Below are 63,237 nucleotides of genomic sequence, written 5' to 3'. Positions count from 1 at the left end.
ATACTGTGTATCGTGCATAGTGAAATATGGTTTTGAATATTGTGTGATGATTCAAGGGAGTCAGATTACTGTGTGGAATCTGAGGTATTTTCAGGAGTTATGTCATAAGTGAATCTGTTCCAGAAACCTTGTTGAGGGAATCTCCTCATGGGGTACAGATTGTGGCATCCATTATCTCAAAGTCAGAAGAGAAGTCTGAAGAAAAGCTTATTGAGATATGGCATATATTATCCCTTAATCATGACTGATGTGTAACTGAGTTGATGGTGTTGGTCGTGCTTTATTTGTCTTTCCCCATGTGTCATACAGGAGATGTTGAATGAGAAATCCAAAGAGTCTAAATGAATGATGTGATAACAGATGTTGTAGCATCATTGTCAATGCTTTCATGTATGAAGAAGAGATCATTTAGAAGGACCTGGTGTGAACAGCAAATTCTATCTGAGTGACTAATAGGTGCTTTGACGGGAGACTTAGTACTTATTGGATGTACAGCCTGAATACAGATTCATATACTCTGTCGGGAGCTAAGTATGTGTATGAAGTGTCCATGGTCCGATTTGAACTATGCATCAGTTATAGTTCTGTGTTATCTTCAATTAAGCATTAAGAAAGGCAATGGTTGGCTGGTGAGTTGATTCAAGAAGAAGAAACATATAGGAGATGGTGAGTGTCTTGATGGGAGCTGGATATTTACATCAACTATGTGGAAGAAGAAGAAGATGTATGTGATGCTTTGTTTTGTATGTTACATCACAACACTTGAAGACACCAGTAAAGATTAGGTTCAGACCTATCTGTTGAAGACATGTTCAAGAGCTATTTAGAAGTTTCTTCTACTTCAAGGTACATGAAGTGGCAGTCTGGATCTTGTGTAGCAAGCAAACTAAGGATTCCAAATTTGGAAAGTGTGGCAGTTCCAAATGAAGAATGCTTCAGGTTAAGGACAATTATTCAAAACATCCTTATGTTGTAATTCTCAGGGGGAGTATGAAGTATGACAAGACATCAATCAGTGTAGGTGATGGTAACATGTTCTGGCAATTCGTGTTTACTTTCATGATGAAGACTTCAGTAGTGAGTATGACTATGAAGACAGAAGTTTGGTGAGATGATCAACATAGCTGTAGATAAAAAGGATTCTTCTAATTCTAATTCGAGAGTATGTTAATCATTATGAGAAACATCATATCAAGGAGGATTTCAAATTATCTTGGCAGACCATGATCAGAGTGCAACTCGGTAGGGTTATGATCAACAAGTGGAAGAAGTGGCAGTTCTTTATGTTGAGTCTGTGGCAACCTTTCTATGGAAGCATCAAGTGTCAAAAGGTTATTTGTTAATTATTTCAGGTGGAGATAAGGTGGTAGACTTGAATCTGTTGAAGAAAGAGAAGTGGAGTTAGTTGAATGTACTGAGCTGTTCAACTGTATCTTAATGTTATACAAGATGTTATAACATCTAAATTCTGATGTGAGTATATTTTGTAAAGGAGTTACTTTGTAATAGTGAAGTGTGTCAGCTAGTTAGTTGGGCAGAGGGTGCGCTCTTGAAGATATGAAGATGCGTCTTATATTTTCCATTCATCATTACAAGTTTTCCTGTATGAAGCACAAATTATCTCAGATAGGGGGAGTGTCTTCTTAGTTCAAGATATAATTCTAGAAAACTATCTTGGTCTGTTATACTCTATCATCATAATGAAGGTGGTCCAAGTCAGCAGGAGCTTTTTCAACTTAGTTAGAGGAAGTTTCTTATGAAAAGGTTTATTTAACAAGATGTATCATTACAGTCAGCTTTTCTGGGAATGGTTGAATCTAATCATGTGCGTCTGGTATCCACAAATCTTGAACTCGTCTAGTGGCTGCATGTCAACAAGTGTTGGAAGGCTCTTCACAGTTGCAATATACAGTCTCAAGGTGGTCATGTCATGGAGAGTAACTTTTAAGGGGGAGATGTCCGTTGCTTTCGCAACATTTATGGCCAAACAAAGGGAGAAGAGAGTGTCACCCCAGATCATATTGAACAAGTTGGTTCTGTTCATGTTATGCGATAGTGTAGCTTGTGGAACTTGTTCAGCACGACTGATGTTTTGATGTGCTTTGCATAACTGGTAGTTTGCTAGTTGTTTTTCTACTATGTTTCTCTAATGTGGTGACAGAATGTTTTAGCCAAAAATTTGCCAAAGGGGGAGATTGTAGATGTTTTAATTGGCTGCATTTTGTGGTAAAACATTCATGTGTATTCTGTTGTCTTGACTAAGGTCATGACATGTGGTTTGTAGTGTTAAAGGTTATACAGGTTCTGGTTGTGTAAGCTAATACATGCTGTGAGTTGGATGTCATGCTCGACGTCATGACATCAGTGTTTGACAGCAGTAGCTGCTACATTTTCTATTCTATTTCTATTATGTTTCCTTATTTATCTCAGTCTTTATTTTGGGAAACTAAAGATTGTGCTGATTGTACATCAGTAATAGAACAAATCATGGGCTGTCTTTTTGGCACCCTGATATGTGAGAAGCAGAGAATTGAAGTGAAGAATACTGTTTGCTGTGATTTATGCAGAACAGGTACAACATCAAGATGTTCTATGGAATGTCACGACATGCTCTGTGACATCAGTATTTGACAGCAGTTACTGTTATATTTAGCTGTCACGCGCCTGCTGAGCTAGAATATAAAGATTCAGTAAGTACTCAAAAGATGCAGAATATTCTTTGGAATATTATGCAATCCTATGTGGCATAGGTTTAGAGATCAAGAGAATCAAGATTAGAATATTGGAGAATTATGCAGTTTCTAATTATGAAGATAAATTAGGAAACTTATGATTGAAGACCTTGTTTTTAGCAGAAAGTTTTCTGTGATTTGTAACAGCAATTAATGCTGTGATTGTAAGCCCAAGTCCAGTTGGGAATAGGTTATAAATAGGAAACTTTGTAACCTAGTTTATTAAGCTAGCCGGCGTTTAGAAAGATGTAACCATTAGGGTTAGCCGTGTAGGTGAACCTCCCGGTTTGTGGGAAGGTCACTGATTTGTGCCTCGAAGCCTGTAGGTAAGAGGTTTGTTTTATTCACTCAGAAGTTGTAAAGCAATGAGTGGAGTTGTGTGCTTGGAGGAAGCTTTGAAGCAACTCTAAGATATGTTTATTTGTATGCTTTGAATGTTGGTAATTAAGCCGTCGATGCAGTGGCTGAGGTGTTGACTGCTAGACATCATTGCTATGATTGGGAGTGGAATGGAGATATTCCATATCTAGGGAGAACCTAGGTAGAGGGGTCATTGGGTAGTGATTAAATGAGGAGTTGTAAACTGGGAGTTTAGCTCTGAATTAATACTGCTAATAGTGGACTTCATCCCTGGCTTGGTATGCCCCCAGAGTAGGTTGGTTAGACCGAACTAGGTGAACAATTCTGTGTGTTCGTTACTGTTTGTATGCTGTTCTTTATTTTCTGCACTGGTTTATTAATCTGATATAAGATGTCGTAACATCCAATATGACATCAGGGAATACTTCCAAAGCTTGTTCTTTTACAGAACCACCTCAGATCAAAATCTGGTTGTGATAACTGAGTTATCATTATGCATAAATGGTTCCAGTATTATTATGATAGTTTAGCATACAGGTGTTGAACCAAAATTAAAGATCATCCTATCCTACCATTGCTGCGTTTATAACAGACCAGATGTCACGGCATCGTATATGACATCTAGGTTCTGTCATACCAGAATTTCAATTAGAATTTTTGTTTAGAGTTGCTATGAGGTTGACATGTGGCTAGAGTTGCCATCATGACAACCTTGGATTTATATATATTAAGATTTTTGTTTTAATTGACCCTTTACTAAATAATAATTATTATTTGACCTTTCAATGTAAATCTAAGTCAGATACTAGTTCATTTGATTACCTTTAAATCTTAAAGGCAAGTTTAAATGCACTTTTAATCTTTGTAAGTTAACGAGTTTTTGATATCCAATAAAAATCATTTTCTCTCCCTTGTGGTCCAACTTCTTTCTAAGTTGACCCGACATAAGTCGATGCGCTACCAAATCGAAAACTCTCAAATGGGTTAGATTCTGTTTGAATCCGGACCATACCTCTCCTGGTGTAAGCTTCTCAAGCTTCTTGGTAGGGCATATATTTAACAAATAGGTGGCTGTAGAAACCGTTTCTCTCCATAATTCCTTTGGTAGGCTATTAGCGCTTAACATGCTTCGAACCATATTCATAATCGAACGATTTTTCCTCTCGGCAATACCATTATGCTGTGGCATATAAGGTGGCACAATCTCACACATTATACCTTCACCATCACAATACTTCCCGAATGCAATCAAGGCATACTCACCTCCACCATCCGTTTTGATAATCTTCAACTTGTGACCACATTGCCTCTCCACCATGGACTTAAACCTTTTGAATACATCAAACACTTCATCTTTCCTTTTGATAAGATAATTCCACAACTTCCTACTAAAATCATCAATAAACGTGACAAAATACTTATTGCCACCAAATGTGTCGACTTGCATCGCCCATAAACGTCGAAGTACACCATCTCAAGGTGCGCTTTAATCCTTATGACCCACATCCTTGCTAAAACTCCCCTTGTGTTGCTTTCCTCTTACACATTCCTCACACAACTCAGCTCGAATGTTAATATGTGACAGTCTGGTAACCATACCATTTTGTTGCAATGCTTTGAGATCACGAAAAATCAAATGTCCAAGACGGTAATGCCATAACCACTCCTCTTGACTTGTAGTTGTGGCTAAGCACTTATGCTCTAATAATTTCCACTCAACTTTGAAAGTCCTATTGGAAGCCAAAGGAGCCTTAAGGATCAACACTCCATTAGCATCAACAACACACAAAATCTTGTCTTCCAAGCATATCTTGTAACCTTTCTCAAGCAATTGGCCAATACTTAAAAGGTTACACCTAATACCCGAAATATATAACACATCTTTGATCATAGAATGCCCATTATTCTTCTTCTCAATCAAAACATCACTGACTTCTTCGTCCATAAGGATGGAATCGTTCGCGAACTTTACTCTACTTTTCATAACTTGATTGATTTGCACATACCAATATTTTCTCCTCATTATATGCATTGAACAACCAGAGTCGAAGTACCACTCATCGCTGCCTTGAACCCATTTCGGACCAAGATTATCACATTTTGTTCCAAGCGCAAATCTGCCCTATTTTCTACACTATTGCAGTTGCTGTCTCGCGACTTGCAATTGTTGTCCAGTACCTCAGAACTACCATCAAACTCCTCGGTAATCATTATTAAAAGTGTATCTTCAACATTACCTCTTGCATAGCAACCTTAGCTTCATCCCCTTGAGATTCCCACTATTTTACACTACAGTTAACAGCAAAATATCAAAGTTTCTTACATTTCCAGCACTGCACTTTACTCATATCCCTCGATTTTCAGCCTCTCGCGTTGCTACAATCACCATACCCATTGGAGTTGTTGCTCTCACCCTTTTGCCCCGTTGAAACCTTCAAATTTTGTGAATCACCTCCACAAAAATCACCCAAGACAGGGGCCCCCAGCGTTTCTCCTCTTCGTCGCTCCAGATGGTGAAATGTTGTAACTCTGCCTATTGTGTCAACGGTGATTTGCAGGCTTAGGTGAAGGTGATTGTGAACATCCCTTCGACCGAGGCGACGGTGTGCATTGACGAGAGCGATGATCTTCTTTGCTGTTCTTGGTAATAAAAGATGGATGATCTCTCCGAGGAGGAGAATGATGACGTTTCTTGGATGCCAAAGTGTCCTACTCGGAGCGTGACTGTCTGCGAGGAGGAGTCTTGGCGCGCTGTTTGTGTTCCAATATAACCAAACAGTTGTTGAATGTAAAAAATGAGATTAAAAATTTTAAAATGTATTCATAATCTAACAAAGTCTATATAATTTGTCCTCAATTATAATATTCAAATTCCTTCTTAGTATCAATGTTAATTATCATTATCGTCATCAACCAAGTCATCACCCTCCTCAATCTATGGTCTAAAATCGATCTCCACATAATCATACTCATCAACTGAGTCATCATCATTTTCATTAGCTTCAAGGTAAACTCTTTTTAATATGTCCCAATTCTCCAATTACCTACGGTGAGAAATTGAACTCACAGCTGAAAGTGAAAGTGAAATTGAAGAGTTAAATAATATAATAATTTTAAGTAAAGTGAACCACAAGAGTTAGAAATAAAATACTTGTAGATGTTTACTTTTTTTCCAAAATTGTTTACTTTTTTTTCTTTGAGAAAACCTTTCATTGAGAAAATGTATGCTAAACTAGTTACATAGTTTTTGACGACTTTTTCATCTAACTTTTCCTATAAGTTCCAAATAGTTTATTATTCGATCATAACTTGATAAAATAAATACAAATATATTATATCAGAGGCACTTTCAAAAAAATTATAATAAAATAAACTATGATAAACTCTTAGACTATTATAAAGTAATTATAAACATTGAGAGACACTTACAAATAAATCATCCTAAGTTATCTATGGATGATATGTTGTAACTGCCTTGACTTGTGAAAAGGTGCTACCAGTAGAATTGAAATCCCCATTTTAGGCTTATAAAAAATCCTACTATAATACTCTTTTTTTCCTATTTTTACGAATACATATAACTAATAATTATAGTCTATCATGTTCGTTAACAATTATATATTAAAAATAAAAACACTTAGAAATAGATTATCACCTCAACTTATCATAAAGTGATTGTTCACTATAATTGCAAAGAGCTCTAGCAGAGCTATCAATTTGGGTGATTTAAAAATACAACTGTAGAACTTTGGTGGATACTCCTTTAACATGATTCAAAACATAATTTTTATTGGGAGGAACACATATAACTTGCACACAATACCTTAAAGAATTATGAAATTGATTTTGATAGAAAGTATCTGTTATCAAATTTCAAATATTAATTGTATTTTTTCCGGTATGTTTCCATAGCAGAGTCCCATAATAAATGTCTAAACAAAATTAAACATGATATGAGTTTTGTAATTATAAAAAGATATTTTTAATAAATAAAGTTTGAATTTAAATCTAATTAAATACTTATCCAAGCTATGTATAATTGACTTTTAATTTTAGATCTTATCTCCAAGATATTTTAGATCATATCATGTTTAATTTTATTTAGTCATTTATTAATAGACTTTGCTGCAGAAAAATGACAAAAGAAAACACAATTAACATTTACAATTTGATTAGAAATACTTTATATCAAGATTAATCACCTAATCTTTTAAGTCATTGTGAGCAATTTATATGTCTTCCTCCCAATAAAAATTATGTTGTTAATTATACGTTCTTTGTCATTATACTGAACAATCACTTTTAAGACGAGTTAAAGTGATCATTCATTTCAAAGTGTTTTTATTTTTAATATATATTTGTTAATGAAAATGATAGACTAATTATTATTATATGTATTAGTAAAATTAAGAACAAAAAGAGTAGTATTGGTTATAGTGTCGGATGTTCTATAAACCTAAAACATGATGTATGAGATCTCAATTCTAGCCAAGGCAAGGCAATTACTAGATATACTTGGAAGATTTCTTTGTAAATATATCTTGGAAGATTTCTTTGTAAGTATATCTTAACCTAAAGTTTTTAATTATTTTATAATTATTTTATAATAGTGTTATGGTACAAACATGTCTAAGAGTTTATCATAATTTATTTTATTGTAATTTTTTAGAAGTATCTCTAATATAATATATTTGTACTTATTGTATCAATTTTATGATTGAATAATAAAGGGTTAAATAAGTTTTTCATCCCTCTAAATATAGCAGTTACAGATTAGTGACGATTTTAACGGCGATTTTTTATTTAGCGACGAAATTAGATACCTTTTTAGCTACGATTTTGCCATGAGAGGCATTCTTTAGAAAAAATATTTAGAGGGCCATTCTTTGAAAAAAATATTTGGAGGGACTAAAGTTGAAAACCGCTATACGATTTAACCCAATAATAAACTATTCAGAACTTATAGATAAACATCTACGGTTATTTTATTTCCAACTCATGTGATTCACTTTACTTAAAATTATTATATTTCCAACTCACGTGGTTTACTTTACTTAAAATTATCATATTATTTAACTTTTCAATTTCACTTTAAGCCCAATTTTTCAAAAAATATTTTCAAATGTAAACGGTAATGGGTTATCCTTGAAGTTCATAAGGATGATGACTCACTTGATGAGGATTATTATGTGGAGGTCGGTTTCAGAGCAAAGATTGAGGAGGGTGATGACTTGGTTGATATTGATGATGATGACATGGTTGATGCCGATGACAATGAATGTGTAAGGTTGATCCTAATAAGGAATTAGAATATTATAATTGCAGACAAATTATATAAACTTTGTTAGGTTATGAATGCATTTTTAGCATTTTAGAACTTTTGAGCTCATTTTTTATATTAAATAACATACTATTTGGTTATCTTGGATTTACAAATTTTATCATTATTCGATCCATGAATTTTTTCCGCAACCACAATGAATCAACAACTTACTAGTAAGTTGTTTTTCAACATTGTATTTAAAACCCCTCTAAAAAAAATTTACCCCTAGAACGGTCGGAGCATTGTAGCAATTGCAATACCCAAAATCGCAACACTAGGCGAGAATCGTAACGACTAAAATTGTAATCTAAAACCACTCCAACCTATAGAATTGTCAATGAAGTATCAACTATAATGAGGTTCAATATTAATGAAAGAATTGACGCAATAGAAGCAAGAATAAGAAGAGGAATATTGAATGAATTCCTCAAATCATATGTCGAAGAGTTCCTATTGGAGTTTCTTCAATTGTTAGTGGTAGGGGTGGCAAGGCATTTCGGGTTGCGTCCATGGAATAGGATCTCGATGATTATGGTCACTTGTTTTCCACAAATATATCACCTTAAGGAGGGATGATCAACCCCCAAGTTCTAGTGGAGAAAAGACGGAAGGATCACGAGTTTAAGGGTCGATTAGAGAAATATCAACCCTCAAGTTCTCCATAACCTCCAATTATTACCTAAAAATATGTTTTTGCTTTGACTATAGCGGGAAAAAATTGAGATCAAGTCATTGATTGACGTGACTCATATAGTGAAAATCGCCACTACGCTTTGTTGTTTTCAAGGGAATGAGAAAAGAGCGAATAAAAACCCAAAATAAACATGCAAAGTATGAAGCAAAAACTAAAAGTAAAGCAACAATAATGCAATAAAGATATCTAAAGTATGAAGGTTGATTATACAAAAAAAAAATATTAACACTCTATGTATCTATAATACTCTACAGATATCTCTTTTAATATCCTTGTATTTTTGTTTAAAAGGTTTATTTGCAAAATGGTTGGGGAGATAAGAATTAAGTATACAATAAAGATGAGCAAAGAAAACAATAGACATACAAGTCAAGACTAAAACATGACAAAATAGTCACAAAAAAAAAAAAAAAATCAATCACTTTCCTTCGATTTAAACAAGCAAGCAAATAAGATGAATATGAAAGTATAAGCACTTGAAAATCCATAAGATAAATTTAAACAAACATAGCAAATAAGAGGATTAATTAAGTTCAATATGGTTATTTAAAAAAACTATTCTCTCTATCCTAAAATAAATGTCACAATTGTAAAAATTATTTGTCCCAAACTAATTGTCACTTTTAATTTCCAATACAATTTTAAATTTTTAAAATCCAATTAAACCCTCTAATTAATACTCTTCATTTACTCTTTCTCTCACACTACATTAATGATGATAAGATTACACCAATAACAAATAAAAATAATTTGATAAAATTGTCATTCTCTATCTTTCATCTATTATATTTTCTTAATTTGTGTGAATTGTCAACTATGACACTTATTTTAGAACGGAGGGATTAATTAATAATTTAATTAGTTTAGTTAAATAAAAATCTTGAAAATTAAAGAAAATATTTTTTTGATTTTTTATTGATTTTTATGAAGGAAAAAAAGAGAAATAATATAAAATAGATAAATCAAACAAATAATAATTTAAATAAGAAATAAAATAAAATAAAAATATAAAATAGGCTAAAAAAATAGGCAAAAACAAAATCTCATCCACTCTTCCAATCTTTAAAAATAAGAAAAACATATCAAATTTTTTGTTATTATATTTTGTTTACTCAAAATAAATAAATAATAAAAGAAAAATAGAAAAAACCTTTAACTCCAAAGTCCCTAAAGACCATAACATTGAATGATAATGCAGTGACATATGATTTAATTAGTTGATTAAAAATAAGTAAAACAAATAACATTGAATGATAATCTAGATACATGTGATTTAATTAGTTGATTAAAAAATAAAAATAAAACAAAAGAAACCAAATAACTAAAATGAGAAAATTTCAAGTATCCGGTTTTAATACTATTCATTCTCACGTGAGGTCGGATACCAAGATTTTACAAAAAAAAATAAAATAAAACATTATTTCCCAACCAATCAAATATAAACATGTGGCATGCATTATTATTATTATTAAGAAATAAATAAATAAAAGAAATAAACTAGCAAATAATGAAAACCAGTACTACCATCTCTTCACATTCCAAACCTTCTTCCTCAATTTCTTTTTCCACTTTTCAATATTTCAACCAAACTAGATCCAACTTTCTTTAACTCTTTAGATTTTCAACAAAGCAAGTATAAGACCAAATCTTAACTAACAACACTTCTTCAAATTTCAAACAAAACAAAACAAGTTCAATATTTCAAACAAAAAGCAGAAGAAGAAGAAGAAGAAGAAGAAGAAGAATGTAAAATGCAAACAGAGTAAAAAAGGATGATGTTCAAACCGGTGGCAATGCGTTTGGCTTTACGTCGCTGAGAACCCGTTCGTGGAGGATGTGCGGTCTTGTTCCACTTCTCCTCTCATCTTAAGTTGTTGTTGAAGTAATGGAGGGTGAGTTGCAGGAGGTGTGTGTTGCTTCAGTTGGAGGGTGGAGAGTGAGCAAGAGGTTGTCGTTTCCGTGTACGAATCCGGGACTGAAGTGTGAATGTGTTTGTGTTGGTGGTTGTTTCAGTGAAGAGGAAGAAAAGATGATAGTGTATTGAATGGATATTGTTGTGGAAAGTTTATGGTGAGGTGAGTGAAGGTTTCTGTTCATGAAATGAACAGTCGCTAATAGTCAATGCCGTCTCCCCCTCATCGATGAATGCAAACATCTTTTTAAATTGGCAAGTAGGGTTTTATTGGGCCTCAACCAAATACAAAATGGGCTTAACCCAAATTTTCAAATGAAACTAATCCCTACTAATTTTCTCATTGCATACGGTGAAAATTACTCATAAAAATTCTAAAATACCCTTCAACTATATATTTGAAAGTATCTAAAAAAAATTTGAAATATTAATTAATTTGAATATACATATCCGAATTCCTCCAAAAAAAATTTTGAATATTGGTTAATTCAGATATGTATATTCGAATTAATTAAAATCCCAAGAGTTCTTTTGATTTTATTTTAAAAGGATGTTTATTCATAATATAGTTATAATGTAATTAAAGTAAATTATTATTAATAAAGAATAACTTAAATGTAATTTGTTATAAATAATGAATAAAGAGATTAAATAAAAATTTAATTTTATAATAATTTATTTGTCACAAATTATAAAAGTAATTTTTTAAAAATGATTATGACATCTATTTTAATATATAAAAACTAATTACTATTAAAAGTACTTTATTATCCTAACCAGATCAATTTTAAAAGTGTTTTCATGGGCAGCTTAGTAATTTCCAATTTTAAATTATTATTACTTCTAACTAATTAATTTGTAGATTGTTTAATAATAACTGGACCATTGGTTTTCCCCGGATATTATTTCACGCGTGAAATAAAGTATTTTGACATCTCATCACTTCCAGCGCTTCATTCTCATTATTAAAGTCCCTCATATTTTCCAATGCACATCAATTGGAACACTTGTTATAAGAATAACCTACATGAATAACTCTCCTCATTCTCTAATTCTTGACCGTAAATTTCTTCTTTTTCCATTAAATTATAAGTACTTTTTTTCTTTTAATAAATCTATGTTTATCACTTATATGTTGGCTTTTCATCTTGGTTTGCATATTCAAAAACCTCTTTTAAAGGCCGAGGCATATGATAATTATTGCATTCCAATGTTTATTAACTTGTATATGTTGTAGTAGGAATTCTACATCTGTAGTGTAATAACAAGTGTTAAAGTAAATCTATGGGTAATAGGCCACCTATCTTGAGAAAGATTTAAATTGAATAACTTTGGTGGCGCTATAGTCATAGGAGGTTCAATTCATGATTATAGTTTAGTATGATTTTGTGCTTGAACTACATGCATGAGGAACCCATGTTCACCATTTCCATCGATCCTTACTATTTTTTGAACGAAAAAGAAGGCTCTCGTATAGTTGATATTTGCAATAGATTGATTTATTTGTCTAGTTCTTCTTTTACTTGTGAGTTTGAAGAGTACTGCCTCAGTTTATAAAACCCGACCACAAGTACAACTAAAAAATTCAAGTATTTTCGTAGCTCTCAATGGGATTATCAATTTAAAGTTTGGTTTGAACAATTCAACACACACTTTTAAGGAGGTGGCCTCCAGTTACAATCCACATTCAGTCCAGGGATCTGAAAGGGAAGGGAGGGTTGGACAAATTAGATTCACTTCGGTAAGGTAAGTTATATATGAATCTCATTCAGTCCTCCTTTCAATCTTCAGTTTCTATTTCTGTTATAAATCTCTTTCTCTCTCTACATCATATCTGCCAATTCTTCTCCTTACTTGATTATGGATTCTATTTTTAATCTCCAAAACAAAAACAAAAGCAAAGCAGTTCAGAAATATGTTCAGAATCTTAAGTCTTTCGTGTAGCCAAAAATCAGCCCCAAAGTCGATGCAAAAGTAGTATTTTTAATTATTGTTAATCAATTTTGTTTAATTTTAGTGTTTTTAGTAATGTTTTCCAATGAGTTTTCTGATATGTATTGATTGTAACCGAAAAAATAGGGAGGAAAAGATGGCTAAAGAGAAGGAGCAGAATAATTTATTCAAAATTGTTGCCAGTCAGACTAAAGTTTCAACTGGTAATCATTTCACTGTGTAATATTTTTTGGGATTATAGCTAATGGGTTTTTGTTATTCAGTGTTGCTAGGAACTAATGTATCTCGATTTTGTTAGGTGTTTCCCAAGTCAATATTGTGTGAGTTTTTTAAATTAGGTCAGTGTGCTAAGGACTTCAAATGCAAATTTTTGAATGATTTTTGAATGTTCAAATGAAGGAGAATGAATTGACATAGTGATAAGCGCGACGGTGATGATCGTATGTTGTTCATTGATGTTGTTTATTTGTTATTGTTTTGGTTTTGATGAGTTTTATTTTTCATATTTTTTCCTTATGTTGTTTTGGTCTTATGTTATTTAGATACAATGGAGAAATGGGATGCAGAAAGTATTGGAGGCGAAGCAAAATAATCAAAATAAATCAAAAGGAGTATAATTAGAACAAATCAAAATGAGTATAATTAGAACAAGTCTACTGACATCTTAGTTTGATTTGGTTTTTTACATTTTATGTTACACTCTCCCTCATGGAGTTGCGCAAGACATGTTAGTGAAAGTGGACAAATTTTTGTTTTCGGTAAATTTTGTTGTGATCGACATGGAAGAAGACAAGAAGTCACCTATCATTCTTGGACGACCATTCATGAAAACAGCGAGAATGATGATAGATATTGATGATGGCATAATGAAGTTGAGAGTTGTTGCACCCCAATTTTTGTCCTACCGATTTTATTCATTTAGGCATGTCGCGCTCGTATTTCATGTGCATTCATAGTTCAATCGTCGCATTTTTGCATATCTTGAAAAAAGATTGACTTTTTATTAAAGTCAACAAAAATAGCTTTCATTTGCATTTTTGCATGTTTTAATTTTTAGTTTAATTTCATTTATAAAAAATATAAAAAAATTAGTTTTAGATCATTAAGTTTATTTATCTTTTTATTTTTATTTTTAGTTTAAAGTTTATTTTAGTTTCTTTTTTATTAATCAAATAAAAAGTAATAGAAGTTTAAAGTTTATTTATTTATAGTTTAGGCCCATTTATTTATTTTTTTAAAAAAAGGCCCAAGTTGGTTTTGTCTTTTGTTGTGGTCCCAGCATTGTGGATCACGTTCTCGTTTTTCACCTCCAAGCAAATAAATGGTCCAAGAAACTGCTCCAACCAACCCAAAACAACAACCATCTGTCCAAAAAATGCCAAAATGTTCATCAAATTGGCTAAACATGACCTGCATCCAAAAAAGGTCAATGAATAGCTTCTGTAAATGGTCAAAATCACATAACCTTGCGACCGAATCACACCAATTGAATTCGGGGATTAGGTTTCTTGCTGGGGATTAGGGTTTATTGTGTTTGATTGTCTAAATTGCAAGTTTTTCTTGTTTGCTGATTGGGTTTATGAGAGTCCGTGAGAAACACGAGGGACGAGTTTGAGAGATCTAGAGAGACGAGAGGCCGATGATTTTGTTGTTGATGTTATTTCGGTGAAAGATGATGAACAACCGAGAGATTGAGAGAGAACAGAGTTCAAAGCTCTGCATCCATGAGAGAGTGATACGAGGGAAGGAGATATAATTTGTTTTTGTTTCCGAAAACCGAGTCAGGAAGAGGAACTAGTTTGTTGTTGTTATTGTGAGGTTGAAGATTGTACGAACATAGGGATTTGATCTGGAACGTGAAATAAGCGAAATAAGCAGAGAGAGAACTGAATAGAGAAAGAGAAACGAAAGAGACGGACTCCCTTAGTCTTTTTTTAGGGTTTACTTGTTTTTTCAATTTTTTGTTGTGGGCCTCATGCTTCTTCGGCCCATCGAATTTCCAACCCATACACCCCATGATTGCGTAAACACTCCTTTTGTGTTGATAGTTTTTGTATTGATTTGGACCTGGGTGTTACATTCTGAAGCCCAACCGAAATTCCACCCTGAACTCCCTTACACCACCGATTTTCTTTTATATCACCCCCCTTTTATTTTTCTCTTTTAGCCCATTAGTAATTTTGTTTTGTTTCTATTACTTTTGTTTAATATTCATGTTATTGTTTTTTATGTTGATTGAAAAAATACAAAAATATTTAATCATAGTTTCTTTTTTTTTTTTATATTATATTTGAATTAGACTTTTATTTTATCTTATTTTATTAAAAATAAAAATAAAATTAGATTAATCCCAATCGAAAAAAGAATAATAAACCCTCGTCCAACGCCAAGTCGTTACAATAAATTTCTCGATCCAACGTCGAGTTTCTTCTTCACAAAAATCTTTTTAACCATACCGAAAGATCGAGTGACAAGGGGTGAACACCTCTTGAATACCTTTGATCTTTTGAATTAAAACACATTAATCAAACCAAGAGATCAAGTGACAAGAGGTGAACACTTCTTGAATACATTGATCTTTCGAATTAAAACACATTAATCAAACCGAGAGGTTAAGTGACAAGGGGTGAACACCTCTTGAATACCTTGATCTTTTGAATTAAAATACATTAATTAACCCAAGAAATCAAATGACAAGAGGTGAACACTTCTTGAATACCTTGATCTTTTGAAATAAAAAACATTAATCAAACCGAGAGGTTAAGTGACAAGGGGTGAACACCTCTTGAATACCTTGATCTTTTGAATTAAAATACATTAATTAACCCAAGAGATCAAATGACAAGAGGTGAACACTTCTTGAATACCTTGATCTTTTGAATTAAAACACATTAATCAAACCGAGAGGTTAAGTGACAAGGGGTGAACACCTCTTGAATACCATGATCTTTTGAATTAAAATACATTAATTAACAAGGACAACAAGTGACAATGAGACTCGCTCCTGTTGAATACCTTGGGTAAAGACGCGCTAGGTGAACACCTATGCTCAATCCTTTACTAAAAGTACGCAAATATCCTCTTTTACCAATGTGGATAACAAGTGACAATTGGTGAACACCTTTTGAATATCTTGGGTTAACAACGCGCTAGGTGCACACCTATGCTCAAAGTGTTCACTAAACATCCTTTCAAGAAATACAGTCTCGATTTCATTCAAATCTATTTGCCTTATGGCTCTTTCATCTTAAAATAATCTCTTTTTATAAACGTGACACTTATTCATTTCTTATGCGAACATACTTCCACATGTGAAGATCGAATATCTTCCACTCGAATGCGATGATGATCAAAATCTCGTCTTACTCTTAATTTAGTCATCCATTCTTGTAGTGATCTCTTATCCATGTGAGCGTAGTATTGTCTCCATTTGAAAGCGATCGAGTACCTCTCGCTAAAATCAACCAACAAACTTTTCGTGGTTCTTCGCCCGAACTACGATTGCTCTGACTTTCCCATTGCATTAGGGAATACATAGGCACAAGATACAAACGTCTTGGCGAGCATAATAATAAAAAATCATTTCTTTTTCCTCACAATAATAAAAAACACTAAAACCCTTTCTTCTCTAGTTTCTCGATTAATAAACAAAAGAACGCAAACATCACACTAACACTCAAACACAAAACTAACTAAATGGGTTCCATCGAGTACAATGGAGGTGAGGGGTGCTAATACCTTCCCCTTGCTTAACCGACTCTCGAACCTAAATTTGGTTGCGATGACCATCTTATCCATTTATTTTTAATTTGTGGGTTTTATCGATATTTTTCCTTTCCTTTTTTGGAATAAATAAAGTTTGGTGGCGACTCTGTTGTATTTCGATGTGTTTGAACACGTCGGGTATTTTTTTACAGCTACAAGAGTGAAATATGAAGAGGTGTGCTTTAATCTTTTCGAGGCAATGAAACAACCCAAAGACAAACATGATTGTTTCCGAATAGATGTTACCGAAGAGGTTGTCAGAGAAGTTGCAAATCAAATCCATATCTCTAGCCCATTAGAGAGATCTCTTATTTATTCTTTTAACATGCTCACTCAAGAAGAAGAAAAAGAAATCGAAGTATTTTTAAAAGAGCTTGAAAAAGGTGGAGGCACGAATATAAAAAATGACAAGATTGAAGAATTGGAAGTGCAAAAAGAAGTAAAAGAGTCAAAGATTGAGTTAAAGATGCTCCCATCTTATCTGAAATATGTTTTTTTAGACGAGGAAGGTCAGAAGCCAATCATCATTAGTGCACAATTAACAACACACGAAGAGTCAAGACTTCTCCAAGTTCTCAAGAAAAATAAAGAGGCAATTGGGTGGGTCTTAGCCGATCTAAAAGGTATAAGCCCCGCTTATTGCATGCACAAGATCATGTTGGAAGAGGAATTCAAGCTGGTAGCGCAACCACAACGAAGATTAAATCCAACGATGAAAGAGGTAGTGAGAAAAGAGGTTGTGAAACTATTAGAGGCAGAAATGATATATCCAATCTCTGATAGTGCTTGGGTGAGTCCAGTGCAAGTTGTTCCTAAGAAGGGTGGAATGACAGTCATCCATAATGAGAAGAATGAACTGATACCTACAAGAACTGTAACAGGGTTGAGAATTTGTATCGATTATCGTACACTCAACAAAGCTACGAGAAAATATCACTTCCCTCTGCCATTCATGGATCAAATGCTTGAGAGGTTATCGGGGCAGAATTATTATTGCTTCTTGGATGGGTATTCAGGGTATAATCAGATTGTGGTAAACCCATAAGACCATGAAAAGACAGCTTTCACATGTCCGTTCGGACATTTTTGCATACAAAAGAATGCCATTTGGATTATGTAATGCCCCCGCCACCTTCACTACGCCAAACAAGTAAAAAGACAGCGCTTTTTTTTACTTTAGGCAGCGCTTTAAAGCGCTGTCTATTCCCCCGCTGCCGTAGGTAAAGGCAGCGCTTTTTTTCACCTTGAAAGCGCTGCTAAAGACCCCCTTTAGGCAGCCTTTTGACTTTAAAAGCGCTGCTATATGTCCACTTTAGACAGCGCTTTTGCATTAGACAGCGCTTTTGTCAGTACCCCTTTAGCAGCGCTTTTTCATTAGACAGTGCTTTTGATCATCTTTTAGGCATCACTTTAGACAGCGCTTTCTTAAAAGCGCTGTCTATTCCCCTCTTTAGGCAGCACTTTTCCCCACTTCAGACAACGCTTTTCTCTTTAAGCGCTGTCTAATAATAAAATATATGTTTAATTGATTTGATAAAATAGATTAAAAAAAATTATTATTATTAGACTTAATAATCATTTTTACATAAAAATATTTTTATGATCTTAAATTAAAAAACTTATTCATATATAAAAATAACATCTTCAATCATAGTTCACTAAAAATAACACCTTCAATATACCACAAACTAATAATTTCACATAATAATCTCTTTTTGGAAATCCTGGATCAGATCATAGTTTTGAGCATGTCAATATGGTTATAATTTACACAAAGCTAATGATGAATCTACATGCTACTGCTTAACATTCCTAAAAGTTCTAAACTACCTTCTCTAACCAATTCATTTCAGCCAGCCCCTATGCTAACTCAAATGGCTCCAAAGCTTTGCAAAGACAAGACCAAAATCCTTGATGAAGGTTATATCCATTTCGGAAGTGATCCAAGGCAAGCTGTGATCATGCAAAAATACTAATATGCATAAAGTCAAAGGGCAACAGAAACACTGTGAGTAGGAGCATGACAGAACTGATCCACCTAAGCCTATTCAGTGTTAGCCTTGAAATTGAGAAACCTACCATTTCCATCCCTACATCCAACACAAAAGACTGAGTGGAACATGATACGAAACCAAACCTGGCAAGACAAAAAAAACAAATGCATAAATCAGCCCCGCATACATAAAACCAAAATCAGAACAGTGCAAAATTCATTCAACAATAAAAGTGGATGAGGGATACTGTCATTTTATGAGATTAGGCCTTTTGACAAGGGAGGTGCAAACCCTGGAATTTCTAAACATTTCTACACTTACAGAATTTACCCATGCACCTTGGAATAAGGTGCAAGGTTAGAGTCCATTTTGAGTATGAAAATGTTCAACAAACAGTTAAGGTTGTTCACCTGAAGTTTTGTCAATGTATGTGGAATATTGTCATCTCTGGCTAATCCAAGCAGAACTCGACAAGCTAGAGCACGGAGACAGTCCAGAGCACCAGGAGATGAACATACACGCGAAGAGATGATTTGTATAAGAACCTTTATACCATTACTAGAACAGACAGCCTCTCTTGCCTGATGATATCCTTGTTCAGCTGTGTGGCAAGGCCGGCACAGCGTCCCTAGGATCAATATGGCTGGCACCTTGAGCAGATCGGTCGGCATATCTATCTCTAGTCTCAGAGAGAGCACCATTAGAGGTTTGGGAAGACGCAAACTGCTGGCCTTGTGACAATGCAGGTGGTTTATTGCTGATTGCAGGAGGGGGCAAACAAGGGTGATTAAAACATTTAAGGCTGATTGAATTATCTGAAATGCAGCAAAATCAGCGTGTCAAAAATCTTAAGGAACTCCATTTAACAACAAATGTTAGTGAAACAAACACTCCAATTGCTACCTCAAGACACTTACCTCAGGGTCCACATGACTATTGCTAATATTTGCAGCATCTAAAATTACATAAATACCAGACTGGTTGGTGCTTAATGTTGCATTTACAATCATCTTTTGACTGCTAGGTACCAATGTAACAATTTGCAAAACCCCCAATGCATACTGAAGTAAATCATGTAGATATCGCTCCACAGTTGGGGCCTACAAAACACAAAGATGAACTATGTAAATAAATGAATTGCAAGACAGAGGGAACACAAACTAAATATGCCATACCTGACACAATTCGAACATAGTAAAATGCAGTGGAAAATCACCAGCAATCTTTTGGGAAATTTGCTCGTAATATGAAGACAGCTCTGCGCTCTGTACAGTGAGAAAAAGAAAAGCCCTCCTAATACACAGAAAACGAGTGAATAAGCATCATTTATGATATGATTGTAAACACGTGTATATTCGTAAGACAAATTGAATGATAAGGAGGTTACCTTGGTAGATCTCCAGCTATCTAAACATGATCTATGGACATATTTTTGTGTACCTTTGCAGTGGCAAGGGGAAATTAAGTCTTCTCCTAAAAGAATTCATTTAAAGGTTAGTAAGTTTCAAATGCATGAGGTGTAGTATTGTATAAGAAAACTAGTCAGAGACCCGTGTTGTCGCCCGGGTGTATTATTTGTGGTGTAGTATTTTTTGAACAATAAGAAAAATGTGAAGTAAAGAAATTTGACCAAATTGCATAGGTAAAATGGAAATTAACCATTAAAAAAAATTACTAATAAGATTTTGATTGTTGATACATATTTCAATGGTTATAATTGTAAAATAAATAATTTTTATATAAACTCATTTTTATTAAATAATAAAAACAAAATTGTGACATGGAGAAAGAAAAAAATTTGACATTTTAAAATAAGAATTTTATCTTCAAATAAAGGTAATAATTTAATAGTGACCCGTAAGATAAAAAGTTAGTTGTTTGAATGACTATGTAGTATTATTCAATTTGATAAAACACATTTTTAATTTTATTGAAGTTAAATAATAGATTAAATAGTATTTTTAATGATAATATTAAAAAAATATATGATAGAGTTACAAAATTTATTCTCATAAAATATTCACAAGAATGAAATAACTTCTACTTCCCATGTTTTTATTCCTGGAAAAGGTGGTGTGGAAATGTGCGAATAATTTGTTCGCCTGCCAATATAGCATATACATACCCCGCTCTGACAAATAATGCACAAGAATATATTAAGTGTTAATTAAACACTTTTTTCTACAAATTACCAAAGAATAGGAGTCTACCATTGCTTTGCGGAAAAAATTATTCTCATAAACCATTTTCACAAAAAACGAAACATGTTTCTTAGTGTGAAACTTTTACTACAAAGCAATGTAAAAGCTACATTTTCACATTTAATCAAACATGCATTTATGAGCATTCTTGATTTTGGGTTGATACAGCAAAACATTAAGTTTGTAACATGGTATGAGTGGGTTAAATGCTCCTCCAAGAAAACAAACATTACACAAGAAACGGTCAACTGGACTTTATACAAATGTAGTCACTCACTTTAGTTTGTCTAAATGGAATGCTAGGATATTGAAAGTTTAAAATTCCAACCATCTTTGATACACAAACAATGGAACTCTAAACATATGGAGCTTGCAACCTAAACATGATTTCTGGCCAACACATTGTAATACTTAGATGAAAACATACAAAATTACTAAAAAAAACATTAAAAAAATGTAACAGGAAGAAGTGCATAACCTCACCTCTGATCCTCCATTTTCTTTTAAGGTTTGTGACACAACAGAAAGTCCTTCAGCTGTTGCTATTGCCTTGGAAATGATGGCTTCAGCCTCACCTGAAAATGAATGGTGCTAATAATAAATTTCAAAGATATCAAATGAAAGTAACAGTGTAGTATGGGAACATCAATCAAGCTAAATTGATAGATAAAGAAAACAGGCGATGAAAACATGCTAAATTGAACACCAAATTTATCATCAATGCATGCAAAATCTTTCATCTAAATTTATAGTCATATCTCAATATTAAAGTAAGAATGGTCCAATCCATAATTTATCATCTCTGCATGCAAAATCATTCATCTAAAAAGAGTTTTGGACTCTACAAATGAGCACACTGATATAAATAAAAGTTTCAAATTAAATATGAGTTGGCACTTAGCACATTAAATCCACCAGATATCAAAGCTATCTTAGAGAATAATATTTTCGCATAAGAGGAAATTGGAACCAATATATAAAAATGTAATCAATCTCTTGCTCTATTTGCTTGATCCATTATAGATGCTTCTGATGCCAAGATCACTGAACTCTTCTTTCCTTCAGCAATGGTTATATGAGCATGTCTTTTTCATGTTAAACACTATAGGTTGACAAAGCCATAAACACAAACTACAAATTGGAAAACTGTTTCTGATTGACACTACACTATTCTAATTGAAATGCTGCCAATATCACTGATTTTACAGTATGATTCAACATTACACAAGTAGTTTTAAAGGTTTATGTGTTCTAATTAACATTCTATACAGTTGAGGAGTGGTTGTGGTGATGGAAGTCAGTGTTTCTTCCAATGTGTTTGTGAGGCTTTAACAACTGATGTGTTCATGTGAATATTCAAGCTTTTCGCTAAGTTTACCCAAGTAAAATGCATGCAACCAATATTTCCTGTAAAAGAAAAAAAGTCACTCACTTCAAAGGCCGAAACCGAACCGTCACAATAACATTTTCTTTAGTCTTCTGAGCCTCCAAAGGCACAGTCTCTGGATAAAACTGTCGCGGCTTATTCGACGATGCCGGCAAGCTCGGAGCATCATTGGAGGTTTCTCGAAACTGTTTAGAAGACGACGTCATTGAAGAAGAAGGCGAATTCGCAGCTTTTGTACTAATCAAACCAAATCGCTTTGATTTCACTCCTTGTTTAAACGCCATTAACACTTCTCCTCAAACCTACAACAATCAACACACGGTATTAACAAATTTCACAAAAAAAAAAAACACAATTCAATTTAACAATAAACGCACGCGTAACAGAAATAGAATAAAACAATAACACTTCGAGAATAAGAGCAGCAGCATATTCTGGCCTTGAAGATTGAAGTTGAGCAGCTCATAATCTCTATACTTGATGATCCAAGTGTTAGTAGAGTTATGAGAGAAGCTGGTTTCTCTAGTACTCTTGTGAAAGCAAGAGTTGAAGTGGAACAAGCTCTTCCAATGGAAGTTTCTTCACAGAAAGAAATTAACATTAACATTAAGCCTCATCAAACTCTTATCCTCGGCGGTTCGAATTCATTCACCAATTCCAAGCCTATAGAATATGTTAATAATGATGATGTAACTAGTGTGTTGAATGAGCTAGTGAAGAGGAGAAGAAACACTGTCATTGTAGGAGAGAGTGTTTTGAATGCCGAAGGTGATTTGAAATGGTTGTTTGAGTTTTGGTCAAGTCACTGTGAGCAAAAAAGGAGCTACTACTGTTCTTTTGAGCATATGGTTATGGAGGTTAAAAAGTTGCTGAGTGGAAATGGTGAGAGTACTAGATTATGGCTTTTGGGAATTTCGATTTTCAAAACATACATGAAGTGTAAAACATGTTACCATTCTCTAGAATCTATTTGGGTGCTTCATCCTTTCACAGTTCCTGTTGGAAGCCTCAGCCTAAGTTTGAATTAGATTTAACGAACCCCTAGAATTGAGCTCGTTACGTCGAGCCTCAAGATGATTAAGATTACGGGTCTTTTGACGGAGAAGGAACTGTAGCTCATGGATGTGATGAGTATAGTACTGTCGAAGCCCCTCACCCTGCTTGGTTAGCTTGGCAGAGCAATGTTCCTCAGCTGCACCATCTGCATGCTTCACTTCTACTCCAACAGCAGCCATAGATCAACAAGCATTTCCCTATGATATAAAAAAGCAATTTATTTCAAACACACAACATGGTACAAACTCGTCAAAAGATTCGGAACCAGAAAATAGAAAAGAGTGAATTTCTAAACCCTATTCCTAAATATCAGATTCAGAACCATAACCTAACAACCCTAATTTTTGTTTACCCCCAAATTCCGAAAGAATCATAAGGAAATAGAGAACCTACCTTACCGAATTCAGCGTAGATTCTTGTTCTTGTTCTCTTCTTCGGTAGCGATGTGATTGTGTTGTAAATGTGTTGTGAGCGTAAGAGTTGAGTCTTCTCTTCTAATCTTCTAAATCTGCGTTTGAGAGGATTGGAAGGCGGAGGTCTTGGCGGTAGCTACTAGGGCTTAATGAAGATGGAAGCTCTGCTGCGTCCCAGGCCATAGGGTTTCTTGGAAGCATGAAGTGGGTCTGAAGGGATTCTGAGTTTTATTTTATTTTTTATAAACTAATGGCAGCGCTTTTAGAAGTGCCTTAGGCAGCGCTTTAAAACGCTGGGTAATGCGGTATTTTACCAGCGCTTTCGTAAAGCGCTGGCTAATGTGGTATTTTACCAGCGCTTTCGTAAAGCGCTTTCAAAAGCAACCCTTTTAGCAGCGCTTTTTAAAAACGCTGTCTAAGGTCACCCTTTTAGCAGCGCCTTTTCTCATTTTCCTGAACAGTTTCCGTGTTTTATTTTTTATTTTACTTATAGCAGCGCTTTTATATAAAAGCGCTGTCTAAGGTGCGCTGTCTAAAGTCCTTTTTGGTGTAGTGCTTTCAACATTGTATGCAAGCCATTTTCTCGGAGTAACTTACTCAACAAAGGTACGTGTTTTATTTTTTATGAATCTTCTGTAAAGGCTTTTGATGACTTGAAAGATAAGCTAGTAACCACACTTATGATCGTTGCACCCAACTGGAAAAATGATTTTGAACTTATGTGCGGTGCTAGGCCAAAGAAAGGACAAAACTTTTCATGTCATACACTATGCAAGCAAAGTTTTAAATGACGCTCAAGTCAATTATGCTACCACTGAAAAAGAGCTGCTAGCTATAGTGTATGCCCATGAGAAATTTAGGTCTTATATCATTAGGTCGAAGGTGGTGATTTACACGGACCATGCGACAATTAAATAACTGGTTACCAACCCGAATTCTAAGCAAAGACTCATACGTTTGGTTCTTCTTTTACAAGAATTTGATTTAGAAATCCGGGATAAAAAAAGGTTCAGAAAATGTGGTAGCAGATCATTTATCTCGCGGTTAGCTTGTGCATTGTAATAATATGAGATTATTGGATTAAGACCTTGTTGATAAGGCGAAATCACCTTCACGGGTGGATTATATTAGCTTGATAACTTTCAAGTGAACTAGTATAAACATACATTATTCTTTCCTTCTTGCATTTTTATTTTTATTATCAAGAATCAACTTCTTTTAAAGGTAAAGTTTTTGGTGTTAAAACCCTATTCAAACCCCCATTTCTAGTGTTTTTCACACCTTCACAAGGTCCCCATATTGGACTGGATGTGCATGCCCAAAACGGAGACTGCCATGGTCTACGTGTGTAGTGGAGACCAGCATGTGGCCTCCAACCTGATTTAATCATCCTGAAATACTTGGAAGTGGAAGACGCGGTCTTTCGGGGTAGGATGACTCTGTAACGTTCGAAGAGGTGTTGGTGACAAACCATACGAAGAGGTGTTGTCGTCGACACATGCGAGGAAGGTAGTTGCTCGAATGACACGATGGATCACCTTCGCATGATAGCTACTGCTCGGATAGCCTCGTTGGGCTTGTTTGTCGAGTAGGTGTTCTTTGCGTCTTTCACCCAATAGGCTCAGACCGTGTAATGAGCCGAGTGTCGGTCCAGTCAAGAACAGTATCTAATTTTTTTTAGATTCTTATATTTAAAAAAAAAACTATTACAAGAATATGGAGATTTAAAGAAAAATAAATAAAATAATAGTAATGTTTAGAATTTTTTTTAAAAAGAATAATAAATTTGTTTAATCTTTTTACACAAGTTGATAAATATTTCACTAAGTAATGCTTGTTTTACTTTTTAAACTTTGTGTTAATAATACGATATTTTAATTTTTTTTACTAACAATACTTATTAAGAATTTAATTGGAACAGTGTAAAGCAGTTTTACATTATTAGGGAATCGTTGACCATTAAATATTTATTGAAATTTAACTTTTATTTTAATTATTTATAAAATAATATTTGTGAATGGTTGTTATGTACTAATTGTGTAAAATTTTACGCTGATAGTGCATAGTAATTAATCTCTATTTATTAATGTGTGTGTATGTGTGGTCTAGCGGTGAATCGCTTGGGTCTTGAGAGTGTGCTTCTCTCAAGGTCTCGGTACTTATATATCATCAACTTAAAAAAATTGACAATAAAAAACTGCATGATTCCTTTTTTTTCATTATATTTTTAGACATGTTAATAAATATATCCCTTAAGTAAATCATCAACTTAAAAAAATTGACAATAAAAAACTGCATGATTCCTTTTTTTCATTATATTTTTAGACAAGTTAATAAATATATCCCTTAAGTAATTTTTGTTGTATATTTAAAAAAAAAATCTTTCTAATACAGTATTTTAATTTTTTTATTGAATAATATCTTTTAATAAAAAAACAATAGTTAAAATATTTATATTTAAATTTAATTTCTCTTTTAATAAAAATCATGAATAGATAGTGATAATAAATAGTTGCAATTTATTCTTGCTTTTTATTTTTTCTTCATATTTTTTAACAATTACTAGCAGCATTTTTCAAGAGTTCTTATAGAATCATGTCTCGATCTCCGCCGTATTTCCCCGACGATCTCATTCTGCAAGTGTTATCCCTTCTTAATGTGAAATCTATTCTTCGATTCAAATGTGTTAACAAGTATTGGGGCACTCTCACCTCCGATCCCACCTTCGTGAATTTGCATCTCAAGAAATCAGCAAAACAAAATACCCACTTCTTACTCATCACCCAACATGTAACTGATATCCCTGGCGAGTTATCCGATGGAAGTGATGATAGATATGTGCGTGACTATGGTGTCATTCCCTACTCCGTAAGCACTTTACTCGACAATCCATCTTTCACCCTTTCTGTCGATGAGAAATACCTGGTGCAATCCAAAGGATGCTCTAATATTGTTGGTTCCTGCAACGGATTGATCTGTTTGGTTGGTAGATCCATCACCCGTGAGTATTTTGAGTACTCGTTCCGATTATGGAACCCAGCCACCAGGATGACATCTCCTAAATTTGGGTCCTTATGCTTATTTCATAATACTTCTGTCTTCCCTTCCTCCTATGACGGCAATTACAATTTCCTCTTTGGTTATGATAATTCAACCGACACTTATAAGGTCGTGGCCTCGCGTTACAGTGGACGTGAACAGGGAAGCGATGTCAGAATTCTAAGTATGGGTGATAATGTTTGGAGAGATATTGAAAGTTTCCCGGTTGTTCCTTTGCATTTTGGAGCTGATTCAGAACTCTCTGATGATAATTGTGGCGTGTATTTCAAGAACAGTATTAACTTGCTGGCTATTAAAAATAAACTATGGTTCTATCGTACGGATATTAAGAATATTACAGTTAAGCAATTTGTTATTGTTTCCCTTGATTTGGGAACGGAGACATATCATCTATACCTACCGCCTAGTGGCTTTGATGAAGTGCCGCCTACTGAACCAAATGTTGGTGTGTTGGGGGACTGTCTTTCTTTTTCTTATTGTTATAACGAAACCCATCTTATTATATGGCAGATGAAGATATTTGGGGTTCAAGATTCTTGGTTTCAATTTCTTAAAATTAGTTATCACAATCTCCAAATTGACTATAACTATAGTGATAATGGATATAAGTATGTTTTTGATATTGTTCCATTGTTTCTATCTGAAAACGGCGATACAGTGATACTTCATTGCAGTCAGGAGGTATCCCAAGATATCATCTATAATTGGAGAAATAGCCGAGTAGAGCGAACAAACATTACTGCAAGAAAAAGAATTACTGATGAGAGAACTAGGGATAATGCCTTGTGTGCGGCTGAGAACTATTTTGAAAGCTTAGTTTCAGTTTTTTGAAGGTAAGTTCCTCTTCCATTGTTTATGTGTTAGAATTCATGTTAATTTGTAGATATTGTTTTCATAATTACCAATTGTGTGAATACTCTCTTTTTATGATTGGTTAGATTGATTTTATTTTCTAGATGATTACAGAACAGTATTATCAGTAGTAACAACAGATATGATAAAGATTCCCGCATTGAATTATTTGAATAGGAATAGTTTTATGGAATGTATTGCAACTGGTAGATCTTTCATTTTGTCATGCTATAATTACAGAATGGCTTTTCCTTAACACTTGTTATTCAATGTGTATTCATTCTTTTACATCCATTTGTTATTAACATATAAAATGTTATTTTCATGTGTCGATTGCAGAATTAGGATAACCACCAAAAGCTAATATAGTATGGGAATTAAGAGTTTAGCGGAACGGAAGCCAAGGCATTGTCAGATGAGGAAGAATTCAGAGGAACATGGTTTGAATTAGTTAGGATTTTAGAATGAAATTTGTCTAGGTAATTTCATCTTTGTTTGCATATCCAAACATTTCTTTTATTTCTTTCATCTTGGTACTGCATTGCAATGTTTATTACTTATTTGTTTCAGTTTAAACCTTGGTGAGATAAACGCATAATGTTAATTATTGTGTATTCCTAATTCACTTATGTAACATTAGTTATGTACTAAAGTGTTAAAGTCACCGTGTTCCTTTGGCTCAAGTAAATTGTTAGGATTAGCAATAGGCCTGCTATTGTTTGAAGAAAGTCCTTAATACTAGTAGGCGTGCGAGAGAATGTATAATTATAACTGGTCAGAACTAACTGGTTTTGGATGGCTCTAAACGGACTACCTACACGGAGGGTCTGAGTAAAGCATTGTAAAGCGCAGTCGGTGAGACATCGGGACATTAGCAATTGGGAACATGGTAGGAACTTGCTTATTAAGTCTGAGATTAGATAGTATGAGATGTTTGTGGAGTATTTAAGTGGCTAGTATACTTAGGCTTTTGTACTACAGTTACTATTGATTTTTCAAGAACCAAGTTTAGAAAGTGCGAGTGAGTGATTCCTTTAATGAATGAAATATGCATGAAGTACGAAAGACGTAAATTTAATAACTTTTGTGGCCCTAGTCATAGGAGGTTCAATTCATGATTATAGTTTAGTATGATCTTGTGCTTGAACTACATGAGGACTCTCGTATAGTTGGTATTTGCAATAGATTGTCTGTTTGTCTGGTTATTCTTTCACTAGTGAGTTTGAAGAGTACAGGCTCTGTTTATAGAGCCTGACCAAAACTCCAAAATTTAGGTATTTTGGTGATTTTCGCAGCTCTCAATGACAAAATCAATTTTAAGTTTGGTTTGAACAATTTTACCGACACTTATAAGACGGTTGCCTCCGGTTGCAATCCACATCAATAGTGAAACAATGGAAGAATTCTCTGTTAGAGTGGTATTGTTTGGATGGATAAAAAAAGACTTAAAACTCCAATGGATTAATGTAAAATCTGATGCAATTGCTGTGATAATACGCATCAGCTTCAAATGCATAAATCACAATAGCTCCAAATCCAGGTTTGCAACATCAGTTTTGGAATGCCACTGTCACTCATATCATAAGGCAGCTTCTTTTCTGTTTTATTAGGGAAATTAGATGGAGAATTAACTTGCAATCCGAAGGTCCAAGGAGTTATTAGGTTCAATGAGGAATAAAGAATCTACTTATTGTTATATTTTGGCCTTTTGTATTTACCTTTCATTTCTTCTTCTACAAATTATTTGGTTCTATTATTTTCAAGCCTCAGAAAATGTCTGTGTTTAGTCACATTATTAAAATTATTAGCACCCAATCAAAACTACTGTGTACCAAAAATTTATCCAAAAAATCTATTTTTTAAAGTAAAAAGTTTAAGGACTGATTTGTTTTATCTTTTAAAGTAATTTTTTTTTATTATTAAAAATGAATTTTATAGAATTGTTTTTCAAAATATTACAATTTTTTATATTTGTTTTTTCTAAATTAAAAGATTAAATTTGACATCCTAAAACATAAACATATATTCAATAAGATCAAAACATAATCGAAATTCTAATTTTTTCAAAAAATTGTATCCTGAAAAATAATTTTATGAAAAACTATTTGAAATAACTTCAAAATTAAATAATTGTAAGAAAAATAATAAAATATGTAAAATAATATTTTAAAAGAATTATTCAAGATAAATTTTCATTTGAAACTTTTATAAAAAAATATTTATAATTTTCAAAAAAATTACATTATAAAAATCATTTTACACTGATCAAGTAATGACGAACATGCATCCTAGTAAATCAGACTGAAATTTTTTAATTAATTAATATAACCATTTATATTCAAGTGTAAACACTTGAAAGCCTTAAAACAAAGAGAAATGATATTCCTACACCTACCTTCAATATACTGTCCACATACGTGAGCAGTTTTTTTTTTTTATAAAAAAATTGATAGATTTTTCAATGTTTTTTTATAAATTATTTTGGTTAATGAAATATTAGAACTTGGTTAACACAGTTTAGAGTTTGGTTAACATATATTCTGACATAAAAAAAGTATTTTTAAGTTATAAAGTAAAGTTAGTTAATTGAGTATTATAAATTGGTTAATATAATTCATAGTTTGATTATCGAGTGTTCTGATATGAAATATTAATTCTTACGTAGTAAACCAACTTTAGTTAATATTATGTAATAAATTGGCTAATATAGTTCATAACTTGGTTAATGGGTTCTCAAATATAAAGTTGATCAATGAAGTGTAAAAGTTGGTTAATACATTTATAATTAAAGATGTAAATGAATATACATGGGGACGGATAGTATGATATCTGTGTCCGCCCCGTTAAATAAATATGATATCCATATCCGCTTCATATCCGTATATCCGTGGATAACACTATTTTTCTAAAGTTATATTTTGAAATAATATTTTCAGTTTCTTTTAAAGATACAAGACGTTATTATTACATAACATTCATACAAATCTATCTTATTTTAACAACAAAACTTTATCAAATTAATTTCACCAAATCTAATAATATTTAAGTAATTTTTATAATTTATTAATAGATATAGATATTTGTGGACACGGTAACATTATTTTATCCGTGAATATCTATTAAAATATCTATTTATTTTATCCGTGGACATGGTGGAAGAGTACTATTTAAATATCCATTTATTTTATCCGTGAATATCTATTAAACTACCTGTCCTGCCGTGACCGATGACGGATTTTATCCGCCGATATCCGCGGATATGAATATTTTTGTCATCCCTATTTATAATTTAGTGTCAGAACAAGGTTAATAATATGTATTTTACTCCTTCCGTTTTTTATTATAACTCGTTTTGGACTCTTTACACAGATTAAGAAAAATAATAATTGTTGCATGAAAATAAGAAATTATAAAGGTTTTTACAAAAGTGATTAATAAGTTTTAAGTAAAATAAATGTGTGATTAATATATGTGTGATTATTTAGTGTAAGAAATATGTCCAAATAAACAAATAGTTTGAATTTTTTTTATTCAATACTACAGCCTCTTAAAACAACGTGCTTGCTGAGTTCAATAGCATCTCTGCGTCGTATAACTCCATTGTCGATGTTTTTCTCTAACGATCTCCTGAGCGAGATTTTCTCCGCTCTTCCAGTGAAATCAATTCTACGATTCAGGTGCGTTAACAAGTCTTGTAACACTTTCATTTCCAATCCCACCTTTGTCAAATTGCATCTTAAGAAATCATCTTCGCGAAATGATTTCTTCACACTAATCACACATCACGTTAAAAATATCGTCAAAGAGTCTGACTACGACATTAAAATTGAATCTGAGATTGATTTCAGTCTCCTTCCATACTCTATACGCCGTTTAATCGATAATCCCTCCTTCATCCTTTCCGATGATCCTTACTATCATTTGGACAATAAAGGATGTTCTCTTATTATTGGTTCTTGCAATGGATTGGTTCTTTTTATCTGCTCATTCTTACTCCAATAAGGATGCAGAGTTCTGGTTTCGTTTGTGGAACCCAGCCACTAGAACAATCTCTCAAAAATTTGGTTCTCATTCTTGCCCTATGACATCTCCTTCTTTCTGCTATGCGTTTGGTTGTGACAAAACCGGCATTTATAAAGTGGTGGCTTTCTGTTACTTACATTATTCATCGACAACCGAAGTTAAAGTTCTCCAGCTGGGTGATGATGTTTGGAGAAACATTGAAAGTTTCCCAATTGTTCCTCATCATTTGAACACAGGTGAAAACTGCGTGTATTTCGGTGGCACTCTTAACTGGTTGGCTATTCACGGCAATACCCTTTCTTACAATTATAAGGATATTACCGTTGAGCAGTTTGTTATTGTTTCACTTGATTTGGGAACAGAGACATACAACCAGTACTTGCCGCCTGCGGGTTTTGATCAAGTTCCGCTTATGAATCCAATTGTTGGTGTTTTGGGGGACTGCCTTTCTTTTTCTTACTGTTACAGGGAAACGCATTTTGTTATATGGCAAATGAAGAAATTTGGAGTTGAAGATTCTTGGAATCAATTTCTTAAAATTAGTTACGTCAATCTTCAAGTAGAATATGACATTAACGACAATGTAAACAAATCTGGTTTTCAATTGGTGCCATTGCTTCTCTCTGAAGATGGTGATACACTGGTAATTAAGTGCACTCAAGAATATCAAGCAATCCTCTATAACTGGAGGCATAATAGAGTAGAGCGAACAAAAGTTATACCAGCGAGAACTATTACCGATAATCAAACTACTGATTCTGTATGGTGGGAAGATGCCAAGAAATATGTTGAAAGCTTAGTTCCAACTTCTTGAAAGTGAGTTCCTCCCATTATTTACTTGTTTGAATTTATGTTTGTTTTCATAATAATCGATTGTGTAAATATTCTTTTTAATGATTGTTTAGGTTAATTATATATTGAGCATGTGCCTTATATTGATAAATATTAGCCTTCTGGAATAACTATTTTCATATTATGTTTGCATTGTATATATATTATTCTCAAGAACTTGACAGTTTCATGTTTATTAGAATCCTTGAAAATGCTAAAACACTGTTTTCATTATTACCAAATGCTGATCTATAACATGCTTGCTTGACATGTGATCGATTTATACTATTCTTCTTAAACAAGATATCAATGTTGTAATTAATAGAATATCATCAATTTCCATTTATCGGGACTTCAATGTTCCACCTTTTCTTTGTTAAAATACAATTGGCGTGCTTCCTTGATTTTAGTTTAGGACCAAAACTGATGCAGAATAGAAGAAGGAAGCAGTCTGCAGTTTCATCTTGTTTCCTGATCTGGTTGAGGTCTTGTGGGATTTGATGTTTGGTTCTTTAAACAATTGATTATTGAGCCTTTGATAATTATGTTTTTTGGTCTATTTTTGCTTACACCAATTCAAGTACATTTGAACTAATTCTGTTGAAGCATTGATTGATGCATGTGTGTCACCTCGCCAACCCTGATAGCCTGCAATATAAACCATTCTTATTTCTGCCTTGTGTCTGTCATCTGCTAATTACCAATTGTGTGAATAATCTTTTTTATGATTTGTTAGATTGATTTTATTTTCCAGATGATTTCAAAACAGCATTATCATAAGTAGTAGCGGTTCTGATGAACATTGTCACGTTGAATTATTTGAATAAGAATAATTTTATGGAATGTATTGCAAATTGCAACCGGTAGGCCTTTAATCTTCTCATGTCATAACTGCAGAATGCCTTTTCCTTCATATTTGTTATTCGACTTTATAATTTTGTAAATGGAACTATAGGAGTGACATCTTATTCTTTGATTTAATGAAAATACTGAGAGTACTTTCAACGTGTATTCCTTCTCTTACATCCATTTGTGTCTGTGATTGCAGAGTTAGGATGACCACCAAGAGTTAATATAGTGTGGGAATTAAAAGCTTAGAAGAACAGCAGCTAAGGCAGTTTCGGAAGAGGAAGAATCCAGAGGAACGTGGTTTGAATTTTAATTAGATTTTAGAATGAAATCTGTCCAGGTGCTTAGGGACATGATTTTTCATGTACTTTGTTCTAAACTTTTTTTTTTTTTTTTAACTATCTTGATTTGGAGAGGGAAATACCTCATTGTTTGTTTGAAAGTTGATGCTATGTTTCCAACATTCTCTTGTCGGCTTTTCATCTTGTTTTGCATATTCAAAAACTTCTTTTAAACGCTGAGAGGCATATCATAATTACTGCATTGCAATGTTTATTTGTTTTATTTTTAGCCTCTTGGTGAGAAAAAAGCAAAATGTTTATTGAGTTGTACCTGTTGTAGAAGAAATTATACATTTTTAGTTATTAAGCATTAATTATTGTGTTTCATATATCCACAACACAGTTGACACTTTCATCTATACTTGTTATTATTTCTAGTTCATTTATGTACTAACAAGTGTTGAAGTCACCATGTCCTTTTCGCTCAAGTAAATCTGTGAATAATAGGCCTCCGATAGCGAGGACCAATGTTTGAAGAAAGCTCAATAGTACAAGTAGGGGTCTGGTTGTGGATGTAGTATTATAATTAGTATGATTTTCTGCTTGAACTACATGAGGACCTCTTGTTCACCCTTTCCATCGATCCTAACTATTCTTTGAACGACAAAGAAGGCTCTCGTATAGTTGGTATTTGCAAAGAATTGTTCTGTTTGTCTTGTTATTCTTTCACTAGTGAGTTTCAAGAGTACTGGCTCTGTTTAAAGTTTGGTTTTCAAAATTCAACTAGTAATAGACCCGTGCTACCGCACGGGTTATTTTCTAATGATGTTGTGTAGTTTCCGATTAAATTAACATAAGGAATACGACCTTCATGAAAAGATAAAACCTGCCAAATAGTATATTGATAGTATTGTTAAGGTCATGAAAATGAAGGAGTGTTAGCCTCAATATAACTTTCAAACCTTTTTAGTAGAATTCAAAATCTTATATCATTAGTATTGATAATGTCACTGAAATAAAGGATTGCTAATGTAACAACACAATATGTTGCTTTAAATAAGTAGTGAAATACAAAATGTGTTACAAAAGCTTATAAAAGGTAAGTTGAGCTGCAACATGACATTCCAAAATGAAGTGAATGAATTTAACCTGAAAGATAGGAAAAAAACAAAAAAAAAAAGTTATATTGTGAATGAATAATATTTCAAAGTGGTAAAATATGTTGATAATGGTATGGTACGACTCAATATTTAACTTCACACCTTTCAAATGTTATGGAACACTTCCTTGAATACAACATTGTTAATAGTCATGGCAAAGGAAACAATAATTGGAAATTGGCGTCTCACCAATTTAAATGGCCATGGAGATTGTGAGGGGGATAAAGACATTCTAGGAATATAAAAGATGTTACCAATATTTTTTCCAGAAATGATCTTTGCTTCAATGACATGGGCAGCAAGCCTGGTTACAGTTAGTCGTGTATCATTGCACAAGCCCTCTGACTGATCAAGGTTGCACATTAACATAATAGTGGCACCAACTTTCAACCTGATCGAATGGTTAGGCAATCCTGAGGTTTTAAGAGCGTTAAGGAACTCAGGTGTCACATGCTCATATGCATCAAAGTTAGTTACATCAGATTTATCAATGGAATCACTACTAAAGTATTCTCTCCCTTCTTCTACAACAATTGAAAAATACCAAGATTTAGTTAATAATGTTAAGAGATAAAAAGTTATATCATATTACAAAAGATCTTTACTATTAAGATGTATAAATTGAACTAAGTGGCATATGAATACCTGGAAGAAGGTTTGTGATATATTGGTTGATATCATCAACTACTTCGATTGTTGAAGCTAAGTGATCGGTCACCAATTTGTATGGTGTTTTCATCAATCTCTCGGCATAAATCTCGTCAATTCGGTAACACAATGGCCCGTCTTTTATAGTTTTCGTTCTTATTTTGAAAGTTTCGTTTAAGTTGTGTGTTTTGTTTTGATGCTAAGAACTCATGTTTTTAAGATGCTTTGATGCTTGTTTTTGGTAGTGATTGTGTTTCAGGTTTATGCGTTTAAGTCCATGAGAAGAATGCAGGGCTGAACAAAGATGAATCAAAGAAAAAATGAAGATTTGGTGCATACAGTGGCCTGACACGGGTACCAGTGTCACAGGACACAGCCAGTGTCAGGAAGCAGGAGAAGAAACAAAAGAATGGAGAAATCAGTGGCCTGACACGGGTACCCGTGTCACGTGACACTGCCCGTGTCAGGAAGCCTGGGGGAAAGCAAAGAAAACATGCAAAACAGTGGCCTGACACGGGTACCCGTATCACTTGACACTGCCCGTGTCAGGAAGCCTGGGAGGAAATTTTGAAAATAACATGGACAGAGGGCCAACACGGGTGCCCGTGTCACAGGACACGGCCCGTGTTGGCAGGCGCGAGCAATTTTGCCAGTTTTATATTTTTAAAGGCCTCAACTTCATTAAGGGTAGTTCGGACTTTTCGCATGTTTTTAACTTGAATCAACACTACTAAAACCTAATTGGGAAGAGGGAAGAGACACTTTTTGACGTACGAAAGAATTGCAGAAGAAAGAGGAGAGCTCTCAAGGGTTTTGGAGAACAGAGATCTTCAAGAGCAATTGCGATTGAAGATCAAAGCAATCCTATTTTCTTGTAATGTCTAATCTTCCTATTGTATTTTCTTTGAATATTATGAGCGGCTAAACCCCCCAATGCTAGGGGGGTGTCCCTGAATTGCTATTGTCATTGAACCTAATTTCCTTTATGTTAGAGAATATTTATGTGTGTCAAATTATTTGATTGTGCAAAGTGCTTATTGCTCTATCTATCTGACAAATAGATTTTTGATTTACGGTTAAGGTTTAGGTCGGACAAACCACCTTATCGCTGTTTGCAAAATTATATTACGATTGTTATTGCTTAGGAATGAGGATGCTTCGTAGTAACCATAATAATCTTGATAAATTATATTGCGCTTGATTACTTCTTGAATTGCTAAGGAATTAGGATACAAGAAAGTATCAAAAGGTTTTCCTCTGAGGAATTAGGGAAGATAACTCTTGAGATTCGGAAATAGTTCATGTACATTGATATTTTATAACTAAGGATTAAGGGTCATTGCAAGGCAATTCATACACTCACCCTAGCATATTCTCTCATATTGTTTTAAAGTCACATTTACGTCTCTTATTGATTTGTTGTCATTTATCATTATTTCTAGTCAAACAACAAAACCCCCATGGTCTTTTGTTCAATTGAATCATTAAAATAACTTATATTTCCTACGCAGTCCACGAGATCGATATTTGGGATAAATCCTATTATTACTACATCGGTAAAAATAGTACACTTGCTATTTTCCGATCAAGTTTTTGGCGCCGTTGCCGGGGACTGCCAGAAATATAAGTTCAATTTGTAATTCAATTGAAATTTTGTTACTCTGCAACCAAAATTTTTCTTTCTATATTTTGATTTATTGCTATTAATAATTGTCTAATCTGTGGATGCGAGGTAAGACCTCAGCTGAACTTCTTTTTGACGCAGAACCAGAAAGATCATTGCGTACCAGACTCCGTGAAGCCAAGCAAGAAAGACCGGAAACATCAAAAGCAACACTGACAGTTTCTGAATCTGAAGAAGAGGAAGTAATTTCGGTTCATTCAGAACATTCAGACACCGAGTCTGAAACCATGGCTGCAGATCCACCTCCAGTGGAGAGACTTCTGGGTGATTATGGAGGAACAAATGCTCCAACTGGACGGTTGACAATAGTAAATCAACCAGTCAATGTTGCTCATTTTCAGTTGCACCCTTCAACGATCCAGCAACTCGAAAAGAGGCCTTTTTCAGGAAAAATCAATGAAGATGCAAATAAGCATTTACAGAGATTTCTCACGATGACCACGTCGTTAAAAATTGAAGGACACTCCGAGGAAGCGAAAAAGTTGGTAATGTTTCCCTTTACCCTTTCAGAAGATGCTGAAGAGTGGTTCTACTCTTTACCTGCTGGGAGCATTACAACTTGGCAACAAATGGAGACGACATTTCTCAACGAGTATTTTCCTGCTTCTGTGTATATCCGTAAGAGGTATGACATAGTAAATTTTAAACAGAAGGAAGGAGAATCACTTGGAGATGCGTACAAGAGGTTTAAGCGATTATTAGTTGCATGTCCTACTCACAATATGGATGCAACTGAACAGATGCAGAACTTTGTGAATGGCCTCAAGGTGAAGACTAAGCAACTCATTGACACAGCTGCCGGTGGCTCATCTAATTTTACAACAGCCACTGGTATCAAGAAGATCATTGAAGCCATTGCTGCGAATGAGCATTTGGAATTATATGATCGTAGTGTAAGCCAGCCGGAAGGGATGATTGATTTAAAGTTGGCTAATCAAGTTGTGAAAATGGAAGACCAAATTGCAGCTGAAGTCGAGAGAAGACTCAAGAAGATGACTGTTGAGACTCAAACTATGGCTCAAGTTCAACCGGCTCAGACGGTCAGTTGTGAGATTTGTAATGGTCCTCACCAAACTGTGTATTGTTTTGCAACTCCTCAAAAAATTGAAGAAATCAAGTTCTTGAAGCAGAACAATCCTTATTCTAACACCTATAATCCGGGATGGAAGAATCATCCAAACTTCTCATGGAAAGATCAACAACAAGTTCCTCAAAAGGCAGAATGGGAAGTAGCTATTGAGAGATTGGCCGGACAATGTTCCCAGTTTCAAGAAGAGACAAGAAACAACCATAGGAACACAACAGCTTCAATCAAAAATCTGGAAGTTCAAGTGGGTCAGATAGCACAACATCTCACTCTACAGGCACAAGGTACTCTTCCAAGCTCAACTGTGGCAAATCCAAAAAACCAAGAAAAAATTAATGTTGTTACAACAAGAAGTCAGAAAGCGCCAGAGCCTGAAGAAGAGGAGGGGATAGATGACAACTTAGTTATAGAGGTAGATCTAGAAATTAGAGAAAATCCAAAAGAGCCTGAAGTAGTGATATCACCGGTTAAGCCACTAGAAGAGAAAAATAAGAAAGAAACTAAACCGGTGGTCAAATTACCATTCCCCTCTAGAGTGGCCAAGAAGGATTCGAAAGAGAAGGATTTTGAGAAGTTTGCTGCAATGTTCAAGAAGTTAGAGATTAACTTACTTTTCTTTGAAGCACTTGAGAATATGCCTTTATACAAGAAATTTATGAAAGAGGTAATTTCTAAGAAAAGACAAGTGGGAGATGAAACAAAAATTGTGACTGAAAAGTGTGGTAGAGTCTCGCCAGCAAGGAAGATCCCCATTAAGAAGAAAGACCCTGGAGTGGTTGCAATACCGTGCACCATAAATGACAGAGTGTTCAAAAAGGTGCTAATTGATTCTGGTTCTAGTGTGAGTTTGATGCCATTGTCCATCTTCAAAAAGGTGGAGATTGGAAAAATAAGCGAGAGTGAAACAAAGTTGCAATTTGCTGATCACACTATTAAGAATTCATATGGGATAGCCGAAGATGTAATGGTAGAGATTGACAAGTTTGTTTACCCAGTTGATTTCCACATCATGGACATTCCTGAGGATGAAGAGACTCCAATCCTTCTTGGGCGACCCTTTTTGCTTACTAGTCGCTGCAATTTGGATATTGAAAAAGGGGAACTCGTAGTTAAATCATTTGATGAGGAGGTAACACTGAAGGTGTTAGAAGTCAAAAAAGAAGCTGTTGGTGGGAATAATCAATCTAAAGTTGGTATGATCAGAAGTGAGGGAGCCAGCAAAAGTCCACACCATCCCGAAAAAGTTTCAAGTATCATCTCTAAGGTGGCCTCAACTCATACACCTATAAAAATTCCTGCGGTAATTCAAGAAATCAAGAAGAAGAAAACAGTGGAAAGTAAAGGTGAGAAGATGAAAGTGGGTAGTAACTTGAAGAGAAAAGTGGTCCATACTTCTCGGCTTCATAAGTTTGTGGTTGCGGAAGTGACAAGCAACCAAGTTTGGAGGAGGAAGTACCCTCCTTAATAAAGGGTATTGGACCGTCGAGCCATGCGACGTTAAACGAAGCGCTTCGTGGGAGGCAACCCACGGTTTTAATAATGCAGTTTACTTTTTGTTTTGTTTTCAGAAAAAAAGGTGGGTCTCTCCGGTGAAAGCTAGGAAGAGGCAGCTGGAGTCGCAGTACCCTCTGTGAGTTCACCCTCACTATCTTGAATTTAAACATTGAGGTCAATGTTTGGTTCAAGTGTGGGGGGGTTTTATTGCATTCAGTTTTTATTTTCAGTTTATTTGCTAAGTTTTTCGTTCTGTTTTAATTAGTTTGCTTGAAGGAACATTGTGTTGCAGAAGGACGAGGATTGTGTCAAAGAGAGGTGAACCAGTACCGAGTGGATGAAAGATTCAACCCAAGCTTGCACCCGAGGCACCCCTGAAAGTTGATACAACTGAAAAAAATAGTTGGACGCAACTCGATGACACTGGTCTGAGATTGGAAGCTGGTACATACGAACCGGAAAAGAAGCGACATTACACAATAAGCACTCGGGATCCTGTAAGCTATGCCCAACATGGTGAGATCATAAAAAGCCAGACATTTATCATCATGAGAGAGTAGTCAGGTATGACTTTATCACTTTGAATTTGCGTAAGTTCTATTCATATGACACTACCTGATAACACACACTGAGGCACGTTTTTTTGTGTTTCCCCTTGAGCCTTTTTAGCCATCCCTGATTCATGTTTACCATTTGCAAACCCCTTTGAGCCTTTATCCCTTGTTTGTTTTTAAAAACCCGCATATATTACCCCTTGGCCAAAAGAAAAAATAAATATTCCCTTTTACCCGTGCTCGGCATAAACGTGGTGGATGAAAAAGTTGTGCAAAATTCTAAGTTTGGGGTGGTGATACAAAAAGGGCAAGTGAAAAAAAAAAAAAAGAGAAGAAAAGAAAAAAAAATTATAGAACTCACCAAAACACACTTGTCCTGACTAAATGACTTGGTTACATTTGAAACACTCGAATAAGTGAGTGAAGTCAAGAGTCAATGATTAAACCCCATCGTACTAAAATGAGCACAATAACAAGAAAGACAACATGATTGCCGAGCCCCCAAAACCTTTGTGTATCCGTTTCCTTGTTTATCCTACCTGTCCTAAGCCCCGTTTCAACCCGAAGACCTCAAAAAGTGTGTGCAAAGTGTTTGTGTATGAAAGTAGAATTTGTTCAAATTTAAAAGTTGATATTGCATATCGTGATTTATGAGTGAATTGCTTTTAACCGTGAGAGACTTGGTGAGAAGTGTGAAAAAGCTTACAGGTGAAGGAGAATTTTAACATGAAAGTGGAGCGGAAAATTTGGGGAGTAAAAGCTAGCATGATTGACCGGAATGGTGGAAGTCGAGTTGTGAAAAACACGGTTGTATTGTGGAAGCATAAATTTAGGGGTGACCTCTGTTTGATGTCTCAGGCATTGCTTGAGGACAAGCAACGAGCTAAGTTTGGGGTTGTGATCGGTCACCAATTTGTATGGTGTTTTCATCAATCTCTCGGCATAAATCTCGTCAATTCGGTAACACAATGGCCCGTCTTTTATAGTTTTCGTTCTTATTTTGAAAGTTTCGTTTAAGTTGTGTGTTTTGTTTTGATGCTAAGAACTCATGTTTTTAAGATGCTTTGATGCTTGTTTTTGGTAGTGATTGTGTTTCAGGTTTATGCGTTTAAGTCCATGAGAAGAATGCAGGGCTGAACAAAGATGAATCAAAGAAAAAATGAAGATTTGGTGCATACAGTGGCCTGACACGGGTACCAGTGTCACAGGACACAGCCAGTGTCAGGAAGCAGGAGAAGAAACAAAAGAATGGAGAAATCAGTGGCCTGACACGGGTACCCGTGTCACGTGACACTGCCCGTGTCAGGAAGCCTGGGGGAAAGCAAAGAAAACATGCAAAACAGTGGCCTGACACGGGTACCCGTGTCACGTGACACTGCCCGTGTCAGGAAGCCTGGGAGGAAATTTTGAAAATAACATGGACAGAGGGCCAACACGGGTGCCTGTGTCACAGGACACGGCCCGTGTTGGCAGGCGCGAGCAATTTTGCCAGTTTTATATTTTTAAAGGCCTCAACTTCATTAAGGGTAGTTCGGACTTTTCGCATGTTTTTAACTTGAATCAACACTACTAAAACCTAATTGGGAAGAGGGAAGAGACACTTTTTGACGTACGAAAGAATTGCAGAAGAAAGAGGAGAGCTCTCAAGGGTTTTGGAGAACAGAGATCTTCAAGAGCAATTGCGATTGAAGATCAAAGCAATGCTATTTTCTTGTAATGTCTAATCTTCCTATTGTATTTTCTTTGAATATTATGAGCGGCTAAACCCCCCAATGCTAGGGGGTGTCCCTGAATTGCTATTGTCATTGAACCTAATTTCCTTTATGTTAGAGAATATTTATGTGTGTCAAATTATTTGATTGTGCAAAGTGCTTATTGCTCTATCTATCTGACAAATAGATTTTTGATTTACGGTTAAGGTTTAGGTCGGACAAACCACCTTATCGCTGTTTGCAAAATTATATTACGATTGTTATTGCTTAGGAATGAGGATGCTTCGTAGTAACCATAATAATCTTGATAAATTATATTGCGCTTGATTACTTCTTGAATTGCTAAGGAATTAGGATACAAGAAAGTATCAAAAGGTTTTCCTCTGAGGAATTAGGGAAGATAACTCTTGAGATTCGGAAATAGTTCATGTACATTGATATTTTATAACTAAGGATTAAGGGTCATTGCAAGGCAATTCATACACTCACCCTAGCATATTCTCTCATATTGTTTTAAAGTCACATTTACGTCTCTTATTGATTTGTTGTCATTTATCATTATTTCTAGTCAAACAACAAAACCCCCATGATCTTTTGTTCAATTGAATCATTAAAATAACTTATATTTCCTACGCAGTCCACGAGATCGATATTTGGGATAAATCCTATTATTACCACATCGGTAAAAATAGTACACTTGCTATTTTCCGATCACTAAGATCGCACGACTTTGAAGATAATTCGAATCAAGATGATTATGAATGAGATCAGGGTATGTATCTTCAACAATTGCTTGAATCAGATCTGAAAAGTTAGAAATTATGAACTCATCTGGAATACAAATATCAGCATAACCATCATTAGGCTCACACATGGTCCCATCTCCAATATTTAAAATCCACTCAGGAAAACTCCTAATGTCATCAGCTGTAGCAGTAGGTGGACCACTTTGCAACCTCATGTTCTTTGTAAGCCTCAATACTTTACAATGATCCCAAATATAAGAAGCATTGATTGTTGCATGGATAATATCAGATATAGTACCTCTTGTAACAGATTGTATGAAGGAAAGAATCATTACAATAACGTGGCTCTATTAGAAGAACTTCCGGCTGCGACAATGTTGTTTTCATGAAGAGGAAGCGGCTGCTGATTAGCTTCCAGTGAGAATTTAGTAAAGGTATCATTTTCCTTAAGTGTAGAACTTGAAGCAAACTTTGAGAACAGATTTGTCCCTAAGGAGCCTATCTGGCAGCTTCTCAAAATTTTAAAACCGTGTCTTGATAGGCTAGGTTCTGAACCTGCGTCACGTGCACTTGGAATAATAGATGGTTGATGAATTGGTGTTCTTTTAATACTGTTTTGGAATGACGGAGTCAGCTCGGAAAAAGGTTGTCTCGGCGCGAGGAAGGAAGGATTATTAATCACAGTTTCCCCACGAAGTATTTGTTGAGGACTAAACTTTTGACGTTTGGACCGATTTTCTTTCAAAATAACTGATCTTCTTGCTCGTGCCTTTTTGCCTGAGCCAATTTTGTCAATAGGCTCCATAATTAGCAACACAAAATGATCTACAACAGTAATACATTCTACAATTAGTAATCGGTTAATGATGATGGTGTTAAAACAAAACATTCCTAAAAACATGTGGCTGCAACCTGTCATAATATACTTAGAGGGTACCATTAATTCAGTTTGTCCTTGGTTCAACAAAATAAATAATGCAGATATAGAGAAGTAAAAAACACATAACATTAAATTCTAAATGGGAGAGAAAAAACATGTAATCTCTAATCTCTATGACTTAGAAAAGTTATAAAATTGTTGACATAGTAGGTAATGCTTTTAATGAGGTAGATGTGCCATACATTAAAGGCTTCAACCAACTTCACTTTGTATAAAAAGAAACATATAAGAGTTATCTAAAAGATTACACAGATGTTTGAAATTCTATACAGAGGTAGACAGTTCAGCCATGTTCAACCAAAGCTAGGCTAATCCTAAACAGAATAAAAAAGGAATGATTAGAAAAACAAATGCAAGCACAAATTTGCAAAGGTACAACCAAGGATTCCATACTATTCTATTATATTTAGACAATAGTGGTGCTCTTTGTTGTTTCTTATGCATTGCATTGTCTGCGGAATTCAGTGTAAGAAGCTGATTGCTTAAGACCATGAATGCATAATATGAAGTTCCTAAACATTCAAGTCATTCTATTAGTATGCATATATGTCTTCAATCTTGGTTTTGCAATGTTACAGACCTGCATATTCTACCATTCTATTCATTTTCATCCCTAACATTACTTCTGGTTTGTACTTAGGCTTATTTGGGCATAGTAAATTCACAGGAAGTAACAGTGGATTCACAATCAATGGTAAATTAAGTTTGTTTCAGCTAAATCCAAGGCATATTATTACATAAGCATACATACATTAAGATGTTAGGCAGGCTCAGATTTGCACCTGGTGAACTTAGTCCAACTTCATGTCTCGACCTGGTTTCTCATGAACAATGAAGATGCCAAACTGTTTCATATGAAATAAATGTTAACAAATGTGAAGATTTGTGCTCAATGCCAAGGCAAGCTCACATTTCAGATGAAAATTTTTAGGTCAGGTATGTCAGTGTTTTTAGTCCTTCTCAATTCATAGTAATTGAAATTAGAACTAGGTTCAATAGAGTTAAAATTTGTGTTAACTCATTATCTGTTTAGGACATAGGTAAATAGATGGTAATTACAAAAGCAAGTTAGTATTTTAAACATAAATAAAAAGGATGTAAAATTGTAAAGAAAAAATTGGTTTCATGGTTTCAAAAAGTAATTTAATGCAGACCTAGGCTGCTAGCACATCATGGCATGCTGCAATAGTGTCTAGAGCCATGTTTAAAGTTACACTAATTTAACTACTATATCCCACATTACTTTTGCCTGGCCACATCAATATTTAATGTAATTATGAAATTCTGTCATAAAAAATACAGAACTTCTGAAAAATGTTGACTTACCGTGTTAAGGAGTAGATAGCATTTAAGGTGGATGTGACACACTACTCTAGAATTTCCCAAAATGATGGACTGTGTACCATGAGCCTGCTGTTCCTGCGCAAGTAAGGACAATTTTAGAGTTCTGATGCAGTTCCCAATGACCAATGCTGATAAAGGAAGTTGTGCATTGTACAATAGAGAAAGTTCAATGTGACTGGCTTGTTATAAAAAACGAATAAAACATCTTGAACAGCTTAACATCAGTTATAAAATGTCTCTCTATAAATAAAAATGCCCAGTCGTGTTTCTTACAAACATAGGTTTTCTCTGAGTTTGGCCAAGATAATATTCAATTTGCATCACTAAAGAAGTGTTAACATTGTGTATGCATCACTAAAGAAGGGGTAATATTGTGTAACTTTGCAAACCAATAAACATGGAATTGAAAACAGTGTATATATGCACCACTAAAGATAGAGAATTAGGAAAATGACATGTATGAATGTTGTAGATAGGGCATTTGTTTTTGTTTATAATGAGTATGGTTATCTTTAATGTGTTAATTAGGAAAATGACATGTAAGTGTGGCTGAGACTTTTTGCTGTAGTAAATAGGTTCCTATCCAAATCTGAATTTATTCTTGTAGGATGTGCTATTTTACAACTCAGCCAATTTGCTTAAATTCTAAGAAAGCTTTTATTGTATATACCATGAATTGATGACAAGTAGGAAATATCGATATCAGAATGAATACAAAACATAGTTAATAATCATTTTAGGAGTTATAATAGTACAGAGTAACATGGCATAGATAAGTCATAATGAGATTGGTCACAAAATAATTCTGTTTAGTTAGTGGAATATATCCTTACACATCCAAAATTCTAGAAACAGCAACAAAAAAGAGACAAACTGCTGAAATAAACCCACCAAATTATTCTTTCTTCAAAATCTTAATCTTCTTTCCAGTATTGGCCTTAGTGGTTGATTGTTTGGGAGTGATCTCTTCAGGCTGGATGATATCATTAAATGAGGTTGACTCTGATCCCCTCTTGGCTGGAGTACTGTTGGAGCTTGCCTTTGGGCTCCAAGTCGGGTTAGCAGCCGAGTATGGCTCAGCACATATTGATTGCTCAGAAGTTTGTGTGAGCTATAAATGGCACATAGAAATGAGTTAAAATATAGCACGGGAATTGGCTCGAAGGACATTACATTATGAAACAGATTTGGTATGAGGGAGTTAAGTGGGATGAACTAACCTGGTTTGGATTAAGTATCGGAGCAGTGGTGGGCGTTGCAAGAATGGGCTCACTTGGCATGCTCTGTAACAGAAAAAATCGAAGTGATGTCAATGTAAAGAAAATGTTGGTGTACTCCTTATGAAGATGGTTTCAAAAAGAAGGATGAAACAGATGTTGTACCTCATCCGGGGTGAGGTATTTGTCAAACTTGGCGTAAAGGTCGTCCTCGTTAAGTATTTTCACGATAGAGAATTGTTGGAACTGTTTTTGATACTTGACACGAAACACAAATTCTTTTTTCAACAAAACATCTAGATGAGCAGGCCAAATTTTTGGGTTGTCCTCTCCAGCCTATTCAAAAAAACAAATTAACTATAGGATTAATATTCATGTATCTTGCTTAATGTAAGAAAAGCGAAATGCCAATGTCAATTCTCACCTCCTTCATAACCTCTCTTAATTCCCTAAGCAGTCATTTTTGTAAAAGGAATACAATCCTTATCCCAAAAAACAAAGGTTCCCATGTGGTTAGCATAGACGACTTCAACCTCAACTTTGAACCTACCATGAATAAGTGAGTTTTAGGTCATAGAAAGCTATTATAGTAAGATATGCAATTGGGTAGAAGGGCAAGAATAAGTGCTCACTTCAATGCAGGTTCAGGATCTGTATTTCTAGATGACCCAGCATATGACTCAAAATACCATCCGTTCTTGGACGCTTTGAAACCGATGGTAGTCCCAATAGTGGTTGCGAAAGAATCCTATTGCATCGAAGAGGATGGAAAACACAATTGAAAGCTTAATGGCGTGTTAATGACATAGAAACAAACAAATCATGTTCAAAACACAAACAATGTAAAAACAGCCTAACCTTTCCTAGTTCAGAGATTGCATGGATACTCTTGACCTCACCCAAGTTAGTCCAGAAATTGTTTGCAGATTGAATGGAAGAATTGCAAGTTAATGATTGGGAAATGACAGGTATACTGGATAAAGCAGTCGCTCCAAAACTGTGTGAAGGTTACATTAGTCATAAATAATGCTATGTAATTGAAACATTTTATTTACTGAATTATGCAGTTAAATTGTTACATTACCTAGCTTTGAATTCTGCAACTTGTGGATGATCCAAGTTAATGTAAAGTCTAGAGCCGTTCCATGCGTTCGAAAGAGACGGCAAACCGGAAACTATAATGAAACGCGGTGGTTTGTAAGAAGGACAGTGCAAGTGAAACAACATACATGGAATATTGAACTAAAGTTTAAAGTAGTTAAATATAAATATCAAGGATATGAAGTTGTTAACAAATTGAAACCTGTATTTGGCTTGCACCAGGCATGGGTCAAAATGATACTTGTAGGCCCAGAAATGTTGTTCGGGGTAGTGTAGTTCATGAATTACTTGCCGTAACCATCCCATAATGCCACCTCGATAACATTCCCTTCGACATCACGCAAGGTAATATTGACGCAAGATTTCCTACCACCACCGCCCATTTGTGTCTTAACAACATCTTGCAATACCCCTATAACATCTGAAACGTATGCACCAAATAAAGCAAATGTCATAATTTGACAATATTCATGGATATGGTGACTTTGCATAAGGAGGAACAAATAAGTAAACAGTGTGCAATAATCATATAGTGATATCTCACCATATAACATGTCATGCTTGTAGCTCCCTTTGACAAAGTTTTCAATGGGATGAAAAATGTATTTGTGGGCCGGTATGTCGGGTAATGCCACCTTGGTCATAGTAGTCCCTCCGTTGAAGACGAGCTTGAGTGGGTGAGAACAGACTTTTAAAGGACCTTCGTTGTCAACGAGCTCTCCATTATACAGAATAAATGTCTCATGCTCCTTGACTTGTTCAAACCAATCTTTGAAATCTCGGTTCCAAGTGGTCACATGAATCTTATCACCCTGCGAAAAGCATCGCGTAACAATGTTCATTTAACAGAAACAGAACAATGCAAGGATGTTTGGAACTGAACAATAAAATTGTAGAATGTTCTGACAGAAACAAAAGAGTGGAAACTTATAAAAGCACAAACAAACCATGATTAGAATCTCAGGAAAAATGACACCTTTACATCTTGAATGACCATTTCAAGGTGTTGTTGGCCATTTTTCTCATTAACAACCCAAAGATCAACAACCCTAATCAGCATTTTCAAGACTTGGTTCCCCTTGACCAGATCGTTTATGAGAATGGGAGCCCTTGGCATTGTTCCTGGGGTAGATGGCAAGCATAACTAATCAGGGAAAAAATAAAAACGTTCTGAATGAAAAAGTATAAAGGCAGGTGTAAATCAACAAAAACTCCCTAGTTTTTTTCGGAAAGTAAAACATTTTGAGTTGTTTGGCAAATGAAACAAATAAAACAAACTCTGTAATGGACAGTGGTCACCAGGTATGCTGCAACATGGGAAAGTTTTCAAAGCATTTCAAAACCGAGTAACATGTAAACCAGGAAAGTTTGATATTTATAAAGAAGCAACAGATTAAAACGAACCCAAAAGCCACAAGAAGCATAGGCGTTCATGCTTTTGCATATATTTGTTAAACAAAACCACTCAAATGAAGAGAAATAAAACATGATGGCAGGAGACGGATGAAAACGTGCGGGAAGCATACCTGACTGTGGTTTCGTTACCGGCGCTTGAGAGGAAATAAGGAGGGTTCCGAAACTTTGATTTGAGAGCAATGGAGGAGGAGAGCTCACGAAAACTCTGCAACTAAGAGTGAGGAAAGTGAAAACGATGAGTGAGAAAGATAAGGAAAGTAGTGTTACGTTGGAGGGAAATGTGAAAGCAAGTACAAATTTGCATAAGCTGTCGAATGAGCAAACAACACATGGCAGTTGAAAATATTCAATTTGTTAATTACTAAAGTAACCTTTTTGAAGGGTAAAGTGTTTTTGGCAGAAGGTTAAATTAGGGAGTTTGGTCAATATTATAAAATTGGGTAGATAGTAGATAGACACTGGTAAGGTGCTGGCCTCCCTTTACAATCTGATGCATTTGATGTGATAATATGCATCAGCTCCAAATGCTTAATAGCTCCAAATCAATTTTGGAATGCCACTGTCACTCATATTAGGCAACTTCTTTTCTGTTATTTCAATTTCATTATTCTCTTGCATTTATATTTTTTTTTAATCAAGATATATTATAAAGAACCAAAAGTTCTGCAAAAATTACAAAAGAGCTAAACAAGTTCAAACCAAAAGAAAATTACCCACCAAATACAACATAAGAAAGATAAAGCAAAGGATTGTTGCTAAAATTGTAAAAGTTATAATTGGTACGAGTAATTTTCCTTATGTAAGACCACCTCCAGATGAGGGTCTTAATACTCCAAATGGTACTGGAAACACTCCACGAATCGTTTCGGAAAATAACCCCGTTTCTAAGCTTCCAAACTGACCAACAAATAGCCAACCAAATAGTTCTTTCTCTACCGGATTTCACCTTCTTGGATTTAAAAAAACTACACCACTTCAAAAAACTACCCATGATACAACCATTTTCAAAATCAACATAACCAATCCAACAAGTCATCTCCTTCCAAATAAATGCGGAAACCCCACAACCTAGCAATAAGTGATTCAACGATTCCCTCTCCAAACCACAACACACACAATCAAAATAATTAGAAAAGGAAATACCTATAAAGAGAAGAAGATCCCTTGTAGGCAATCTATTTAGAAAACACCTCCATCCAAAATCCTTAATTTATTGAGGTACCACCAAATTCCAAAGACAAGTAAAAGAATTGGAAAACTCCTTTTCAGGGCCAAAAGGAACATGAAAAGCATTAGAGAGAAGATAACAACTTTTCACGGAGAACATTTTATCCGCTTCCGCCGTCCACGTCACCATGTCCGCTTCCAACCCCACCGGTTGCACCACCCCAAGAAAAGACCGAAGGCGCTGAACCTCCGCCATGGCTGCGCTATTGACATCCGAAACACCGAAGTCCCCCCATTCCCATCGACCATTCACCCATCCACCCATTCCCGCCATCTCTACATACTTTAATTTCGAAAGATTGTAAGCATCCGGAAACAACTCCTTAAGACAATGTTTATCCACCCATTTCGCTTGCCAAAAGGAAGAAATAAAACCATTACCAATAGCAAATCTACAATTATTAGCAAGCGTATTATCCTTGTACGCTTTCTCCAAAGCCATAATATCACTCCACCAAAGGGATTTAGAGGTACCATTACCATTCCCTCCGTAACAAATAACATGAGGTTAATGTCACCATATCGAGCTTTCAACACTTTGTACCATAAAGCTTCCGATCCTCCAAGAATCCTCCACCTCCATGTATTAAGAAGAGCAAAATTAAAATCGCGAATCCTTTTCAAACCAAGCCCACCCTTCTCAATAGGAAGACAAACATTTCTCCAACTAACCCAATAGATTTTCCTGCCTTCTATCGACCACCCCAAAGAAAATTACTTTGCATACTCGTAATTTTCTTTACAACTTTCATAGGAGCCTTGTAAAAAGAGAATGAGAAGATGGAAAGACTACAAAGCTTAAACAACGCACCTTCCAATCCAAAAGGCGAGACTTAATCTTGTTCAAGACAATATTCCACGAGGACATTCTTCTAGGATTAATTTCAATTGGTGGCCGTAGAAACCATTTCTCTCCATAATTCCTTCGGTAGGCTTTTACCGCTTAACATGCTTCAAACCATATTCATAATCGAACGATTTTTCCTCTCGGCAATACCATTTTGCTGTGGCGTATAGGGTGGCACAATCTCACACATACCCCCCATTTTCAGCCTCTCGCGTTGTTACAATCACCATACCCATTAGAGTTGTTGCTCTCACCCTTTTGCCCCGTTGAAACCTTCAAATTTTGTGAATCACCTCCACAAAAATCACCCAAGACAGGAGGCCCCGGCGTTTCTCCTCTTCGTTGCTCCAGATGGTGAAAGGTTGTAACTCTGCCTATGGTGTCGACGGTGATTTGCAGGCTTAGGGGAAGGTGACCGTGAACGTCCCTTCGGCCGAGGCGACGACGTGCCTTGACGAGAGCGGTGATCTTCTTTGCTCTTCTTGGTAATAAAAGATGGATGATCTCTCTGAGGAGGAGAATGATGACGTTTCTTGGATGCCAAAGTGTCATGCTCGGAGCGTGATTGTCTGCGAGGAGGAGTCTTGGCGCGGTGTTTCTGTTCCAATATAACCAAACAGTTGATGAATGTAAAAAATGAGATTAAAAGTTTTAAAATGCATTCATAGCCTAACAAAGTCTATATAATTTGTCCTCAATTATAATATTCGAATTCCTTCTTAGGATCAACGTTAATCATCATTATCACCATCAACCAAGTCATCACCCTCCTCAATCTATGGTCTAAAATCGACCTCCACATAACCATACTCATCAACTGAGTCATCATCATTCTCATTAGCTTCAAGGTTAACTCTTTTTAATATGTCCCAATTCTCCAATTACTTGCGGTGTGAAATTGAACTCACAAATGAAAGTGAAATTGAAATTGAAGAGTTAAATAATATAATAATTTTAAGTAAAGTGAACCACAAGAGTTAGAAATAAAATACTTGTAGATGTTTATTTTTTTCCAAAATTGTTTACTTTTTTTCTTTGAGACAACCTTTCATTGAGAGAATGTATGTTAAACTAGTTACATAGTTCTTGACGACTTTTTCATCTAACTTTTTCTATAAGTTCCAAATAGTTTATTATTCGATCATAACTTGATACAATAAATACAAATATATTATATCAGAGACACTTTCAAAAAAAATTATAATAAAATAAATTATGATAAACTCTTAGATATTTTTGTAACATAACATTATTATAAAGTAATTATAAACATTGAGAGACACTTACAAAGAAATCATCCTAAGTTATCTATATATTTTTGGATGATATGTTGTAATTGCCTTAACTTGTGAAAAGGTGCTACCAGCAGAATTGAAAATCCCCATTTTAGATTTATAAAAAATCCTACTATAATACTCTTTTTTTCCTATTTTTAGGAATACATATAATTAATAATTATAGTCTATCATGTTCGTTATCAAATATATATTAAAAATAAAAACACTTAGAAATAGATTATCACCTCAATTTATCATAAAGTGATTGTTGACTATAATTGCAAAGAGCTCTACAAAGCTATTAATTTGGGTGATTTGAAAATACAACTATAGAACTTTGGTGGACACTCCTTTAACATGATTCAAAACATAATTTTTAACGGGATGGAGAACCCTTAGTTCTCCTTTTTAATGTTATCTTGATTTCTAATATATATATATATATATATATATATATATATATATATATATATATATATATATATATGTTAGAAATATCGGAGAGATCGAATGGATCCAGGCTGAATCGCGAACGGAATCACTTTCCTTAAAAGTATTTCAAGCACACTCTCGATTGTCTTAGAGTTGGAACGGCCTGAATACCCAGGATAATTCAGCCTTACTCGAGTCTGCACAAGACCGGTGAAGAAACTCGAATGCAAGGAAGCTGTCTGGAAAATATATTAGAGGATAATGTTTTTTGTGTATTGAATCCGAAATAGCAGACTTGTATTTATAGCCCATGCAAATGTCTGTTTCATAAGTTGCAACTCTTCATGAAACAATATTATTTAAAATATATAATTGCAATGGTTCATAAAAATACAATGCACCACTTCATGAAATGTCATGTATTTCGAATTCAAATTCAAAAATCAAACTTTAGGCAATAATTAAAACATATTCGCAGTATGCCCGGAGCGCCACCGGCGCCGCCTCATTAACGTCGCGAATAGCCCGATCGCTCCGATGCGAAGTGCCTAAGTGCTCAAGTGCCGTCTACAAGCCGCCACTAGCGCCTCTACGCCCACGCCCTCGGACCCGGTCCCGGAACCGGAGCCGGTGTCGCCGGTGGCGACACCGGCGAGGGTGTTTTTGGTAGAGACAAGTGGCATAAGGCTTGGGACCACCACATATGACTATGTGGCACTTTATCCTCTTTGGCTCTTTTTGGAATGTACATTGTTCCAAGTGCTTTATAAATGCTTTTAAAGTTTGCTCCACTTTCTATGTGGGACTATTTATGAAGCATTTATTGCCATTCTCACTTTTGTCATTTTGGAACATAACTTGAAGAAATTAATGCTCATAATTTCCAACAATCCCCCACTTGTTCTAATAATGACAAATCTAATAATTCCAGAAATTTAATATAAAGAGTGTTAATACAGTTAGGTATCTTTCGATTTAAAACTTAACCTTAGTGAGGACAACACAAAGTTTAATCGGAATATTAGGTAGCAAAGCTTTTAAACCATGAATCCATATGATTAGACCGGTGTCGCCTTACACACACTCTTTAAAGGTTCTTCCTCTGCATAACTCGCTTAGCACTTATTTATGGCCATGTGCTATCCTGTTTCATGAATTTTTCATGAGAGAAACTCCAACTCTCACTTTGAGACGGCACCATCTCGAAATTCACATAGGTGAAGTTCATAATGCTCATAATTTCCAACAAAATATATATATATATATATATATATATATATATATATATATATATATATATATATATATATATATATATATATATATATATATATATATATATATATATATATATATATATATATATATATATATATATATATATATATAAAATTGGCTCACAATACCTTAAAGAATTAGGTAATTGATCTTGATAGAAAGTATTTGTTATCAAATTTCAAATATTAAATGTATTTTTTCCGGTATGTTTCCATAGCAGAGTCCCTTAATAAATGCCTAAACAAAATTAAACACGATATGAGTTTTATAATTATAAAAATATTTTCGATAAATAAAGTGTGAATTTAAATCTAATTAAAAATCTATCCAAGCTATGTATAATTGACTGTAATTTTGGATCTTATCTTTAAGTATTTACCTAGGATTTATTCAAGTGAGATCTCACTTTTAATAGAAATGGTAGATATCACATCTGAGTAGGTTTAATATGAACAAATTAAAAATATAAATTAGAGCTTGAAACTATTTAGAAAAAAAAAACATTACAAATGTTGAGTCATGTATGTGCCTTAAACATTTAATGGAAAAAACACAATCAAAAACCAAAATTTAAATATTTTATTCATTTGTGAGCGAATATCTTAAATAAACTCCTTTATATTGTCCAATGACAAATTACCATTTAGATATAACTCTTTGTCATCATGTCCATATATATGCTTAGGTAAAAGAGTGTCAAGCATATTATCTTCCTCATTTATAAATTATCTTCTATTATTAACTGTAAATTTATGAACGACGAAGATAACATGTTTAACAATCTTTTACTTAAGAGTGTCTATGGAAATTGTGACAAAGAGTTATATTTAAATAATATTTTGTCAATTGACAATATGAAGGAGTTTATTTAAAATATTCGCTCACAGGTTTGAATGAAATATTTAAATTTTGGTTTTTAATTGTGTCGTGTCAATTAAATGTTTAAGGTGCATACATGATTTAGCATTTGTAATGTTTTTTTTCTAAATAGTTTTAATCTCTAATTTTGTATCCTAATTTATATTTTTAATTTTTTCATATTAATCTCTCGTTGCAAATAGTAAGATTTCAGTTGAATGAATCCTATATTAAATGCTTACTAATATTTGAATTACTAATTATATTAAATAGTATTTATCTTAGAAAAAAAATAGCAACTTAAAGATAAAATCCAAAAAATCATGGTCAACTACATATAGTTGAGATAAGTTTTTAATTAGCCTTAAATTCAAACTTTATCTATTGGAAATTTTTATAATTACAAAACTATTTAATTTTATTTAGTCATTTATTAAGAGACTCTGTTGCAGAAACATGACAGAAGAAAACACAATTAACATTTACAATTTGATGAGAGATACTTTATATCAAGATCAATCACCTAATCTTTTAAGACATTGTGAGCAGTTTATATGTCTTTCTCCCAATAAAAATTATGTTGTTAATTATACGTTCTTTTCATTAATTTTTTCTTCAATAATATTTAACAATTATATTATTGTATTTTCAAGTTGGTCAAAAACTTTTCAAATTGCCCAGATTGATAGCTATACAATCACTTTTAAGACGAGTTAAGGTGATCATTTATTTCAAGGTGATCACTTTTCAAATTGCCCAGATTGATAGCTATGTTAAACTCTTTGTCATTATAATATTTAACAATCACTTTTAAGACGAGTTAAGGTGATCATTTATTTCAAAGTGTTTTATTTTTAATATATATTTGTTAACGAAAATGATAGACTAATTATTAGTATATGTATTAGTAAAAATAAAAACAAAAAGAGTATTGGTTATAGTGTCGGATGTTCTATAAACCTAAAACATGATGTAAGGGGATCTCAATTCTATCTAAGGCAAGGCAATTACCAGATATACTTGGAAGATTTCTTTGTAAGTATATCTTAACTTAATGTTTTTAATTATTTTATAATAGTGTTATGTTACAAACATGTCTAAGAGTTTATCATAATTTATTTTATTGTAATTTTTTTTAGAAGTGTCTGTGATATAATATATTTGTACTTATTGTATCAAATTTATGATTGAATAATAAAGGGTTAAATAAGTTTTTGGTTCCTCTAAATATAGAGGTTTTAACGATGGTTTTAATGATGGTTTTTTATTTAGCGACGAAAACAAATACCGTTTTAGCTACAATTTTACCATGAGAGACCAAAAGTTAAAATTAAATTTTTAAGAGAGTCATTCTTTGAAAAATATATTTAGAGGGACTAAAGTTAAGAAATTTAGAGGGACCAAAAACATATTTAACCCAATAATAAACTATTCGGGACAAACAATTTTGGAAAGAGATAAACATCTACGGTTGTTTTATTTCCAACTCATCTGATTCACTTTACTTAAAATTATTACTTAAAATTATTATATTTCCAACTCACGTGATTTACTTTACTTAAAATTATCATATTATTTAACTTTTCAATTTCACTTTCAGCCCAATTTTTCAAAAAATATTTTCAAATGTAAGCGGTTATGGGTTAACCTTGAAATTGATAAGGATGATGACTCAGTTGGATTATCTGGAGGTTGGTTTCAGAGCAGAGATTGAGGAGGGTGATGACTTGGTTGATATTGAAGATGATGACATGGTTGATGCCGATGACAATGAATGTGTAAGGTTGATCCTAATAAGGAATTAGAATATTATAATTGAAGACAAATTATATAGACTTTGTTAGGTTATGAATACATTTTTAGCATTTTAGAACTTTTGAGCTCATTTTTTATATTCAACAACATACTATTTGGTTATCTTGGATTTACAAATTTTATCATTGATTCGATCCATGAATTTTTTCCGCAACCACAATGATTCAACAACTTACTAATAAGTTGTTTTTCAACATTGTATTTAAAACCCCTCTCAAAAAAATTTACCCCAGAATGGTCGGAGCATTGTAGCAATTGCAATACCCAAAATCGCAACACTAGGCGAGAATCGTAACAACCAAAATTGTAATCTAAAACCATTCCAACCTATAGAATTGTCAATGAAGTATCAACTATAATGAGGTTCAATATTAATGAAAGAATTGACGCAATAGAAGCAAGAATAAGAAGAGGAATATTGAATGAATTCCTGGAATCATAAGTCAAAGAGTTTCTATTGGAGTTTCTTCAATTGTTAGTGGGAGGGGTGGCAAGGCATTTCGGGTTGCGTCCATGGAATAGGATCTCGATGATTATGGTCACTTGTTTACCATAAATATATCACCTAAAGGAGGGATGATCAACCCTCAAGTTCTAGTGGAGAAAAGACGGAAGGATCACGAGTTTAAGGGTCGATTAGAGAAATATCAACCCTCAAGTTCTCCATAACCTCCAAAGAAAATTGAAGAAAAAGTCACAAGGGTGTACAGAGGTAAAAAACGATGGGCTTGGCCTTTGAATCAGGTCCAAAGTTTGGTCTAACTAACATTCAAAAGGAGGTGAGAACGCTGCTGGTGGGAGGACGTGGTAAGCAAAACGAAATGGGCCTCACTCAACATATGAGCCCAACACCAATTTGAAACAAAAAAAAACCCTAAACATGAGAGAAGATATTCGCCCCTGGAAAATTCTTAGATGGACACATACCTAAGAAATTGTTTTACACACAACCAATCATAGAATTTTAATTAATTAAAAAATAAATACTGATTTTTCTCTCTCCTTCATAATCTCAACCACCCCATGAATCCAATTAAAACCAAAATTAAAATTAAAATAAATTTAAAAAAAGACTCTTTCTTATTGGTTGTACCTAAGAATATGGATTTAGGGTCGTGTCCATGCAAGAATTGTTCTTCACCCCTTTACTCCCCTGTTTCAACGTTTACAACCTCTTCTTCCTACTTTCACGCTTCCACTCGGTCTCTCCCTCTCTCACGTTTCAATCTCTCAGTGTCTATAAAAATCAATCTTCCGAAACTCTCTTTCTCACTCGCTTACGATCTCTCTCGATGAACAAACAACAACAAGAAAAACATATCTCTCTGCCTCTCTCGCAATTACCTCTCGGCTCTCACTTGCCGAACAACAACAACAGACCGATTTCCTCTTCATCTCTCACGAACTCTCTCTTAGCAAACACCATGAGAACAACATTTCAACACAAAATAAACAAACAGGGCATGATGTTTCAAGAATAGCTCAACAAACAAAGATTTTCAAGTGCAACATAGAAAGGATGGATGCGATTGCGAAGAAGAAATAATTACCGATCCGAAAGTTATCGGAGGAAGAGTTCCACGAGTTGAATCATTTTTCCTACTCGGTTCAACGGGTGAAAATCGGATCTCTTTGTTGATCGAAACCGTGATGCTCAGTGATGCGTGAAAGTTGATTGTAACAGTTTTGTGATATCCTGCTGGTTAATGATGTTGCAACGGCTTGATGGTGATGGATGTGTGTTGTTGTTGCTGAAATTTCGCAAGCGGCGATTTGTTGAAGTTGTTGTGTGAGAGGTTTATGAAGAGTGGGGGTTTGAAGGGTGTGAGGGTTGATGAGTGTGACTCAGTTTCGGTTGAGTATTTTGAAGGTGAGGCTATGGTAGTGGAGTTAAGGTTATAAAAACGTTTGCTATAGAGGTGATGTTTATGAAATGTTGAAATGCAAGTTGGTGTATGAATGAAGGGAGGTGAGGTGATTGATTAAAGAAGGTTTGTTGTGCAGAAAGAGATTTTGAAGATTGTTTGGTGGAAGTCTTCTGTGACCATCTTATTTTTTCTCTTGTGTTTTTTCGTCCCCATTCTTGTGCTGAATCTCTCACTTTATAGGCTCAGATTAGGGTTTTAGAGAGGAATTTGGAGAGGGTTTTGGGGGGAAATTGTGAGAATATTTGAACACATTTAGAAGCTGTTTTCACTACTTTTCTTGTGCAGGTTTTGTGTTGAGCAAAAAGGTGCAATATTTGGACTGTAATGGAGGCAGCAGTGCAGGAAGGTGGTAGTGATAGCTACTGATGAAAGAAAACGTGAAGACACCTCTTTTGTTCATTTTTTGTACTATTTTTTTTTGTGTTGTAATGAGCTAAAAATGTGTGATTTGGGCCTAAACTAACTAAAAAAAACTTTTTTTTTTTAATTATATCCTTTTGACTAATAAAAATTAAGATTAATCTAAACTAAAATAAAAATAATACTAATCCTAAATAAATAAACTAACTCTAAACTAAATTATGTAAAACTATTTTTTTTTATTTAAAATTATTATGATAAAAAAAAAACTAAAATCTATGGAGTCTAAAAATAAAAATTCAAAAAAATAGTAACTTGAATAAAACTATTTGCAAAGATGCGAAATGTAAGCCATTTTTGCTGACTTAAATAAAAGTCCAAATCTTTTTTTTTTAAATATGCAACGATGCGATGTATGAAGGATGAATGCAGATGAAATAAAATGCGACAAGTAAAAAATGAATGAAATGCATGGGGCAAAAATTAGGGTACGACACCTAGTGCGTCACATGATTTTAGGTTTTTTAGATTGTGGGTTGTTCGTGGATTATAGCTCTAGTTCGAGTTCGTTGTCTTAAAATTTGCTTTAGTATGTTATGTTTTTAGATTAATTGTTTTCCAAAAATGTTTGTGATTCTTTTGTTATTTCTAAGTGAATTGTTTGTTAATGAATTTGTTATATGTGCTACAAATGAGTTCATTTTTCGTATTCAGAATTTGAGTTTGATGTTCGTCAATTCTCTATTATATCATTTTCTTTATATTTTAATTTGCACCATATGTGATGATCTTACCTGATCAGAATGGATCGTCAAGGTCAACTGCGGTGGACTTGAAGAATTGAGGAGGGGGGGTACCTGCAAGATACTTCGTTGCCAAAGTAAGAAAGCAATCAGAGAGAGCAAGTACTAGGTTTTAGAGAGAATGTATGAATACCTGACCCTCTAGTGAAAGAGGTTATTTATAGCCCACAACATTGGGCCAAGGTTTCTTAATTGGGACAGATCCAACTGGATGCGCATGTGCTAGGAAAATGCCATAACCCCTTGTGTTAGGGTTGCGTCAGCAGGTGGTTCCCCGTTCTGGGTGAGCACGCGCAAGGATCGGAGGCGGTTACCCGAATCCCTCGCGTTGGACTTGACCGCATGGTCTTGCATGGACTGGATTCCACAACGGTTACCAGCAGCCTTTGTTGGGCCTAATGTAATTGGGTCTGCCCGGCCTGGATGGGAGACTGGACCTGCTCGATCGTAATGTGGGGGTTGGGCCTGCTAGGCCCAGACCAGAACAGATAGTTCGCTGGATTATGCACGTGATGTACAAATGTTGTCTCTAAATTCTAATTTGTTTTAATATTTTTTTTTTGATTAGGTAAGATTCTATATTCCCATCTCCCTCCTTTTTTTTCTCAAGTTTTAAAACATTTTTAGAAAAGCTTCTTTATTTGCAATACAAATTTTTTAATAAGAATTTTACAGACAAAATTCTTTATTTAAATTATTAGTAGCATGTATATAATAAAAATAATAATTATATATTTTATTGACCAGACAATATTTTTTCAATGATAAATAATTAAAGTAAAATACAATGGATTTTATATAATTACTAAGTTCTCTATATTACATTAAAATTCACAATATTAATTAAACATTAAAATTCACGTTAGAGCAGCTAAGGCAGTGTCTGTCTAAGGAGGATGGATTCAAAGGAATATGATTTGAATTAGTTAGGATTTTAAAATTACTGCACTACAATATCCATTACTTTTTTTGTTTATGTTTAAGCCTTGGTGAAAAAGGCATAACTGTTATTGACCTGTACCAGTTGTAGAAGGAATTCTACATTTTTAGTTATTAGGTATTAATTATTGTGGTTGATATCCACAACAGAATTGACACTTTCATCTATTCTTGTTAGTATTTCTAATTCACTTATGTACTATCTATTCAATTCACTATGTTCTTATGGTACATCACATGAATTATGTGTGCTATGATATGATCGTACAATGGATTTATACTATTTAAACATTTAAAAGAGTCTAAGGGAAAAATCAATGTTTTATATGTTTATCTTTTAGGAAGGACTAAACCTCGTAGTCGTAGATCATAAAATCGTGATTAATGTCAAGTTCAGTAATGTTATTTATTAATTTCTAAAATTGAAATTATATTTAAAAGAGAAATACTAAGATTGAAATTATATACTAGCGCTCCTCATATTTAAAATTTTGCAATTAGTTGGAATTAAATTTACAAACAAAATAGACCATGTCTATGTGGGTTGCCTAAGCCTTAGTCCACTTAGGGGGTTTGTTTGTTTACATGGATAAAAAATGAGAATACTATGTTTGTTTACAAGATTGAAAATAATTATTTGTATATAAAGATTCTAAAAAATAAAATAACTTCTCATATTTCTATAAAATTATTCTCGAATAAAATGATGAGAAAGTGAATTTCCATGAAATTTTATAAATTTCTTAACAAAATCAATTAAAACTACTAATTTTCCTAGAAATATTAAAATGTTTGCCAAATAAATTTTCTAATGCCTTGAAATAAATTTTCAGTCTTTATTTATCCAAATAAGTAATTTTTGAAATTTTTACTCGGTGAAACAAACGTTCCCTTAGGGTAGTGATACAAAGCATAAAACTCTTTAAGCCTTTAAATTTAAGTTTTTAATGTATAAATTTTCAAAATGATTAAGCTTGAATTTTTCATCATAAAAAATTAAACACAATAAAAAATATAATAATTATAAAAAATAATAATAAAAAATATTATTATAATTATTTTTCTAATCAATGTAATAAATTAAGGATGTCTTTTTCTAGTATAACCTTTTTAAAATTAGAATAAAATTCTAGAAATTTAAGGTATAACAACAAAGAAAAACTAAGTTGTTGACGTTGGTTTGACATGTTTTCCCTTTAGTCTATTAATTAAATAATGTTATAAATTAATTCTTAACTTTACTTCGATTATTTTATTGAATTTAATTGAAATATACGGATAATATAAAGTATTTTTACACTCGTAGATGTTAAATTTTAAATTATATTTGATTTTTATTTTAATTATATATAAAGTAAGAATAATTTTTTTTAATAGGCAATTGATTGAAAAAGCTCGCACTAGGGGTGCAACCCTTACAAAAAAGAAACGACCCTAAAGGTTAACATAATCGGATAAGGGAAGTTTAAACCATTCGTAATAGCTTGGTCTAAACTTAGGGTATCCGACACACAACCAACGCCAAGCTAGAAAGACTATATTAGTACAAATGACATCGAAACAAAACCCCTCCTCCTTGAAGATTATAGCATTTCTCATTAGCCAAAGACTCCAAATGGTTGCAAACCATACAAAGTTGATAAGAGTTATTCGCTTTCTATTCTTCACCTTATCTTGTAAATCGCCAAACGACAAGAATTCCTCAAAGTTGATTTCCTCCTTAATGCCTAACCACCCGAAAATATGATTCCAAATCTCCCTCGCCTCTTGGCAAAGAAAGAAAAGGTGAGATGTAGATTCCAAAACATTACCACAAAAGTCACAATTCGGATTGGAAATGCTAGAAAGACCTCTTTTCAATAATTCATCCTTAGTGGGAAGCCGATCAATTAGGAATCTCAATGCAAACAACTTAATCTTAGGCGGAAGATTAAGATCCCACATAGCTTTCAACCATCTAATTAAAATAGAATCCCATCCAAAAGGTTTAGAGTTGTTGACCGCGGAAGAGATGTTAGCCACGGTAAACTCCTTCTCCGCATTAATAGACCAAACGAATGTGTCATTCTCGAACTTGAAAGGAATGTGACCGCTAACCGACATGCTGAATCTGTTCCAGCAAGGCATGGCAGCCGCTGCTGCCCATGCAGCTGTACCGGTACCGTTTTCGCCAAGAAAAAGCGACTCGAAATCCCACCTATGTGTTCCTTCGGTCCAAATCAACACCTCCGCCACCTTGCAATTTTTCTTAGAAGAAAGAGCAAACAAATCCAGAAAAGACATGCTAAGAGAAAGATCTCCCAACCAAAGATTATGCCAAAAAAGAGTGTCTTTCCCATTCTTGCAAAAACTTTTAAAGCAACCAATAAAGCCATTGTCCACAACCTCCTCCGACAAGCTGTTCTTACATATATACTTCCACCAAATCGATTCATCCCTTCTGTAATACGGTGGGAGAACTGACTTTTTAGAAATGTTGCGGATAGCAAGAGTCACCACCGACTTTTATTCTATCCAATATATAGAAAGGCTAAAAGAACAGAAAAAGACCTTTTAAAAGATTTTGAGTTCGGGGGGTAAGTTATACAAACGGAAGGTGTAAAGCACCCTTAATTTCTTAGCTCACTTGTTTTCAAAAAGTTTGAATTGTTTGAAAAGCGGGGTGTGAATAGGAATTTGAATAA

General features: G+C 34.2%; 3 protein-coding genes, 1 long non-coding RNA gene and 1 pseudogene across 11 annotated transcripts; 2 read left to right on the top strand and 3 right to left on the bottom strand.

Moving 5' to 3' along the window:
• Positions 1-18,418: 18,418 nt before the first annotated feature.
• On the bottom strand, positions 18,419-24,036 carry LOC131609651 (DDB1- and CUL4-associated factor homolog 1-like). Of its 8 annotated transcripts, XM_058881417.1 has the most exons (10): positions 23,771-24,036; positions 23,275-23,574; positions 22,367-22,623; positions 21,418-21,509; positions 21,212-21,324; positions 20,121-20,864; positions 19,909-20,026; positions 19,651-19,833; positions 19,144-19,548; positions 18,419-18,876 (listed from the first exon to the last, which is right to left on the bottom strand). In XM_058881417.1, the coding sequence occupies exons 7-10, from the start codon at positions 19,924-19,926 to the stop codon at positions 18,784-18,786; spliced, it is 699 nt and encodes a 232-aa protein (XP_058737400.1). In that variant the 5' UTR covers positions 19,927-20,026; positions 20,121-20,864; positions 21,212-21,324; positions 21,418-21,509; positions 22,367-22,623; positions 23,275-23,574; positions 23,771-24,036; the 3' UTR covers positions 18,419-18,783. The 8 variants fall into 8 exon arrangements, 7 of the variants coding, with proteins under 7 accessions (XP_058737400.1, XP_058737399.1, XP_058737405.1 ...); XR_009286298.1 differs by lacking the exon at positions 21,212-21,324 and having other exon boundaries at positions 19,950-20,026; XM_058881416.1 differs by lacking the exon at positions 21,212-21,324.
• A 2,299-nt stretch (positions 24,037-26,335) lies between these two features.
• On the top strand, positions 26,336-28,846 carry LOC131612127 (F-box/kelch-repeat protein At3g23880-like). Its single transcript, XM_058883947.1, has 2 exons — positions 26,336-27,683; positions 28,042-28,846. Exon 1 carries the CDS (start codon positions 26,386-26,388, stop codon positions 27,679-27,681), a length of 1,296 nt encoding a protein of 431 aa, XP_058739930.1. The 5' UTR covers positions 26,336-26,385; the 3' UTR covers positions 27,682-27,683; positions 28,042-28,846.
• A 2,408-nt stretch (positions 28,847-31,254) lies between these two features.
• LOC131612126 (F-box/kelch-repeat protein At3g23880-like) lies at positions 31,255-34,065 on the top strand (annotated as a pseudogene).
• An 11,747-nt stretch (positions 34,066-45,812) lies between these two features.
• LOC131612125 (uncharacterized) lies at positions 45,813-49,454 on the bottom strand. The gene is made up of 9 exons (XR_009287284.1): positions 47,918-49,454; positions 47,576-47,794; positions 47,357-47,447; positions 47,131-47,269; positions 46,905-47,020; positions 46,697-46,818; positions 46,438-46,608; positions 46,276-46,338; positions 45,813-46,166 (listed from the first exon to the last, which is right to left on the bottom strand). It is a non-coding gene; the product is annotated as an uncharacterized LOC131612125 (long non-coding RNA).
• A 12,533-nt stretch (positions 49,455-61,987) lies between these two features.
• On the bottom strand, positions 61,988-62,836 carry LOC131614382 (uncharacterized). The gene has a single exon (XM_058885976.1). The coding sequence runs from the start codon at positions 62,834-62,836 to the stop codon at positions 61,988-61,990; it is 849 nt and encodes a 282-aa protein (XP_058741959.1).
• Between the last annotated feature and the right edge of the window lie 401 nt (positions 62,837-63,237).

This window comes from Vicia villosa, linkage group LG6 (assembly GCF_029867415.1).
Source record: "Vicia villosa cultivar HV-30 ecotype Madison, WI linkage group LG6, Vvil1.0, whole genome shotgun sequence".
NCBI classification, from domain to species: Eukaryota; Viridiplantae; Streptophyta; class Magnoliopsida; order Fabales; family Fabaceae; genus Vicia; species Vicia villosa.
This window is presented reverse-complemented; position numbering and strand designations above follow the sequence as displayed.

Excerpts from the sequence above, each read along its gene's own strand:
- LOC131609651 (XM_058881417.1), bottom strand. Across the intron at positions 19,549-19,650 it reads ATAGTCATGTGGACCCTGAG|ATAATTCAATCAGCCTTAAA; the intron begins GTAAGTGTCTTG and ends GCTGCATTTCAG. Across the intron at positions 18,877-19,143 it reads ATACATTGACAAAACTTCAG|GTTTGGTTTCGTATCATGTT; the intron begins GTGAACAACCTT and ends TTGTCTTGCCAG.
- LOC131612127 (XM_058883947.1), top strand. The coding sequence starts at position 26,386 with ATGTCTCGATCTCCGCCGTATTTCCCCGACGATCTCATTCTGCAAGTG.
- LOC131614382 (XM_058885976.1), bottom strand. The coding sequence starts at position 62,836 with ATGTCTTTTCTGGATTTGTTTGCTCTTTCTTCTAAGAAAAATTGCAAG.